This window comes from Sapajus apella, unplaced genomic scaffold (assembly GCF_009761245.1).
Source record: "Sapajus apella isolate SASKATOON/1434 unplaced genomic scaffold, GSC_monkey_1.0 scaffold12, whole genome shotgun sequence".
Taxonomy (NCBI): Eukaryota; Metazoa; Chordata; class Mammalia; order Primates; family Cebidae; genus Sapajus; species Sapajus apella.
Window position 1 is genome coordinate 3,298,415 of NW_022436952.1, and position 62,247 is coordinate 3,360,661.

General features: G+C 39.3%; 4 protein-coding genes across 4 annotated transcripts; all 4 read left to right on the forward strand.

Annotated features, from left to right (window-relative positions):
- The first annotated feature begins 12,876 nt into the window (after positions 1-12,876).
- KRT28 (keratin 28) lies at positions 12,877-21,823 on the forward strand. The gene is made up of 8 exons (XM_032279699.1): positions 12,877-13,399; positions 13,845-13,927; positions 14,478-14,634; positions 16,467-16,628; positions 16,708-16,833; positions 19,680-19,897; positions 20,496-20,551; positions 21,450-21,823. The coding sequence occupies exons 1-8, from the start codon at positions 12,884-12,886 to the stop codon at positions 21,590-21,592; spliced, it is 1,461 nt and encodes a 486-aa protein (XP_032135590.1). The 5' UTR covers positions 12,877-12,883; the 3' UTR covers positions 21,593-21,823.
- A 5,809-nt stretch (positions 21,824-27,632) lies between these two features.
- Positions 27,633-33,441, forward strand: KRT27 (keratin 27). Its single transcript, XM_032279700.1, has 8 exons — positions 27,633-28,125; positions 28,931-29,013; positions 29,417-29,573; positions 30,011-30,172; positions 30,256-30,381; positions 32,516-32,733; positions 32,952-33,001; positions 33,115-33,441. Exons 1-8 carry the CDS (start codon positions 27,682-27,684, stop codon positions 33,249-33,251), a joined length of 1,377 nt encoding a protein of 458 aa, XP_032135591.1. The 5' UTR covers positions 27,633-27,681; the 3' UTR covers positions 33,252-33,441.
- Positions 33,442-38,199: 4,758 nt separating this feature from the next.
- On the forward strand, positions 38,200-44,049 carry KRT26 (keratin 26). The gene is made up of 8 exons (XM_032279733.1): positions 38,200-38,673; positions 39,117-39,199; positions 39,932-40,088; positions 40,219-40,380; positions 40,462-40,587; positions 41,230-41,447; positions 42,640-42,707; positions 43,614-44,049. Exons 1-8 carry the CDS (start codon positions 38,233-38,235, stop codon positions 43,763-43,765), a joined length of 1,407 nt encoding a protein of 468 aa, XP_032135624.1. The 5' UTR covers positions 38,200-38,232; the 3' UTR covers positions 43,766-44,049.
- Positions 44,050-49,728: 5,679 nt separating this feature from the next.
- KRT25 (keratin 25) lies at positions 49,729-57,167 on the forward strand. Its single transcript, XM_032279707.1, has 8 exons — positions 49,729-50,260; positions 50,560-50,642; positions 51,011-51,167; positions 53,295-53,456; positions 53,542-53,667; positions 54,331-54,548; positions 55,597-55,664; positions 56,798-57,167. The coding sequence occupies exons 1-8, from the start codon at positions 49,832-49,834 to the stop codon at positions 56,905-56,907; spliced, it is 1,353 nt and encodes a 450-aa protein (XP_032135598.1). The 5' UTR covers positions 49,729-49,831; the 3' UTR covers positions 56,908-57,167.
- Positions 57,168-62,247: the final 5,080 nt, after the last annotated feature.

Consider the following 62,247-nt stretch of genomic DNA (forward strand, 5'->3'; position numbering starts at 1 on the left):
TGGTATTAGTGTGGAATTGAACATAAAGTCCAGAAATAAATCCATACATTTTCTCAACTGACTTCCAACAAAGGTTCCAAGGCAATTCGATAGAAAAGTGAAGTCTTTTCAATAACTGATGTTGGAATAATTGGACAGTCATATGAATTTTTTAAAAGTTAATGAAACGTAACCCCAACTTCAAATCATATAAAAGGATTAACTAAAAATGGGTTATAGAATTAAGTGTAAGGGCTAAAACTAAAATACTTCTTCAAAATTAAAATGGGAAAAAATGTGAGTGACATCTAATTAGGCAAAAATTTCTAAGATGTCTTAGACAACACACAAAACACACAAACTATACAATTTTAAAACCAATAAACTCCAAAATTTTAAATTTTGCTCTTTGTTTTGGGGTTTTTTAAATAATTTCAACTTTTATTTTGGATTCGGGGGTACATGTGCAGGTTTGTTACATGGGTATATATAGCGTGATGCTGAGATTTGGGGAAAGAATGATCCTGTCACCCAGGTAGTGAGCATAGTACCCAATAGGTCGTTTTCAACCCTTCCCCAACTTTCTGTCCACCCCCTCCCCCAGTGTTCTCCAGTGTTTATTGTTCCCATCCTTATGTCTATGGGTACACAATGTTTACCTCCCACTTATAAGTGATAACGTGCAGTATTTGGTTTTCCGTTCCTGTGTTAATTTACTTTGAATAATGGCCTCCAGCTGCATCCATGTTGCTGCAAAAAACATAATTTTGTTCTTTTTTATGGCTGTGTAGTATTCCATGGTGTATATATACCACATTTTCTTTATCCAGTCAACCACTGATGGGTACCTAGATTGGTTCCATGTCTTTGCTGTTGTGAATAGTGGTACAATAAACATGCATGTGTCTTATTGATAGAACAATTTATTTTCCTTTGGGTATACAACCAGTAAAAGGATTGCTGGGTCTAATGATAGTTTTAAGTTCTCTGGGAAATCTCCAAGCTGATTTCCATGGTGACTGAACTAATTTACATGCCACCAACAGCATAGAAATATTCCCTTTTCTCTGCAGGCTTGCCAGCATCTTTTATTAATAGCCATTTGGTTGGTGTGAGATGGTATCTCATTGTGGTTTTGATTTACATTTCTCTGATTATTAGTGATGTTGAGGATTTTTTTCACGTTTGTTGGCACGTGTGTATCTTCTTTTGAGAAGTGTCCATTCACGCTCTTTGCCTACTTTTTGGTGGAGTTATTTGGTTTTTGCTTGTCGAATTGTTTGCGTTCCTTATAGATTCTGAATATTAGACCTTTATCAGATGTTTAGTTTGCAAATATTTTCTCCCAGTCTGTATGTTGTCTGTTTACTCTATTGATAGTTTATTTTGCTGTGCAGAAGCTCTTTCACTTAATTAGTTCCCACTTGTCAATTTTTGTTTTTGTTGCAATTGCTTTTGAGGACTTAGCCATAAATTCTTTGCCAAGGATGATATCCAGAATTGTATTTCCTAGGTTTTCTTGTAAGATATTTATAGTTTGAGGTTTTACATTTAATTCTTTAATCCATCTTGAGTTAATTTTTGTATATGGTGAAAGGTAGGGGTCCAGTTTGGTTTTTCTTCATATGACTAGCCTGTTATCCCAGTACCACTTATTGAATATGGAGTCCTTTCTCTGTTGCTTATTTTTGTCAACTTTGTTGAAGATCAGATAGCTGTAGGTGTGTGACTTTATTTTGGGTTCTCTATTCTGTTCCACTGGTCTGTGTGTCTGTTTATATACCAGTACTGTGCTGTTTTGGTTACTTTAGCCTTACAGCATAGTTTGAAGTGGAGTAATGTGATACCTCTCACTTTGTTCTTTTTGCTTAGGATTACTTTGGCTATTCACGATTTTTTTTTTTTGGTTCCACATGAATATTGAAATAGTTTCTTCTAATTCTGTGAAAAATTATCTTGGTGGTTTGATAGAAATAGCATTGAACCTGTAGACTGATTTTTTATTTTAACAATATTGACCCAATATCATTATTCACCCAATCAAGGAGCATGGAGTGGTTTCTTTTTCCATTTGTTTGCGTCATCTATTGAAAGTCATCATCAAAATAATTTTAAAAAGCCAAAGACTGGGAGAAAATATTCACAAAACAAATCTTATAAAGGACTAGCATCTAGAATATAAATATAGAAAACTATAACTAAATAACAAGAAAAAAACACAACCCAATTTAAAAAATTGACAAAAGACTTAAACTGACACTTTATCAAAGAAGAGTTACAAATGGCAAAAAAGCACACAAAGAAGATGCTCGACCTCGTTAGTCATTAGGGAAATACAAATTCTAAATATAATGACATACCACTACACAACGATTAGAATGACTCAAAAAAATTTTTTGATGGGCAATAACAAGTGCAAGTAGGGATTCTGAGCAACTGGAGCCCTGATATATTGCTGGTGGGAATGCAAAATTGTAGCTTGGCAGTTTCTCATCATGTTAAACATACACTTAACATACAATCTACCAATCTTACTCATAGACATTTATCCAAGAGAAATAAAAATATCTACATAAAGACCTATGAGGAAAATTTAGAGCAGTTTTATTCATAATCATGAGATCTGAAAATAGCCCAAATACCCATAAACTAGTGAATGGGAAAATATAAATGGTACATCAATATATGAAATACAAAAGAAACAGACTACATTACATTTTGAAATTAAAAAGCATTATGCTAAGTGAAAGGCGCTAGGCTCAGAAGGCTATATACTGTAGCTCATTGATATGACATTCAAGAAAAGGTCAAACTGGAAGGCTAAAAGCAAATCAGAGTTTTCCAGAGAGTAAAGGGAGTGTATTTACCACAGAAAGGCACAAGAGATTTGTTTGGAATGATGGAAGTATTCTCATATTCTCTGTCTTGTTTATAGTGGCCATTGTACTACTGAATTTGTTTGTCAAAGTTAATAGAACTGTACTCTAAAAAATGGTAAATTTTACTTTATGCACATGAAACCTCAATAAACTTGATTTTTTTAAAAAGGAAAATTAAAACCAGAAACTGAACATTTAGCTTTTTATTTTTCTAGTATGGTCAGTTTCTGCTGTATTTTCACCTCCAAAAAAATAAAGCTTGTACTCTGCGGACTAAGGAGCATGAAAATTTTTTTATAGCAAAAAAAAAAAAAAAGCACAGGTAAATAATTTCCTTATAATGGATTTTTTAATGAACATATTTTATGAATCATATTATTAATCTACAGAACTAAGGGATTAATTAAAGCTGAACCATAGCCTGCCTGCAATCACACATGTGTATATTTGTACAGCCTGTTATTAGAAAGAAAAGATGGAGATGTCATAACACACAACCTTTAAAATTCCTCTGATTCTCCTGTAATGGTGTTTTGGTAGTTGGTTTGGGAATGTGAATGAGTAATGTTTGGACAACTGGGTTGCTTATGGTGGGAAGAGATAAAAGGAGTTGGTATGTAATTGCTACTTGATGGCAAGCCAAAATAAATATAGAAACTCACAGCAATGTCTCCCCTCACTTAGGTGTATCCTCACCTTTCTTAGCTCCATGGTGATCTCCCTGTCAAGATTTTTCTCCAATCAAAAGTCCATCCTCCACTTTCTCTTTGGAAAAAGAATGCATAACACTCTTGCTACTGCCCATCACCCATTCCCTTTCACTGACATCTCCCCAAACCCACCTATTTGCCTTTTAAAAATAACTGGAATTGATATAAATCAACCCAATGCCTATTATAGACCTTGGTTCAGAGTATGCACTAAAATACGTATTGGTCAATCATTCATTCAGCTGTGTCAGGCTCTGTGCCAGGCAACAGGGATTAAAAATAGTGGAGGAAACACAATCCCTGCCTTCAAAGAACTCAGAAGTAGAAACAGACATACAACTACACAGACATGGTAGAAAGCACTTCACAGAAGTAAGCCCAGGTTGCTATGGGGGGTTGAAAATGCAGTAGTCCTCCTTGTACAATTAAGATGATCTCCAGCAACCTATGCCTTCCAAAATGCCTACAGGTAATCTACATACACATTCAAATTAAACTTTCTGTTATTTCACTGTTTTCTTGTCTGCCCTGTCAGTAGAGCTGACTACTTTCTGCAACAATGGGGACAAAGACCTAGATATCACATCTTGGCAGGAACACCATGCTTTACAATATTTATTCGTCAAAACTACGTTAAGAGGGGAAAAATGAAATAACCACATTGGAATTTCCACTCTGTGCTAATTATTGTAAAGGCCATTTAAACAATAATAAGACTCTAATGTTCATAAATACCATTTAGAATTATGTATACAATTATCTCCATGTGCAGGATACTATGTTATGTGGTAAGGACATACTAAAGTATGTGGAAGAACACTTTAACATTGTGTGTGTATAGATCTTTGCAATTCTCAATACACTTACATCTATATGTAGAAATCATCTTCAGAACAACCCTGGGACATATGCAGGGTTCAGAAATATGTAATGATTTCCCCAAGGTCTCATGGATAGCAGGTGGCAGAGCTAGGTCTTGTATCTGGGATTTCGGATTTCAAGCCTAGAACTCCTTCCTCTATAGCAGTGATTGCTAGATATTTTTTATTAGAGTAAAAACATTTGTGTATGCACCCCCAAGATGTACATATTTATTTTAAATTATATTAAAATGTATGTTTATGTATATATACGTATATATCATATATGTATGTAGTATATGATACTATATATCTATATATATGATATATATACATATATATCATACATACGTATATACTATATATCATATTTATACGTATATATCATATATATACGGATATATACTATATATCATATATATGTTTATATATATATATGATATATAGTATATACTATGTATCATATATATACATACACAAATATATAAGATAGTGTGTGTATATATATATACACACATATATATATATACACTGTCAGACAGCTTAATGTACAACATGTATTTAGCATAAAGAATGTAGACCCAAATCTTTATTTTAAATTATCTTTTTGAGAGCTCCAAATTTTGTCCGCTGATTTCTTGTGGAATATTTCTTGTGGAATATAATACCACCATTATGATGATGATGATATCATATTTTACCCAGTAATGTGGCTGACAAAGAACTCTTAACAGAAGTGGAAGTATCAGCTCCCTCATTTTTTGTTCTTCAATCACGCTTTCATGATTCTGTTATTTTCCAGTTGCTGTTTCTTTGCACTTGTCTGTTCTGGTGGGGAGGGAGGATTCACTCCACTAAAAGTAACAAATACAATCCTTAAATACAATTGACGTAAACCACAATGTCGCAGTGCATTGGGAGCAAATAAATGAAGATGTCACTATCCACTTCTCTACATTGTGGGATGCCCATTCTTTTCTCAGAATATCTCTTGAATTCACTGAGAAGAGAGATTGACATAAAGTTAAATCAGAATGCCAGTGTCATTCTTATATTAAATATAAAAAATTTAATTCTCACTTTCTAATATAAAAACTTAAATAGAAGTTTTGACATCCTCTTCCTCCCACTTGATGGGTTGCCTGCATCCCCTAAAGGTACTTGGAGACCAGTGCTCTGTAGTGCTCAGCCCTGCTCCTTCCTATATTTGGCCAGTAGTTCTGATTTACATTCTTTTTTTAAAGCAATTATTTTGAGTTCACCTCCTTTACTATTGAGAAATGAAATTCATAGGTAATATACACATGAATTTCAAACACACAATTTATACTAGTATATGGAGAGAAGCAGGGGTGGGCACTATAAATATTATGTATATAAAACATATACTTATCATTTCTGTTTCATATATATATCACATATACAAATGGGCTGGGCTCAGTGGATCACTCCTGTAATCCCAGCACTTTGGAAGCCTGAGGCAGGCAGATCACGAGGTCAGGAGTTCGAGACCAGCCTGGCCAACATGGTGAAACCCCTGTCTCTACTGAAAATACAAAAATTAGCCAGGCATGGTGGCACAGGTCTGTAATCCCAGCAACTCAGAAGGCCGAGGCAGGAGAACTGCTCGAACCTGGGAGGCAGAGGTTGCAGTGAGCCAAGATTACACCATTGCACTCCAGCCTGGGCAACAACAGCAAAACTCTGTCTCAAAAAAAAAAAAAGAAAGAAAGAAAGAAAGAAAAGAAAAGAAAAGAAAAAGAAGCTGTGCATGGGAAGGTTATATTATCTAGTATTATAATCTGTAGTATGAAAGGTTAATGATAGATGTAAAAGAAAAATGGAAAGTTACTTGTAATAAAATTATTTGCATTTCAATATGAAAATGTTCAAGCATGATTGTACCAGAAGATGCAATGAAGTAGTCAAATGATTGCATCTATATGCAAAATCAATGTGAATGCAAAAGGCACAAAAGAAGAGAGACTGAAAAAACATTGCTGACTTAAATACAACAAAAACCAATGTCGTTGGTGATGGGACTTTTTAAACAACTCTCGATCAAATTCTGGGCAAAATAAGGTTAAGTACGATCTTTCTTTGAATTACACAGCAGTTACATTCCTGAAATTTTCAGTTATAAACTTTGCAAAAAAAAATTCTTTGTGTTTTTACATAAATTAGAATTCATTTCCAGACTCGGGTAATTATAAATAGGTTTTTCACTTTCATGAATGTCCCATGGTTCAAAAGTCATGGAATACACAGGACAATTCCTTGATGTGCAGGACTGTATCATGCATTTCAGTATGTCTGGCATCCACTCCCCCACCCCAAATGCCAGCAGCAACCCCTATCATTATGATGACCACACATGCACAGTTTCACATATAGACACACACACAGTCACACATACACACACACTCCTCTCAGCAGCAGTACCCCTTCCGCAGAGACTGAGGACTAGGCTTTCATTCCCAGTGTATCAAGAGTCTCCACAGAGGTTGGGTGCAGTGGCTCACGCTTGTAATCCCAGCACTTTGAAAGGCCAAGGTGGGTGGATCACATGAGGCCAGGAGTTCTAGATCAGCCTGGGCAACATGATGAAACCCCATCTCTACCCAAAAAATACAAAAATTAGCCAGGTGTGGTAGCACGCCCCTGTAATCTCAACTACTCGGGAGGCTTAGGCATGAGAAGTGCTTGAACCCAGGAGGTAGAGGTTGCAGTGAGCTGAGATTGCACCAATGCACTCCAGCCTGGGCGACAGAGCATAGAAATAAACCTTGTCAGCATGTCCCTGGGAACACCCTGGGTAGTCCTTTCATAAACTAGATTTTAATCTCAGTGAGACGAGGTCTGTCTGCCTTACTTATAGCTAGCTGTAAACCCAAACCTAGCACAATTCTCAACACTCAAACAGATGAGGCTCAATAAATATTGGTAAAGCCAGTGACAAAATCAGTGAGTCACCTACAAGTGGTGGACTACAAGATCTCCCAAGGCCAATCCAGGGATGCTGGGATTTAAAAAAATAAAACGGAAAAGATAGTTCATGTCATTCAGGGTCTCCCAAGTGCTAGGAACTTTGCTAGCTCTCCATCTTCACACTTTTTTCATGGTAAATATCCACACTCTGTTAAAGGCTGCCCCCAGTAACAGCAACTTCCCCCACAGCAGGTAATTTAGGGGCTTGAGACACTGAATAATAACCAATGAGAGCACTTCTTTTTTTTTTTTTTCTTTTTTTTTTTTTGAGGCGGAGTTTCGCTCTTGTCACCCAGGCTGGAGTGCAATGGCGCGATCTCGGCTCACTGCAACCTCCGCCTCCTGGGTTCAGGCAATTCTCCTGCCTCAGCCTCCTGAGTAGCTGGGATTACAGGCACGTGCCACCATGCCCAGCTAATGTTTTGTATTTTTAGTAGAGATGGGGTTTCACCATGTTGACCAGGATAGTCTCGATCTCTTGACCTCGTGATCCACCCGCCTCGGCCTCCCAAAGTGCTGGGATTACAGGTTTGAGCCACTGCGCCCGGCTGCTTAAACTTCTTAATGGCTTCCCTTTATGCTTGGGTTCAAATTCAAAATCCCTAGCCTGGGCCAATAAATCTCCTCATGGGCAGCTCTCTGCAGTCCTCTCTCCCTGCATACTCACCACCAGCAATACTGGTTTTCTTCCAGTTCCTTGAAGGCACCACACTCTTCCCTTCTCAAGCTAAAATAAAAAAATTTACTTATATTTTCTTCCTTTCCCAGAATGTCTCTTCACATACCCCCTTGCCTGTCAATCTCTTTCTCTCTTCAGGTATCTGCTTAATGTCATTTCTTCAAAAGTATTGCCATAATCTAAACTAGGTCCTCTCCTAATAGTTCCATGTTGCTTCCTTCCCTAATTGTTATCACAATTTATAATCGTATGCTTATTTGCTTAAGGCCCAACTCCCCGGTAAACAATAAGTTCCACGAGAGTTGAGAAGGCATATATTTTCTTCCCCTTAGTACAACCTGCCACTAATGCAATGCTTGGCACATAATAGGTGTTCACCAGATCAAAATGAAAAAGTATTAGGTACTAGGCTTAGTACCTGGGTGATGAAACAATCTGTACAGCAAACCCCTGTAACCTGAGTCTACCTATATAACAAACCTGCACATGTGCCCCTGAACCTAAAATAAAGTTTTTTAAAAACAGGTGCTCATTAAATATTTCTCGACTGCAAAAATGAATGAATGAATGAAACCTGATAACATGCCTGTAGTCAAAATTTTATTTTGCTATTAACTCAAAAGTCTGCAAAGAATTTGTAAGAGATATGGTTATACTTTTCATAGAGACAGATTTTGCATTGTTTGGTTTTCATTTCTCTACCTGACCTTAAGATAATTATGTACTGAAAGGACCACCGCACTGAGACACAAGCCACATTCTGGGCCTTATCCATCCAGTTTTACACTGTGTATCCTTGAACGGTTCCTGTTTCCTTATCTTTAAAACAGGGAAAGGAAACCTCTCTCTTCCTAATTCCCAGCTTCATTTTAAGATTCAAAAGAGATCATTTACAAGAAATCCCTTCGGAAGCTATAAAGCACCATATCAATGTAAGGCCATCATGTCTTTGCACTCATCACACTATGTAACTGCATAAAGCTAAATGGTGAGGCTGCTTGTTTTCAGAGATTTAATCTTTTCCACCTGAGGACAGCAGGGATCCAGGCTAAAGAAAGAGGAGGTTCCCGCCCCGCTCGCATCTGCGCGGCGAGATCCATTTGAAGACGAGCCCTGCCCCCTGGTGGAAGGAGAGGGCCGAGTGTGGCTGGCAACGTGGGATCGCCAGAGTCCTAATGACAGACGCTGGCTGAAAAGGAGAATCCACTTATTTAAGCAAGTGCTTTTTAAAGAAACAGTTTGTTATTTTTTCTTTTTGCTGTTTTCATTTGTTTTTTACATTAACAAATTAAAATTGTATATACGTTGTACAGCATGATGTTTTAAAATATGTGTACATTTTTAAAGAAACAAAACAATGAAAGAGATTTATTTTGATTAAGAAAAGTTAAAAAGAAAAGGCAAAAAGAAAATACGTGTACATTGTGGCTCAAAGTAATTATCACATGCATTATCCCGTAACTTAATCATTTTTTGTGGTGAGAACACTTAAAATCTACTCTCTTAGCAATTTTCAAGTATGCAATGCATTGCTGTTTCCTTTTTTGTTGTAAAATGGTCTTTTGGAAACATTTTATTTGCCTATAAAGGATGCAGACACGTTATACCAATTACTTGTCTAGTTATTATTTGGAGTTTAGTAATAAGTGAGAAATTTATAATTCCTTATAAATTTTCATATTCTAATTTCTTATATTTAAATCTCAACAATTTCATTAGAATCATTTTACAACTCTTGCATGTTAGGACTATGGATGGTGCATACTAGAAAATTTCAGCTTATCCATTTCCCTATTTGCTACATGCATTTTATTTAACTTTGTTATACTGTGTGTATTGTGTACATACTGGACCAATGAGTCCTAATTTTATAATATCTAGTCTCTAGATATTAAAAAGGTTGTCAATGTTTAAAACAAAAAGACTACAAATGGCAACATATAAAGTATTTGTATAAGCATGCATCACAGCATAATTATTTATGTCTAAATATGCTCACAGTGCCAGAATACCAAAGTCATCTTGAACATATGCCAAGTTTTCACCTGGCCTAACCCTCATGACTCTGAGCAAATTGTTTGACATTTCTGGGTCTCAGTTGCCCTCATCTGCCAAATAAGAGGCTGAATTAGGTGATGTCTAAAGCTCTTTGCAACACTAAGAATATCCTACAACTTTGTCCAGAAAATGCATTTTAGAGGCCATTCACGAGCCGCCCTCAGTGCCAGCTGACCAGGCTCCATCCAGACTGCTGAGCCCAAGGCGGTTCCAGGAGATTGCCCCTGACTATCCTGGTGGCAAAACAACTTCATACTTGTCATCACCCCCCTGAACCCAATCAAGTCCAACCAAGCGGACTTGAAACCAGTCACATACAACCAGGTGCCTCCTGCGTCTTGTCTCTCCTTTTTCCTGCCCTCCCAACTCTTCACCCCCACCCTCCACAGCCATGGCCTCAAGAGAAAGGAGGCTTCTCCTTGCTCACCTCTCCTTCCCTTCCAGCCTGACGTCCCAGCCCTCCACACTCAACACACCCAGTTAGAAACAATTACAACAGTAATAATAATGGCTGCCATTCATTGACAGTTTTCCATTTGCCAGGCACTATGCTAAGCATGATCTCATTTAGCTTCTCACAAGCTTATGAAGTGGAAACTCTTTTTATCCACATTTTGACAACTACATGAAGACCTCTTGTCTGCAGACCTCTCTGCAAGAGTTCAGTTGAAATGATTTTTAATAGCATTAACCACTTTCTGCTGAATTGTCCTAAAGACTTTTTCTAACAGAAACTTTTCCTTCATCCTCGAGCTCCGTTCCCATCTCTCTCCCCTTCCTCTCATTTTCTCCCACATCTTTTCCTCTCACCTCCTCTCCATCCGCCTTCTTCCCCTCTATTTCCCCTTCTTCTCCCACTGCCGCACACCTCACATAAGGACTTCAAGGCAGAATCTGTGTTCTCTAGATCCCCAGTGCCACATCTAGTTTTATGCCACTTAATTCTTATGCTAAGACTCCTCTTTTGAGGCTAATGCCATCCAATGGCCCCTCACTACACACTCCCCTCTCCCTCATTGTCCAAAAACCTTGACACTGGCTCACAGTCCACTTCCTTCCCATCTCCTGCCATCATGAGAAACTTCATGCCTTTCTAGATGGCCCGTTTAACCTCATAGACGGATAGTTCCTGACCTCCTACTCCCTTGCCCTTCAAGTCCAATTCACTTCTGACTTCTTGTTCCAGTGACTGTTGGGTCAAGTCCCATGGCTATTTTCTGGACTTTGGTGACACCTGAACTTAATGCCTACTTTAAAATTCTAAATGCTGGTTTCCACTATCCTACTTTAGCCTGTCATCCTTCACCTTTATCAATCTCCCCCTCACACTCCGCCTGCTTCATGAACTCATAAAGATGCCCAATGGCTCACTCTCTGCCTTTTTCCTCGGTCCATCTGTCCCTCTGGTTTTACTTTCTTCTTCCTATATGATCATATAGTCAATTGCCTCAACCATTTTCTCAAGAACACCAGAAACTTCCCTGTCACTGTTTCCTTCTTCTGGACCTGTCTTCAAATCCCAAAACCCACATCAGTCTGATCATCATCCTTTCTATTCCTGCACCAGGATTACTTCCAAATACTCAGTTGAACAAATGAGAGCTGGACCCTCCAATTTTCCTTTGCTCGTTGCTAGTCAGGAGTTTTTCCCATTCAGTGTACATATTCTAAACAGTCATTCTTTCCATCGGTCATCTTCATCTGGAACATTCTAGCAACCCCTCAAATCCAGTTGGTCCAAAATTAAACTCAGTGTCTTTCTTCTCCTATATTCCCCATCTCAGTGAATATTATGAGTTCCCAGAATCCAAAATTAATTACCTAAGAGTTATCCCCAATTCTCCCTTATTCCTTACTCCACAAACTCATCATATTACCATATGCTCTCAAAACCACAGCATCCCCACTGCCTTCATCCTTCTCACCTGGACCATTGCTCCAACCTTGTAATTGACCACCTTGTTTCATTTCAACCTAATTATGTTGCCCTCTGCTTTTTACTTAGGATTAATTACAAACTCTTTAAATTAGCACAGAAAGCTAATCATAATCCAGCCCCTGTCTGGACCTGACAATAGATTTCTTAAAGACTGTAATCATGCCTTTTTCATTTCTGCATTTAGTAGCACTATGTCTGTCATTTTAGCACTTAGCATAGAGCACCAGACATAATAACCATGCTATTTTAAATAAAATAATGGGTCAATATTTGCGTCATTGTCCAAGATCATAAATAGATGTTACAATCATGGTAAGAACAGAGACATCACTAGCCTATGTTTTCTAAACAACACATTTTTTTTTGTTCTGGTGGGATAAAATATCTGTTTCTGTAGTTAGCAGTACTTTACACCCCTCAGTGGTAATTGAGACCCTACTGTACCTCACAGACCTCTATCATAATCTTACTTAACTTTATAAAAAATTTGATAATGCCTGGCGCCAGATAATGATGGTATATGCCTAGGGTCTAGATGAAAGTAAAGGATTACTCACTCAAAAGTAGAAGTTACATTAGTAAACTTAAAATAGAACAAACCCTATTATGTTTAAGATAACAAATAGCCCAAAGCAATAACTAGGGATGTTAGACATTAATTATTTTTAAAATCACCCAATTACACATAATTTTATGCTAATCTAAATGATGCCATTTTTCTTTTGGCATATATAACTCAAATAAGAATGCCCCAATAATTGTATATAAAAGCCCAAGGAAATCACCAGTACATGATATTCTGTTCCCCTGGGACGTTGCAGTTACACATAGACAAGGTGAACATTTCTCAAAACACCATGTCTCTCCGATTTTCTAATGGATCCCGACATGTTTGCTTAAGGTCTGGAGCCGACTCTGTCAGACCACCCAACGGAGGTGCAGGCTTTGCAGGCAGCAGTGCATGTGGCAGCTCTGTCATTGGAAGTGAATTTTCCTGTGCCTTGGGAGGAGGCTTGGGCAGTGCTCCTGGTGGGAGCCATGCTGGTGGTGCCTTTGGAAATGCTGCTTGTGTTGGCTTTGTTGGAAGTGAAGGGGGACTCCTCTCTGGAAATGAGAAGGTGACCATGCAAAACCTTAATGACCGCCTGGCATCCTACCTGGATAATGTGCGAGCTCTGGAGGAGGCAAATGCTGAATTAGAGAGAAAAATCAAGGGCTGGTACGAAAAATATGGACCTGGATCTTGCCGTGGACTTGATCATGACTATAGCAGATATCACCTTACAATTGAGGATCTTAAGAATAAGGTGAGAAATTATAGATTTGGAACTATTCCAAGTATTTAAAACTGAGAAATACCTAGCAAAAGCCATACAATAAGAAATGCTTCATGACTGTTATCTGTAATTTGTATTTATTTATTTATTTAGAAAAATAATTCTTCCTATTATCCAAAAATAGGCCCTTCATGAATTTTAATGTAGTTAGAGTGTTATTAATTCCATTGTTTATGTTGAAGTACATCCATAGACATATGAATAAAAAAGTATTGTAGTTCTAAAGTCAGGTGAGTGTATGAGAATAAATAAAACCATGATTTAATTTTTAAAAGTTAAATTTTAAACATTTTGATTATCACAAAAGGAAGTGAGATTTTATTCAAAAACCTGAGTAACATTTTTCATTTCCTAAAATAATGACTTACATAAAAGCATACTTACTTGTCGCGTTCTCTGTTTTGGTTTATTCTAGATTATCTCCTCCACTACTGCTAATGCTAATGTCATTCTGCAGATTGATAATGCCAGACTGGCTGCTGATGATTTCAGGCTCAAGTAAGTGGCAAAAATCAATCAGGCTCTAGAAAAAATTTTCTATCTATTTAATTTGTTAAATAAAATTTCAATTTCATCCCAAGTAGAATGAACTATCACCTAAAAGATTAAAGGAAGCAACGAATTTATATTATAACAATCAACCACAACACAGCTGTGTTAAACTCACAACTTTAAGACACTTATTATAACCCCAGGACAAAATATCGAAGTATTTCTCTGCCTGCCTAGGATGCACTGCCTGCCACAAAGCAGATGCTCAGTAAATCATTGGTCAACCAAGGAAAACTATTAACTAAAATAACATTCCAAAATGGTGTATTTTTATTTAATTGGGTCATGTCATTGGAATTTGTGTGATGAAATAACTGCTGATTACCCTGTACAGAATTAGGTGGGGGTAATGGAAGAGGGCTTTCTGTGTATGTTTTTACACTATTTAGAGTGCTAATTCAATTTCTGCTTTTCAGTTTAAATCAATTGGGACTGAATTTTTCTGTTTCTTGAGGTAGTCTTACTGGCACTGAAATTCACTTAAATGCCCCCCAAGGTATGAAAATGAGCTCACACTTCACCAAAATGTAGAGGCCGACATCAACGGATTACGGCGAGTCCTGGATGAGCTGACACTCTGCAAGACGGACCAGGAGCTGCAATATGAGTCCCTGAATGAGGAGATGACGTATCTCAAGAAGAACCATGAAGAGGTAGGAGAGGCTTTGCTTATAGTCCAACCACAATTCTGTAAATACTGGGTGGGGGTCTGCAGTTAAAATTACAGTAGTAGTTCACATTCATTGTAATTTATTTACGCCAAGAGATAGAAAGACAATTTCATTTTTCCCACTCTGCCCTTATGCTCCCAGCCCCCAAGGTAATAAATATTAACCATTTGATCTGCACCCTTCCATTTTTTTAGGCTGATACAATATTCTATCCATTTAAAAAGAATACATTGCTTTTGCATCTATACAACCATCTTACTTTCCACTATATTATTTCTTTAGTTCATAGAGGCATCTCTTGAGGTCAACCTTCTAACAAAAGACCTCTCAAAACAGGAAAAGATATCAGTGTTTTTCTCCATTGAATGAGTCTGAGTTTATCTTAATGTTGAACCCTGTACAATAATAAACTCATTGTTTCACATATAATATCAAGAAGCTTCGATCCACTGAAAATTAATAAATCAATAAAAGATTGTTCCCTAAGTAACTGCAAAAGTCTCCAAAGCAATGGACGACAAATTTTCAGAAAATGGCTACGACAGGAGTGTCCCATTAGTCACTTGAAAAGGCTGAAACACCACCATCTACTTGTTCCAAGTGAGAACATTATGGGAAAGGGAAAGAGAAGGAAAACTAGAAGGGAAAAAAAAAAAAAATGAAAAGGAAACAAGGAGAGGGAAGAGTCCCAGAGCAGAGCACTGGAAGTCGGACCACCAGCAAGTGTCAGCAGGAGAGTGAAAGGTACACCAGGCATTGCAGAGCGTGACAGCAAGAAAAGAAAGTCCCAGGGAAGGAAGAGAAGAAATGGCAGCCACTGCAGCCAAGCCAGCAGAGGGCATTCGGAGTAGGGTAGGGATCACAGCAGGATGCATTGTCCTCTGCAATGACACACCACCTGAAAGAGGGTGCCTTTTGCTTGCACTGAGGGTAGACAGGAAAAGTCCCTCATTACTGGCTAGGAATCAAAAATAAAAAAAAAAAAAACTTTTGTTTTAAAAAGCCAGTCACATCTCAACATCACCTAAGAGAGTACCATATTTACCATATCCTCTGCGACCATGATCCCTTAAGATACCTTCAAGCAATTTTATTTTCAAACTGTTACAGCAACAAGAGGTTTTCTTCACATGGAATCTTATACAAAACCCCAAAATTTCAGGATTTTTTTCACTGTTCCATTCCCATCAATCTGACATTTAATCAATAACTATTGTTGAGTAACTCTCTGGCCTTTAAATCCCTTTCTCATTTTAAAGAATAAATAACTTCTCTTGGAGTGTTGTGACTGTTTTTGGTGGTGGTGGTGATTTTAATCAACTGGTCCCTAATTTTTTTTTTTTTTTTTTTAGACAAGAGGCTTGCTCTGCCTCCCAGGCTGGACTGCAGTGGCCCGATCTCGGCTCACTGCAAATTCCACCTACGGGATTCAAGCAATTCTCCTGCCTCAGCCTCTGGAGTAGCTGGAATTATAGGCATGCACCACCACGCCTGACTAATTTTTGTACTTTTAGTAGAAATAGGTTTTCACCATGTTGGCCAGGCTGGTCTTGAACTCTTGGCCTCACGTGATCCGCCCATCTCAGCCTCCCAAAGTGCTGGGATTACAGGAGTGAGCCACCGCGCCCGGCCAACAGGTCACTAATTAAATAGATGATTGGTATAAATACAGACCGAATATGTCAATTAAAAAACTATGTGCCATAAATTATACACCCAACCACAAACTGAGACACAAAGTAACACCTTTGAAAACTTCTCAGACTCAGTGAGAATGTGCAATGTCTTAAAGCCACCCTGGTGCTTCCCTCCAGGAGATGAAAGCTCTCCAGTGCGCGGCTGGAGGCAACGTGAACGTGGAGATGAACGCGGCCCCCGGGGTGGACCTCACCGTTCTGCTGAATAACATGCGAGCAGAGTACGAGGCCCTCGCAGAGCAGAACCGCAGGGACGCGGAGGCCTGGTTCAACGAGAAGGTGAGGTGAGCCCTGTCCCACTGCCCACGCCTCCGGGGCGGGTGGGGACTCCGAGTGACCCTTTTGCCCGGCCCTGCAGAGCGCCTCCCTGCAGCAGCAGATCACCCACGACGCAGGCGCAGCCACCTCTGCCCAGAGCCAGCTGACCGAGATGAGGCGCACCCTGCAGACCCTGGAGATCCAGCTGCAGTCCCAGCTGGCCACGGTAGGTGACAGCGAAGGTCAGCCTGGATCCTGTGATTCTAGAAAGTCTCCGAGAAGCCCTTCCCCATTTTTCCTACTATACCTTTGCCGGCAAATACTTAGCAGAGAGAGTGGAGGAGAGCAGGAGAAACAGACCCGTAGACACTCAAAAGAGGGTTTTTTCTTCCTCCTTGACATCACTGGGGGCTTCCTTCCTGGCTGCTGCTCAGTGCTCATTTCATAAAAATAGACGTTTCACATAAGTCCTTTCTTAGGGTAATTCAGCTCAGGTCCGCAGAGCAAACAGCAGCAGGAACACTCCACCTGAAAATTAGCCACAGGTCTATGATCAGGGGTGTGGGGCTAGTGTCACACAGGGCGGGGAGCGAGCATCACGCCAGCATCTCCGAATACTGATGAAGACATATTAGAAGTCACATGTGGTTTCACCAGGCAGAGGAAGCGAGGGTACACACCATACCTGAATGCCACATGGGCACTGTCAGGCTCTTCATCGCCAGAGTCCAGGGTGAAGGTCGAGCCCCAGAGGGCACACCTAGGAGCCAGGACTTCAGCCACTTGGGCACATACCACCAGCTCCTGGCTTACTTAAAACGTCAGCATGGAGTCAACCCAGGACTAAAAATGGCTTCCCTTCTAGAGTGTGAGCCGCACTGCCCAAAGGCTTGACTTTGAGAATTACAGCATACATGTGGTCTAAGGACTCCCCTCCACATAAGAGGTTTCGTGCCCCCTGAGGACACCAGGTTGTAACACAAAGAAGAGAGCAGCTATTATCCAAGTGAGTGCAGTGAGCCAAGAAGGAAAAGACATTCAAAGCAATAGGGAGATTCTTTTGATTTTGCTGCCCTCTAAAGGTGTGTGTGCTTTCTCCCTATGTTGGATTTAGATGGAAGACATTTTTACACTGACTGACCCCGACTTAACCAGCATAGCCCTCTTCTCCTCTCCCTCATCATGGCTGCTAGTGGGTACTCGAGACCCCCTCACTCTGCCACTGCGGGCTCCTGGAACCCTCCTCTCTTTCCCACTTCCCTTCTTACCTGAACTAGATCCCCGAGGACTCTCTTCCTGCTGCAGGAGCCATGTGGGTGAATCCTCCATTTCTGAGCTACGTTGGTGGAAATACATTTTCGAGTCCCCAGACCAGTTCTGTGAGCATTTTCACATAGAAACAAGAATGTTATAAAGTAGTTAGAGTCTGTGCAGCCAGTTGCACTATAATTTGGGCTCAGGATAATCCACACACAAGAAAAAAGCCCACTTAACACGGAACATAACTGAATTACAGAATCCTAGGAGCATAGAACCTAACTTACATACCTGAGATCCTGTTGTCTTATAATGAATTCTAAACTCCATCTCTTAGAGTTAGAACACAAGTCATTTGTAAGTTGAGAATTGTCTAAATACATACACATTCACATGTTTGCTTCCTGTGATGTACAAACTTCCAAGTTCATCCTGTTCTCCTCCCTCTTGGACAAGCCAGCCCTCACAATGGAAGGCTGTGAAGCAGAGATGCTGTCCCCTCTGACTTATGAGTGGATTAGCAATCAGAAAAGGGAATACCCTAGGAGGACGCATTACCAGGGAAATTAAAGTTTTGAGCTGCCAAGCACACACCTCGCTGGCGTCTTGCTACCTGTTGCCTTACTCTCCCCATTACCATCTTGATCTCCTTCCACTTAGGTGCTCCTGGAGAGCCCAGCACCCTCCATGTAACACACCTGTTTGCCTAAATCAGTAGCTGTAAGTCAGTCTTAGGTTCTCAGCCCCATTGGACCCAATGGCTGCCTGTTATGACAAACATTGTATAACTCCCTCTTTGCAATGCTAGAATGAAGTTACTAGGTAATATATTTAGAAATATACAAAATTATTTTTTAAAGTATAATGTCATAAATACAATAAAAAGAAGAGTAAGATAAAATGATTTCCTAGGTAAATACTTGGGCCCAACTACCCTAGAAAATGTAATGAAAGAGACAGAGCCTTGCATCTTCTCATAATAAATCTCTCATTTTCAACCATGTAAGAACAGAAGTTCCTCCACATAAGAAAAGGAAAATGAAAGAGTGGAAGTTGGGGTGGACACTTGGATAATAACTAATATCAAAAGAATTAATAATTGCCCAGACATATTTATCTATAATAAGGGAAAGAGGAAAATTACCGTAATTAAAGTAGGGATCAGGTGCCAAGACAAATTACAGACTGTGGAAGTAGAAGAGAGGAAGTATGATACTCATAAGACTAGTGTCGAAATAATGACCTGTATTGTGTTATGAGATATAGCTCTTGTCTTGAAATCCCACATCTGTTAGGGCACTCATTCAATTTCAGGTACCTTAATAAAAGATCTTTGATAGAAGCCAGAAAATCAAGGATGGATTTGAATAATAAAAAAAAAAGCAGTGGCATAAAAGGCCTTGGAACACTGGCGGGGACAGTAGCAGAGCAAGGGTAAAACAACAGGTAACCCAGAAATAAATATGTAATTTCAAAATATAAGTTTTCCCATATCGATTTTTTATTCTGCTACTCTTAAAAGGGTTCTTTAATGTATCATTTGCTTTTAATAGAAATATAACCTAAATATCACCAACGTCCAGTGGATCATCAAAAGTCTTGTGGGAAAAGGGCCATTTATCACGTCAGGATCCTACGTTCATCATGCCTGGCCCTCACTTCATAAATGCCAGCCTCCTGTCTTTCACATTTGATTGCAACAAGCCTCACAAATTTCCACAGTTGCCTAGGGAGCAATACTGCTGGTTACTGAGAAACACTGTTCTACTAGTCCTCAGAGTGTTTTCATCCCTTGCCATGGCTTGATGTCCTCAGAAACAGTCCCTGGAGTGCTCCTTGACAGAGACGGAGAGTAACTACTGTGCGCAGCTGGCGCAGATCCAGGCTCAGATCGGGGCCCTGGAGGAGCAGCTGCACCAGGTCAGAACCGAGACCGAGGGCCAGAAGCTGGAGTATGAGCATCTCCTCGACGTCAAGGTCCACCTGGAAAAAGAAATTGAGACCTACTGCCGCCTGATAGATGGAGATGGAAAGTAAGTAAAACCATTGGCAAAGCTACAAATGTAGGCTTCCCATTAGCCTTCCGTACTTCCAAGCCTTTTCTTTTTCATTCCCACTGCAGAAAAGCATATCCATCTCTTGCGTTTTTTGGAAGACAGTCATCTCTTCCAAATCTGGTACATCACAGTGTTCTCCTCTGCCTTAAATGACTCGAACCGTTCCTGCAGCAGTTCCCATCTGTTATCCATGTTAATCACTGTGGATTTCAAGATTCTCTCCACCTCCCACAAGCAGGCTTTATCCTTCTTTCAGTGCATACCTAATATCACTGCTGCCCTGAAATCAATGTGCTCTGTACAAACTACTGGGATCCATATGTATGTATGCATGTCCTTCGGTTTTAAATTCTTGGGTGTAAAAAAATCAAATGGAAACAAGATTTATGTATATTCTCTCTTTAGATAACATTTAATTACTTCCAGCTCCTGCACATAAAAATCTTAAGAGTTCCCTCTATAGAAAAGTAAGACCAGTTTTTGGCATACAAAGTTCACTTGAGTCCATTGAGTCAATGAATATTTCTTAAATGATAGTAAGCATATAAAAGAATAAACTATATTTCTTTTACAGTTCCTGCTCCAAATCAAAGGGCTTTGGATCAGGAAGCTCTGGGAATTTACCTAAAGGTAGTAAAATCTAGTTCCATTTCTTTTTTCTTTCTTTCTTTCTTTTTTTTTTTTTTTTAAGACAGAGTCTCACTCTGTTGCCCAGGCTGGAGTGCAATGGCGCAATCTCAGCTCACTGCAAACTCTACCTCCTGGGTTCAAGTGATTCTCCTGCTTCAGCCTCCCAAGTAACTGGGATTACAGGCACCCACCACCACACCTGGCTAGTTTTTTTTTTTTTTGAGACGGAGTTTCACTCTTGTTACCCAGGCTGGAGTGCAATGGCGCGATCTCGGCTCACTGCAACCTCCGCCTCCTGGGTTCAGGCAATTCTCCTGCCTCAACCTCCTAAGTAGCTGGGATTACAGGCACGTGCCACCATGCCCAGCTAATGTTTTGTATTTTTAGTAGAGACGGGGTTTCACCATGTTGACCAGGATGGTCTCGATCTCTTGACCTCGTGATCCACCCGCCTCGGCCTCCCAAAGTGCTGGGATTACAGGCTTGAGCCACCGCGCCCGGCTTAGTTTTTGTATTTTTAATAGAGACGGAATTTCACCTTGTTGGCCAAGCTGGTCTCAAACTCCTGACCTCAGGTGATCTGCCCACCTTGGCCTCCCAAAGTGCTGGGATTATGGGTGTGAGCCAGCACTCTGACCTTCTAGTTCTATCGGAGTAATACTTTTACATTAATGGCAGTCATACACTATGACAATAGTTAATATTTAAGTAATTTTAGGTAAAATGTTCTGAAGAGGAAATATTATTTTAAGTGGCTAAAACTGTCCCAAACTATTATTATAAATATATACTTACTCCCTCAACCAAAAATATGCATAATATATTATATTGAGCTAGCAGTGGAATTGTCATGTAACCTTTTTGGTTGAATATATATATTCATATGTTTTGTTTCTAGATTTATCCAAAACCACACTGGTAAAGACAGTGGTTGAAGAGATAGATCAGCGTGGTAAAGTTCTTTCATCAAGGATTCACTCCATTGAAGAAAAGACATCTAAGATTACCAATGGCAAGACAGAAAAAAGGGTTCCTTTCTAGCTGTCGTTTTAGAGAAAAGAATAATTTGGGAAAGGATCTTGTACAATTGCATTATTCTAAATGTCAGGGAGAATATAAACACTTTTGACTTTTAAAGATAAGTTACTTAGCAAAAATATCTGTTTTCTTAGTTTTACAGGATGTTGGGTGTTTGTTTCAAATAAATAAAAAAGCTGATATGCATCCATTTCCATTCAGTGATGACTAATAAATAATTACTTGTGATTTTTTTTCTATGTCTAATTCATAGGGAAACATTTGTGGACTATGTTTTAATTGCCTTTCATTGTTGTTTTAAATAATAGTCAATACCACCACATGGCATTTGAATATTAAACATTCACTAGGCATAATCTTTAAATCACACCATATATACATGGACAAATAATCAAAAAATTCAGAAATTCTCCTGTGACTGAAAAGTTTCACCACTAGATGACGCATTCCTGGTATTTTACCAAGAGCCTCTCTCAAACTCTTCTATCTACATTACCCAGGATACCATTCCTCATCTAAACAGGATAATCTCCGGAAAAATCCGCAGCAATATGGCTTGTGTTAGTAACACTTTTTCTAGAACGAGAGTCAGGAGTTTTTTCTGTGAAAACCCAGATAGTAAATATTTTAGGCATGGCAGGCCGTAAGGTCTCTATTTCAACTACAAACCTCAGCCGTAGACAATAGATGAAAAAGTGAATTTGATTGTGTTCTAATAAAACTTTATTTATGAAGGCTGAAATTTGAATTGTAAATACGTTTACCTGTCATGGAATATTATTCTTCTTTTAACTTTTTTCAACCATTTAAAAATGTAAAACCATTCCTAGCTCACTGTCTGTACAAAAACACACGGCCGGCCAAATTTAACTCACCAACACCTGTTCTTCAACTTGAAACCTCATGAGGTTGAACCTCATGATTCTTGTGATTATGATTATTTCTATCTTTCTGGATCAAAGTGTACAGAGGGATTCCCAACAAATATTAAATTGCCTAAAAGGAAAGCAGCTCCTTTATTTCTCTAATATATGGCCTGACTCCAGGGAAAAGCTCCAGTGAGAGAAGGAATTCTGTCTCACTACCCTCCAGTCACATGGGATTCAAAAAAGTGGTGAAGAGTGGGATATTTACAAAATCTTCAGCCATGAGCCATCAAATGAAGCAAATACTAGAAATTCACAGGGAAATAATTTCCAAATGTACAATATACAGGGCCAGCTCCATAATTTGCAGGACCCAGTGCCAAATGAAAACATGGGGTTCCTTATTCAACAATCAGGAAAAATGTATCAACTAAAGGCACTAAAATATCAAGCTGTTTCCCTGCATCTGCATTTATGCTTTCAACTTATCCTGGATTTTGTTGTTTTGATGTTGGGTTTTCTTTTGGGTTTGGAGTGGTTTTTTTTTTTTTTTTTTAGGCTTGTTGTGTTGTTTTGTTGTTGTTGTTTTCTTTATTTCAAATGATCCTCAAGACCAGCCTGGCCATCATGGTAAAACCCCCTCTCTACTAAAAATACAAAAATAGCTGGGCACAGTGGTACACACCTGTAATCCCAGCTACTCTGGAGGGTGAAGCAGAAGAATCATTTGAGCCTGGGAGGCAGAGGTTGCAGTGAGTCAAGATCTTGCCACTCCACTCTAGCCTGGGCAACAGAGTGAGACTTCATCTCAAAAAATAAAAAAAAAGAATAAAGTATAATTCCAAATAGCTTTACGAACTTCACAGAGTTCCTTTTTCTCTTGTTTTTATCTAGGATTCAGAAATATGTTGGCTTGATTTCTGAAATTTCCCATCTCTTTTTTTCCTCCCCCACTCATATCTAGACCTTTTGTTTCCTTCCTTTCTGTGACCCTCTCCTGACAAGTTTCGATCTTTCCCCCAGCAGTTTCTCCTCGTCGTGGGTTGCTCTCCCAGGAGGGAACCATGGCTGGTCAGTTTTGAGAATTCACAGGATCTAGGCTGTTCCATTCCCTTCCGAATTCATGGAGGACCCTTAGTTTAGAGTTAGTTAAAGTTAGAATGGTTTTCTGACTAGTTTAACCCTGTTTCCTGCATGTCTCCCATGCCTCTTTCTTATGCAATTGAAACTACCAAGCAATCATTTTCATCTATGCCCCTGAAGATCTCACTTTCAGAATCTCCCATCCTCCTATTCAATATTGGCTATCTGTTTTCTGCTTTTTTTTTTTTTGTTTTTCTGAGATGGAATCTCATTCTGTCACCCAGGCTGGAGTGCAGTGGCACAATCTCACCTCACTGCAACCTCCGCCTCCCAAGTTCAAGCAATTCTCCTGCCTCAGCCTCCTGAGTAGCTGGCATTACAGGCAAGTGCCACCAAGCCTATCTGATCTTTGTATTTTTAGTAAAGACGGAATTTCAACCTGTTAGCCAGGGTGGTCTTGATCTCTTGACCTCATGATCCGCCCACCTTGGCCTCCCAAAGTGTTGGGATGACAGACGTCAGCCACCACGCCTGGCCGGCTTCTGTTTTTTAAGCCTGCCACCCAGCTGTCGTGGGAACATTCACTCAGTGCACTCACATTGGAACTCCATTTCCAGGATCCTATGTTTTCTTTTTCATGTTTTTCTCTCTAGTGGCTTCCCAATAAAATGTGCAAAGGAGATAAATGTTTTGATACCTTTCATGTCTGAAAAGATTTCTTTTCCACCCTCACTTGTCGTTGTTAAAGTAGAAAGTTTTGGTTCTCTTTGTAAGTCACAATTAGAAAAAAAAACTTAGAAATGAGGAGATAAACCTTAGGAAACGATTAGAATAAAAGGTTGAATATCATTTGGGGTTCACTTTTTTTTTTTTTTAAGAGACAGAGTTTCACTCTGTCAACCAGGCTGGAGTGCAGTGGTATGATCACAGCTTACTGCAAACTCTGCCTCCTGGGTTCAAGAGATTCTCCTGCCTCAGCCTCCCAAGTACCTGGGATTACAGGCACCACCATGAGGTCAGGCACCTGAGACCAGCCTAGCCAATGTGGTGAAACCTTGTCTCTACTAAAAATAAGAAAATTAGCCAGACGTGGTAGCGCACAGCTATAATCCCAGCTACTTGGGAGGCTGAGACAGGAGAATTGCTTGAACCCAGGAGGCAGAGGTTGCAGTCAGTGAGCTGAGATCGTGCCACTGCACTCCAGCCTGGGTGACAGTGAGACTCGATATCAAAAAAAAAAAAAAAAAAAATGAGAAAGAGAGATTGGCTCTTTTAAGGCTCACATATTTATCTTTTTATCTTTTTGTTCTAACTTTGGGGAGTTTTTTAGAAATTTATTTTCCAACTCATCTATTGAAGTTTTATTTTGGGAGTTTGTTTTTAATTCTAAGAGGCCTTCTATGTGCACCTTGTTCACTTTTAAAGATATTCTATCCATGTTTTAAATATACAGTATTTTTGTTAATTCTGAAAGTAATAATTGTAAGTAGTTTCTTTTTTAAAAGTTTTCCTCAAGGTTCTTTATTACCTCTGTTTCCCCTGAGTATTATTTTTTGTTTGTTTGAGTCTTTGTCTTTCTTGTTTGAGTGTTTCTCAATGTACGGTGATATTTTAAATTAATTTAAAATATCAAAATTAATTTACAATTTAAATTAATTTAAAATATGGTGATATTTTAAATTATGTTCATTTTGAACAAGTAAGACCTTAAACATTTGGAAGCTTTGTGTGTAAGTGTCTGTAATTCCTTCCGGAGTGGTTGTATGGTAAGCTTCCCTTTTGTGGAGAACACTCAAATATTTGTGTCTGGAAGTCTTTTCTCTAAGATTCTTCAGCTTCCTCAGAGAGACCCAACAATCTGGGATGGCTACATAATTTACAAGGCCCAATGCAAACTGAAAATGTGAGATCTCTTGTTGAAAAGTCAGAAAAAAAGTTCAGTTAGAAATAAGTCCAGTGCATCAGCTCACATCCATAATGCCAATACTTTTGGAGACCAAGCTGGGCGGTCTGAGGCCAGGAGTTCGAGACCAGCCTGGCCAACATGGCGAAACCCCATCTCTACTACAAATACAAAAGTTAGCCAGGTGTGATGGCGGCACCTGTAATCCCAACGACTTGGGAGGCTGAGGCAGGAGAATCGTTTGAACCCAGGAGACGGAGGTTGCAGTGAGCAGAGATCACACGACTGCACTCCAGCCTAGGTGACAGAGCAAGACTCTGTCTCAAAAAATAAATAAATACTAAAATATAGATCTTTTTCTTTTAAAAATGTCTTATTATTTATAACATGTAATTGAGGTAATAGGACACATATATAACAACATAAACTATAAATGGCAAATAAATAATGTTTTGGTATCCTAATTTTATGTAATACAAAAAACCATAATACTTTAATAATATATTCAATTGATTGACAAGTCTTTCTGGCTTTTCTTTCTGCAAACTCATTTGTTAAGTCATAACAATTTACATTTTTTCCAACTTCATTTTCAATCTAGGTACTTGAAAGTGATGGCAATTATTCTTGGCAAATACAAGATCTCAAATGATTTGTTATAATTTTTAGTCTGAAAAAGAAAACCAGGTGGAAAGAACAACATGAACAAAGGCAAAGAGATGGGAAAGAGAAAAGTAGTAAAAAAGAATGGGCAAGGCAGTGAGGGAAAACCTACATTAAGAAGGTGAGGTGGCTTACGCCTGGAATCTCCGCATTTTGGGAGGCCAAGGTGGGAGGATCTCTAGAACCCAGGCATTCAAGACCAGCCTGGACAACATGGCAAAGCCCATCTCTACAAACACACACACACACACACACACACACACACACACACACACACAAATTAGCAGGGCATGGTGGCGTGTGCCTGTATTACCAGATATCTGGTAGGCTGAAGTGGGAAGATCACTTAAGCCTGGGAGGTTGAGACTGAAGCGAGCCATGATCACACCACTGCATTCCAGCCTGGGTGACAAAGAGAGACCCCGTCTCAAAAAAAAAAAAAAAAAAAAGAATCGTGAATAACAAGGACAAAACTGTAAGAAATGACAAATGTAGGGCACAGAAGCTATAAGCAGAAGGGAAAAGGGGAGCAACACGGGATGTAGAGAAATTCTCACAAAGCAACTGTCGGAAACTCAATCAGACTGATCAGACTGAGGTAGTCAGTACTGAACGTAACCAAGAGGGTATAGGAGAATAAATACAAGAAATGATGATTAGAGATGTGCAGTGATGTCTGAGAGGTTACTTTCAATAAAATGGTGGGACTGCAATTCAGAAATAAGTAGGAGGTGAAAAGCAGAGGAAGTAATGCTCTGCTTTACTCATGAAAAACCGTGGCATGAGAAAAGTGCTATGGAAATGGACAGCGAACAGGAGTACAGAAATATGAGCAATCTAGAGATAGAAAGGGAATAGAGAGGCCACAGTCTAGACCCTTCACTTTATAGATGTGGAAACTGAGGCCCAAGGAGGTAACCAATTCCTTTATTTAACCTGGTTAGCAACCGAATTTAGATGGAAAACCAGTACAGATGAAATGGAAATTCAGGAAGGATATGGATCAAAGGAACACTTTCCGTCTCCAAAGAAGATTCCTTTTAATGCCTCAGTTCTCCTTTAGGACCTCCCCTTCTTCTTCTGGTACCATGGACACAGAGTCCTGAAATTATTTTCAACACATCTGATAGAAAATTATGACTGTGATACTTCATTGCCAAAGAAAATGCAATGCTGATTTGGGCAAGGGAAAGAGAAATCTGTCTATCATACTTTTTTATTCTTATAGGTACTATACATTCCTGAGGTCTGGAAGACAGGAAGGGTTACTCATACTAAATTTGAAATGCAACACTATAATAATTCTGATAATACTCCACCCTGTCCAACTCCAGAGATAACAACCTCATGATAACTATCCACCTACAGAAATGGACACAATATGGTAAAGCCATTCATTAAAAAAACAACACCCCATTATGGATAATTCACAATGAGCTGGCAAACACCGTTTTCCTATGAGCAGAGCTCATCAGGAACACCCTAATAATGTGTATATAAAGGCAAACCAACATGCTTGAGTAGGAGGTTCACCATCAGAGCATCACCGCAGAAACAAACGCTCCAGCCTGGACACCATGTCTGTGCGCTTTTCTTCCACATCCAGAAGGCTTGGCTCTTGTGGGGGCACTGGCTCTGTGAGGCTCTCTAGTGGGGGAGCAGGCTTTGGGGTCGGAAACACTTGCGGTATGCCAGCCATTGGAAGTGGCTTCTCTTGTGCTTTTGGGGGCAGCTCATCTGCAGGAGGCTATGGTGGAGGTCTGGGCGGGGGAAGTGTTTCCTGTGCTGCCTTCACAGGGAATGAGCATGGCCTCCTCTCTGGCAATGAGAAGGTGACCATGCAGAACCTCAATGACCGCTTGGCCTCCTACCTGGAGAATGTTCGAGCCCTAGAGGAGGCCAACGCCGACTTGGAGCAGAAGATCAAGGGGTGGTATGAGAAATTTGGACCTGGTTCTTGCCGCGGCCTTGATCATGATTACAGCAGATACTTTCCAATTATTGATGACCTTAAGAACCAGGTAAGAAACACCGTGGTATGAGTCTTAGCACTCCTGGGGGTACTTAGCCACTCACAGATGAACAAATGTATAAGTTGTCACAGTAACAGGGCTTTGCCCTCAGCTTCTAGATTTTAGGGGTTCATTTTCAATATTAAAAATAATTTCTAATAAATTCTAATATTTTAACATGCCATGCCCATCATGTGGTTTTGGGTATGTGTGTGTGATTTTGGTAATATTAAAATAACAAAAACTGCCCAATATCTCTAGCTATATATTTATAGGCTTTCTCATAGAAAGAGCTTTTTTTATGATTGGGGTGGGGAATAAAAGAGACCATACTTGGCTGGGCACAGTGGCTCATGCCTGTAATCCCAGCACTTTGGGAGGCCAAGGCCGGCAGATCACTTAAAGTTAAGAGTTCAAGACCAGCCTGGCCAACGTAGTAAAACACCATCTCTACTAAAACTACAAAAATTAGCCGGGTGTGGTGGCATGTACTTATAATCCCAGCTACTTGGGAGGCTGAGGCAGGAGAATCACTCGAACCCGGGAGGCAGAGGTTGCAGTGGCCAAGATTGTGCCATGCACTACAGCCTGTGCAACAGAGCAAGATTCCGTTTCAGAGAGAGAGAGAGAGAGAGAGAGAGAGAGAGAGAGAGAGACTATACTTAAATTTCCCATCTTCAAAAGACTCATCTGATTATGAGAAACAGATGCCAGAAATATTACTATAATTTCATATGTAATTTTATTTCAAGGAACTTTGAAATGTGTCTTAAATATTTATTTCCTCAATCTTAACTAACTCTCTATTTGTCAGATAATTTCTGCAACTGCAAGTAATGCCCATGTTGTCCTGCAAAATGATAATGCAAGACTCACAGCTGATGACTTCAGACTCAAGTAAGTAGAGCTGAAGATGAACAGAAAAAAACAGTTGTCTAAGCATTTTTTCTCCTTTCTTCTTCTGAGTTATTTGAGGTTGGCTCATTCTTTGTTCTTGTTTATTCATGTATTTGTTTTAAACAAAATGCATATTAGGAGTCACTAGCTGAGCAACCTATTTTACTTGGGAAATTTGTGGGCTAACACGAATGAATGTCAAAGTCATATGAGAGAGAATTTTGGCTATTCCCATTCTCTTGCTTCAAATAAACGTAGTTATTGCATGACGAGTGACCTGACTGACGTTTTAAGTATTATTTTAGTAGTTTTACCTCAAAGCTTAGTCTGATTGTATGATGATCCAAAAAGTGATGTGCTGTGCCTAATGACTAGTGATGAAACTTTCAAATACTTTTCTAAGGTTTGAAAATGAGCTGGCACTTCATCAGAGCGTTGAGGCGGATATCAACGGTTTGCGCAGAGTCCTGGATGAGCTGACCTTGTGCAGAACGGACCTGGAGATCCAGCTGGAAACTCTCAGTGAGGAGCTCGCTTACCTCAAGAAGAATCATGCCGAGGTAGAGGCTCTACCCGGCTGGCTCTCACAGTCGCCTCTCTCCCAAATTTTAAAATTAATTTCAGATGATAAATATAATATCTAATTAACATTCAAGAAGGAACCTGTCATTTTCTCCATATGGCTTAAATTGTTTGAGGTGCTTCTATTCATCCTGCTCAAAAGAAACAAACCTCCGAAAAAGTTTCTAATCCTATAGATCTTGTCCACCTGGCTCCTTTAAAAATATTCAGGCCAGACGCGGTGGCTCACGCCTATAATCCCAACGCTGTGGGAGACGCAGACTGGAGAATCGCTTGAGGCCAGGAGTTCGAAGCTGCAGTGAGCCGTAATCGCACCACTGCATTCCATACTAGGCATCGGAGAGAGACCCTAACTCAAAAAAATGAAACAAATAAAATATTCAGATCCTAATTCCACTAAACAAATATCTTTCAGGAAATGAAAGCTCTGCAGTGCGCGGCTGGAGGCAACGTGAACGTAGAGATGAACGCGGCCCCCGGGGTGGACCTCACGGTTCTGCTGAACAACATGCGAGCCGAGTACGAGGCCCTTGCAGAGCAGAACCGCAGGGACGCGGAGGCCTGGTTCAACGAGAAGGTAAAACCACACTTAGGTGCGCTCCGGGGGCGCCGCGCACGGACTCAGCCAGCAGCGCCCTAACGCGGCCCCTACTGTTCCAGAGCGCCTCGCTGCAGCAGCAGATCTCTGACGACGCTGGCGCCACCACCTCAGCCCGGAATGAGCTTACCGAGATGAAACGCACTCTTCAAACCCTGGAGATTGAACTTCAGTCCCTCTTAGCAACGGTAAGTGATGAGTTTGGGTCCTTTGTAGGGACATGGATGAACCTGGAAACCATCATTCTCAGCAAACTGACAGAAGCGCAGAAGATCAAACACCGCATGTTCTCACTCATAGGCGGGTGTTGAACAATGAGAACACATGGACACAGGGAGGGAAGCACTACACACTGGGGTCAGTTGGGGGGAAATAGGGGAGGGACGGTGGGGGATGGGAAGCTGGGGAGAGATAGCAAGGGGAGAAATGCCAGATGTAGGTGATGGGGAGGAAGGCAGCAAATCACACTGCCACGTGTGTTCCTATGCAACAATTTTGCGTGTTCTTCACATGTACCCCAAAACCTAAAATGCAATAAAATAAATAAATGGGGAAAAAAAAGAAAAGAAAAGCTATGCAACAGATTTGCTTAGAACTTGAGGGAAAAAATCGAAGAGAATTTTCTTCCCACATAGTATTACATATTTTACTTTTTAGCCATTAATTATAGTGCTTGACCTAAGACATATTTGCATTTCGCACATGACAATCCTCTTTGCCTACAAAGTCTACCTAGATGCTAATAATGATGAAACATTAGAAATTAGCAAATACAATAGAGATATTGGAAAAAGAAAGTAGCTTTGACTTTGAATCTTCTATCCTAAGTCAAAATATCTAAAACCGCTCATATGTGGAAACTTAAAAAGTTGATCTCATGGAAGGGTAGAGTGGGATAGTGGTTACTGGAGACTGGGAAGGGGATGGGGAATCGGAAGAGGTTGGTTAAAGGATACAAAATTACAGCAGAATAGGAAGAATCCGTTCAAGTGTTCTATAGCACTGTAGAATGACTACGGTTAAGAATAATTTATTCTATATTTTCAAATAGTTCAAAAAGAGGGTTTTGAATGTTCCCAACACAAGGAAAAAAGGTAAGTGTTTGGGGCCACGGATATGCTAATTGACCTGATTCTATCACCACACATTGCGTGTTTTGAAATAGAATTATGAACCCCATAAATATGTACAATTCTTATGTGTCCATTTTTCGAAAAAGAAAAAAATCCTACTGCTTAAAGAGAGCAAAAATACATTTGCACCACTCCTAGCTTCATCTAGCATTCTCTTTGGCCACTTAATTAAGAGCACTTCCAAATTCCTTTGTAAATAGCATAAACAAGAGGCAAGGTAGAGGCATGAAGGCTGACTCTAAAGCTAAACGTGTAATGATAATCATAACTGCTTTCATTAAGGGTTTGCCCAGCACTTCCGCCCACACGTGAGTCTACAACAACCCCAGGGCACAGGCAGGCAGACATTATAACTCATGTCATTATTTCCAAAAGAGGAATCTGAGATTCGAAGAAGTTAAGCAATTCCCACAGTCCCACAGTTGGATAGGAAGGAACCAGAAGTTCTCTCCAAATTTTCTAACTCCCAGATCTATACTTTTCCCTCTACGGCTAGTAAACCACCAGAGTTTATCCACAGATGAGGCTATGAACGTGTATAAAATCAAGGCTTTATATAAAAAATACTTGCTGATGAAAGGATAAGACACTCTCATCTTCATTCCATGTAAAATTGCGGTGGGAGTTCCCTCTGTGTAGCTCTATGATCCCATTCAGATTCACAAGCCAATGAATTGAGCTACCGTATTTAAAGCCTACGAAGGTAATTCTTTTCTGCGGTTTATTCTACTCATGGAAAGTTTATGCAGTTCACTGCAGGATGACTTTTTAATAGGAGAGCTGCAGTCCTCATATGACAAGACTGTCACACGAATAGAAATGGGTAGCAAAATGTAGGCGGACTTCTAGTTGTGGAGAAAGTGGTAAATTGTGCCAAACTCTACAAGCACAGGCTATATTGGTGCAGGGGAGGGATCTTTTAGCCTGTGCCCTGTAAAGAGACAATTGCATCTTTTTAGCACACCTGGGCATCTGAGGGACATTCAGCACCAGCTGTGTCATTCTCAAATACAAAAGCAGGATGACATTTAGTAAAGGCAATGATTAATATTGAATAAATGGACTCTTTGGGGTAAATATAATTATTTGCATGATGTAAGGATAATTGTCTTAAATATCTCTTAAATGCTTTGGCTTATTCTAAAATACTGTGACCTTTTCTATTAAACCATGTCTTACCAAACTACAGAAACAGTCCCTGGAGTGCTCCTTGACAGAGACAGAGAGCAACTACTGTGCGCAGCTGGCGCAGATCCAGGCTCAGATTGGGGCCCTGGAGGAGCAGCTGCACCAGGTCAGAACCGAGACCGAGGGCCAGAAGCTGGAGTATGAGCAGCTCCTCGACGTCAAGGTCCACCTGGAAAAAGAAATTGAGACCTACTGCCGCCTGATAGATGGAGAAGATGGGTCAGTATTGCTGCCGTTGAGAAAACAATTTATTTTTAAGGTTACTAAAGATTATTTGAAATCAAGTACAAAATATCTATGATCTAGACCACGTGTAGATAAAAACTCTTTTAGTGTTATTTCAGAGTTCAGTGAATTCCCACCTTAAATCATTGTTTTTCAGTTTCCTCAGTAAAACAGAATGAAATAATTAATATAAGCGCTGTATACTTTTACAGTTCCTGTTCTAAATCAAAAGGCTACAGAGGCTCAGGAAATCAGACAAAAGGTAAGCAAAAGCTGTGTTAGGCATTCAGCGTGTATTTGCACATGTTTCAAACGATGAGTTATTTCCTATTTATGAATTTGATAAATTCTAACAGTTTATATGTGGCATTTTAGATTCATCTAAAACCACCATTGTCAAAACAGTTGTGGAAGAAATAGATCCTCGTGGCAAAGTTCTCTCATCCAGAATTCACACCGTGGAAGAGAAATCCACCAAAGTCAACAAGAATGAACAGAGGGTGCCTTCCTGAACTACAGCCTCTGAGAAAGAATGCCCCCAAATTAAAATACCAAAATGAAACTAGTTTCCTAAAGAAGATCCTCCTTATTTCTCTGCTTTTCTTCCAATGAATTAGGACAAGTTATTTTTAGAATAGTACCATTTCTTGGGCGTTTTCTCTACGGTGGTGTTTCAATAAAGGTTCTTCCTGTTGCAAGTCATCTTCCCTGGTCCTGGTCAATCCGTGCATTTTAAATATACTCTCCAATGGGAGCTGAATTTTGTCTTTAATTTCTTCTGTTTAATTCAGTGGTCTTCACAAGTTGGGAGTAAGTTTAACGTGTAAACCAGTTGGAGTCTTTTTCACATCTCTGTAAAATTTTGTCTCCCTTGTCTCAGTACAAAAAGCACTTACTGAGCACACGCTGTGTGCCAGATAATGAGGATAAAACAGTTAATAAGATCCAGTCCCTAAGGTCAGCATGCTCATAGAAGTAGAAATAAGAAACTGAAGAATCAGAAACATCCTTAAAAATAAAGGAAAGGTTATAAATGGTGATATTTGAAGGTAGAAAGGGGAAAAGAGAGCTGTGAGGACAAGGCTAAGTGGAGAATTCCAGTGGATGTCTAATTCATAATCTTGAGCACTCCATCATAAGGGGAGGGATTCACAAGTTCTCTATGTCGTTTTTGCCATCCAAGACTGCAGAGCCATGTGGCTCCTAAGTCCAACGTAACTTTTAGTGCACTGATTTCAGCACTTACCATTAGTGAATCGATTTCAAGCCTGGGAGTGGGATGAGGTTAAACTCAGCAGAAAACCCTCCAGAGGTTTATTTGTGGGTGAGAGACTAGACTCCGCTACACCAATCCCATAACAGAAACAGCCTGTTTTTCTCTGGAACCAGTACCCTATTACTGAACTCTGCAGAACTGGTTCAATAGAGTTGAAGCACAATCACTTTCAAACTGTCTTTCCCCATCTCTTTCCCACATGCATGCAATAATACCTTGGTGAATGTAAGGCAGATACCCTCTCACCTAACTTTTTAATTAACTGGTCCTCTCATCATATATCCTTATATCAAAATTAGGAGAAGGAAACATCCTCCCACATAAGAGTTGAAAACTTACATTTACTCAAAAACCTGTGCACAGAGGTTTTTTTGCACAGATTTATTCATAATTGCCAAAACTTGGAAGCAACCCAGATGTCCTTGAGTAGGTGAATGGATAAATAAAGTGTGGTACATCCAGACAATAGTATATTATTTAGTGCTAAAAAGCTATGACCTATTAGGACATGAAAAGACACAGCAGAACCTTAAATGTATATTACTAAGTGAAAGAAGACAATCTGAAAAGGCTGCATACTGTATGACTCCAACTCTAGGGCATTTTGTACAAGGCAAAACTATGGAGATAGTAAAAAGGTCAGTGGCTGCCAGGAATTAGAGGGGAGGGATGCATATGGAGAATGCTGAGGATTTTTAAGGCTGTGAAAATACCCTGGGTAATACCATAAGAATGGATACGTGTCCTTATACATTTTCCAAATCCATAGAATGTACACCACTAGGAGTAGATGCTAATATTAAAAGGTCTTTAAAGTTTGTCTTTATAAATTTTTGAACACTTAGCTCAGATTTCATAGTACAGTATTTGAGATGTCTGACCACCAACTCACCATAACTCAGGGAATAAATTATTTCTGCTAAAACCAGGCCAATATGCAATACCTTTAAACATGACTGCCATGAGAGTCAATCATTGATAACCAGCACTTACTAGGTGCTAGACTCTGTTCTAAGCATGATTTAAGCCTCACAACAACCATATGAGATAGGTACTGTTATCATCCTCGTTTTACAGATAAGGAAACTGAGGCAGAGACTGGTTGAGTAATTTGCCCAAGATCACACAGCTAATAACTGAAAGTGCTGAAATGTGTAACCCACACAGAATGGCTCAGAGTCTGTGTGCTTCGCCATGAAGTAATACCATGCTAGTGAGAACCTTATGACTCCACCTTCCTTCTAACAACAGAAAGGATAAAGAAACTACATGCAAGGTCACTCCAATCGACCTAAGATTACCAGAGACATCAGCACCTCCTTCTTCCCAAACCAAACCAGGGAAGCCATTTTGTGGAAGGACTTAGTATACCAGAATCTGATTCTCAGAAAAAAAACAAAACAAACCTCATTCAAGTTCAAGAAAAAATGGTTATCTAACAGAAATATAGAATGTGAATTTTAAACAACAGCATACTTGAAACTGAACAATACATGTATGGGGGAAATTAGCATACAATCATTAGAATAAGATAATGTAACGAAAAACTTTATCCTGAAATGAGACAGCAACACTCCATGAAGCTCAATTCATTTTGAATGCCTAAAATATGTATACACATCAAGTAATGTTCTACGACCTAGTAGATTACCAAGAAATGACCAATGATATACATCCAAATACCAGTTTCTTGCCATGAATAAAATAATCTCAGGGAAGAAATGTATAGACTGAAGTGGCCCAGAGAATTTGTGAAATCTATCATCCATTTCGGGCCGGGCGTGGTGGCTCACGCCTGTAATCCTAACACTTTGGGAGCCCGAGGCAGGCAGATCACGAGGTCAGGAGTTCGAGACCAGCCTGGCCAATATGGTGAAACCCTGTCTCTACTGAAAATACAAAAAAAAAAAAAAAAAAAATTAGCCGGGCGTGGTGGCCGGCGCCTGCAATCCCAGCTACTCCAGAAGGCTAAGGCAGGAGAATCGCTTGAAACCAGAATTCGGAGGTTGCAGTGAGCCGAGATTGTACCACTGCACTCTAGTCTGAGCAACAAGAGCAAAATTCTGCCTAAAAAAAAAAAAAAAAAAAAAAAAAACTATCCTCCACTTCCAGAAAGAGAAAGAACTAGAGCATACCTAAATTTTTTTTTAAAAGTATTAGAGAAAATCTATGATTTAAAAAATTCAAGAGACCTGCCCACATGAGTAAATAGGCGACAACGTTTCAAGGAGTTAAGCATCATACATTCCAGTCCTGCTTTGATATAGAAATGCTTTGTGACCTCTATGGCCACTTAGCTTCAGAAACGACTCATCTCCAAATGGTCCTAATAATATGTGCTTAACTTACTTCACAAAAGATAATTTGTATTTGTAAAGTCTCTAGAGATAAATAGATTATGTTAATAATACTTTGAAATCTCATAATAACTCACCGAAGGAACTCAAGCTTTAAAAACTATTAAACTGACAATATTCTCTGTTTTTCTTCTTTTATTCCTGGGGGAAAAAATGAGCAAAAGATTAAAAATTTGACCAGGTCACAACAAAATCAGTAAAAAGTCTCTAAATAGGAATTGTATCTACGTTATCATGCACTGTTCTAAACATAAACTGATGGTCCCATTATAGTTTTGCATTTATTCTTTAAAATAATTTTGATTTGAAAAATCCACACAATCCACTAAATATTCCATCCAAAAAAAAAATTACTGTTTCAAAACTAAACCCATAATTAGTTAACCAATCAATTTGTACCATTGTAAGTGATAGAGACCTGACCTTGTCTGACATGTCCACTTTATTATAATAATTTAAATAATTAGCATTTTAAAATGTTTGTGCCTTTCAGACTGTCTTATAAGTCATCCATGATTGGAACTGCTCAACATTCATAGGAGACTGTTTGATGCTACTATTTTCATTTGCCCAGTAGGGAAATGATCCAAGCCTGGATAACTTCCCAAGGGCATCAAGGCAAGAGAATAGTCAACTTCTTTGTGACAACTTGTCTTCTAACTAGGGTACTGCAAGTACTGGTTTTCTAGGTAATGCTGAAAACATCTCCCTCCTTTATATATTTTACTCCCTGCTAATCAATATAATGCTTTCTTCTCAAAGTAATTCTTAATGTCTTAAATATATAAATTTAAACTAAAAGGCAGTAAACACTATTTGGGGATAGGGAAGTGAACAATTTGGAGACTGTCAGTTGAACGGATGTTCTGCTCCTGGACCAAACCAAGAAATGTCAATCAAAGCAGTTCTCCATCACCATCGAATATGCATGAATTATAGTGAAATTAATAATATGCAGGACTGCAGGATTTCTATTATTTCACTTTTCAATTAAAGAAATGATAGATTTCTTTTTAAAATCTCCCACTACCAAAAGATCAATAGATGCTGAGATTCTCTGGTTTCAATAAGAGGGAAAACACAAACCCAGTGCAGTGGCTTACACCTGTAATGTGGCTACAGGAGGCTGAGCTGGGTGAGGAGGCTGAAGATCACTGGAGGCCAAGAGTTCGAGACCAGCCTGGGAAACATACTGAGACCACATCTCTTAAAAAAAGGAAAAAGGATAAACAAAAGAAACAAAGAAAGGAAGAAAGGAAGCACTTAATGAAGTGGAAGTATTAGAAATACTCTATGAGCATTAACAGGATGAAAGTGGGAGACATTTTCTCATTGGAATTTTTTTTTTTTTTAAAGATAGGGTTTCACCATGATGGCCAGGCTGGTCTTGAACTCCTGACCTCAGGTGATCCACCCACCTCGGCCTTCCAAAGTGCTAGGATTACAGGCATGAGCCACTGCACCCGGCTTCTCATTGGAATTATTAATTCTTTGTTATATGCAGTAGGGGCAGAATCTAGATTCTATTAATATTCCAGTGGCCAAAAAGATGCACCTTTACTCATATTTAATTTTGGCTTTCGAGGCTGTGATTTAGTTTTACTTCTGCTGGCACCATTTTTATATGTAAAAAAATATCCTTGGGGCACCTTTCCACCTACTGATTGGACACTGTTAAAAGTCACCCAATTGTGAAAAACAACAATTACGATGCAGGCAACTTTTATTATAAACTGACATAGTCAAGACCGAAATGACCCAGTGAATCCTATAAAAGGCCAAGGCAGCTAACGAGTGTGGAAGGTGGACTCTGGCTTTGCTCCTCTCTCCGGGAAGGGGTTGCTCGGCTGTGCTGTCGCCATGTCTTTTCGACTTTCTAGTGGATCCAGGCGGATCTGCTCACGAACTGGGTCTGCTAGGCTGTCCGGTGGAGGCACCGGCTTTGTGGCTGGGAATGTGTGTGTTGGGTCGGGAGCAGGGAGCAGCTTTTCTTGTACTCTTGGGGGCATTTCTTCTGCAGGAAGCTTCTGCAATAGTGGTGGAGGGTTAGGAAGTGGTGCCTGTGCTGGTTTTCTTGGCAATGAGCACAGCCTCCTCTCTGGGAATGAAAAAGTGACCATGCAGAATCTCAACGACCGCCTTGCATCCTACCTGGACCACGTGCGTGCCCTGGAGGAGGCCAACGCAGACCTGGAGCAGAAGATCAACGACTGGTACCAGAAATGTGAGCCTGGCTCTTCCCGGAGACATGATCACGACCATAGCAGATACTTCTCAGTCATCAAAGATCTTAAAAGGCAGGTAAGAAATAAGGATTTGCATGCTTTTGCTACAGACTTTGGGTGTGTATGATTTAAAGAAGAGAAAATATAAAATGTGCTTAACAAATTTTTATGTGTTGTAGGATTTGTTCACTCTGTATTTCCAGTGCTCAGGGCAGTGCCTGGCAATAAAAACTTGTAGAATTAAAGAATGAAAAAGAAATCATTTCAAAATAGATATATTCACTTCATTTTCCATACATTTAGCTCACACCATTTGATCAAAAGTAATAAAAGTATCCATGTGGCCCTTAAGCTGTGAATGTTTATTATCTGAAAAAAAAAAATCCAGATTTCTTTAACATAGAAGAAAAGATTCTAAAGCAGATGTTTGACAGGTTAAGAAGATATAAAATCACACTGAAGCCTGGGGTCTCCGTTGAATTTTGGTACTTAATATTTTGCACAATCTTTCCTATTTAGATTATTTCTGCGACCACCTGTAACACCAACATTGTTCTACAAAATGACAATGCCAGACTTACCGCTGATGACTTCAGGCTGAAGTAGGTGAAAACAAATTGATTAATTATATTAATAAAAGTTAAAATATCACAACTGGATTAAAGAACATATCTTTTGCTTTGAAAACCAAAATGTTTTTTTTAAAGTTAGACTAGATCAATGAAGAAATTGAATTAAATCTGCCCCTATAAAAAGAGCTATCATGGTTGGACGCAGTAGCTCACGCCTGTAATCCTAGCACCTTGGGAGGCCGAGGCAAGCAGATCACTTGAGGTCAGGATTTTGAGACCAGCCTGGCCAACATGGCAAAACCCCATCTCTACTACAAATACACACACAAAAAAGTAGTCAGGCATGGTGGCGCACTCCTATGATCCCAGCTACCCTGGAGGGTGAGACACCAGAATCACTTGAACCTAGGAGGCTGAGGTTGCAGTGAGCTGAGATGGGGCCACAGCACTTTAGCCTGAGTGACAGAGTGAGACTGTTTAAAAAAAAAAGCTATTACACATTTTTTAAAATCTAAAATCTAGCAATATCTTATTTAATTGCTAAGTCCATTGGATGACAAAAATCAACTCTGAAGAAATAACATTTCCAAAATATAATTCATGAATTGTTAGGTATCTCAAACCATTTTAGAAGTTTACCATTGCAAGAAGCTTCAGAAGTATGTACACAACATCATATCTTTCAGCATACCAAATGTCTTTAAAAGTTGTGCTTTGCACCTGCCTACGATTACAACTCTCAGGTGCCTTACTATCTTTCAGGTATGAAAATGAGCTGGCTCTGCACCACAGCGTTGAAGCCGACACCAATGGTCTTCGCAGAGTGTTGGATGAGCTAACCCTTTGTACAACCGACCTGGAGATACAGTGTGAGACCCTCAGTGAGGAACTGACCTACCTCAAAAAAAATCATGAGGAGGTAAGGAAGCCTGCAGAGTGGCCTCATACAGCGTCTGATTTCCTTCTTCAAGTCCACTGTTCGTTTCATAGCAGGGCATGAATATCAGTCAAAATCCTCCACTGAGGATTAATACCGATCTCTTTTCTAGGAAATGACAGTCCTGCAATGTACAGCTGGGGGAAATGTGAATGTGGAGATGAATGCAGCCCCGGGAGTGGACCTTACTGTCCTGTTGAACAACATGAGGGCTGAGTATGAGGACTTGGCTGAGCAGAACCGCAAAGACGCTGAAGCCTGGTTCAACGAGAGGGTAGGTCTATGCCAAATTACGAGGGGTTTGCTCAGTAGACCATCACGCTGGTCACTAATCCTTTCGACAATTACACTTCAGAGTGCAACGCTGCAGCAACAGATTTCTGATGATGAGGGAGCAGCCACAGCAGCCAGAAATGAGCTGACCGAATTGAAACGCAATCTGCAAACCCTGGAAATAGAACTTCAGTCCCTCATGGCTGTGGTACGTAGGAATTGCCATTGAATTGAATATGTGTGTGAATATGTATAAGTCAATACAGTTAGAAAAATATTTATAACACCAAGTACATATAACTATTTACATATGACTAAAAGTATAAAATATGTTAAATATCAAGAATTCTGTCCCTAAACTCACTGCCTTTTTGCAATATAAGAATTTTTTTAATCTTGCAAATGTTGATTCTCAATTGAAAATATTCAGACCTTATATGAATATTTCTTTCTACCTTGAGAATTTTTAAAATATGACCATGCCAGCCAAGCATGGTGGCTCACACCTGTAATCCCAGCACTTTGGGAGGCCGAGGCAGGTGGATCACTTGAGGTCAGGAGTTCAAGACCAGCCTGGCCAACATGGTGAAACCCCATCTCTACTAAAAATATAAAAGTTAGCTGGGTATGGTGGCATGCACCTGTAATCCCACCTATTCAGGAGGCTGAGGCAGGAGAATCACTTGAACCTAGGACAGGAGGTTGCAGTAAGCTGAGATTGTACCACTGCACCCCAGCCTGGGTGACAGAGCAAGACACTATCTCAAAAAAATAATCAATAAAATGATATAAATTATGACCATGCCATTTCTCTTTTACACGTTCAAGTCTTACTTTGTTTTTCTTTCAGAAATATTCCTATGAATGCTCCTTGGCTGAGACTGAAGGAAATTACTGCAATCAGCTTCAGCAAATTCAGGATCAGATCGGGGCAATGGAGGAACAGCTGCAACAGATTCGAATGGAAACAGAGGGCCAGAAGCTGGAGTATGAACAGCTTCTTGATGTAAAAATATTTTTAGAAAAAGAAATTGAAATTTATTGCAACTTACTAGATGGAGAAGAAAGGTAAATATTTAACCTGTGGAAAAAAAAAAAAAAACCTCACATCAACTAGGTTTTCTTATGGTATAGGTAAACGAATATTGCATCCTAGAATTTCCTACTTTAGAGATCATACGTATTTATCATCAGGAATGTATATTATTGCAGCCAAGTGAAGTTAAAACATGTATGTAAAATATTTGTATGTATAATATAAAGGATATTTAAATATAGAATATTTAACAATTCCAGTACTCCAATTCAAAAGGAAAATTATTTTCTGTGATTTAGTGTGTACGCACATTTCTTATAAATAACTCACTCTCTTTCATTATCACATCGCTAGTTACCCCACATGTACCTCATATTAAAGATAAGCAATGAAGATACAGGAAGAATTAACTGGAGAGGGTCCATAGTTTCCTAGTCAATAAAAACAGCGCTGGAATTACAGCCTTGGATGTGAATCAAATACTGGGTGAATTATGAACACATTGTTCAGCCTTTTCAAATGCAGTTTCCCCACTGCTGAAATCGTGATAACACCAAAACCATACTTGTAACCACTCTTAACTATAACGTCTCACTATATAGGTAAAGAGCTCGTGACAGTGGCATACATAGAAAAGATATTTGGTATTCACTGCCTGTCACTAAATGCTTGCCCATGGCCGCATAGTGAAGAGGCAACATCTTGCACACTCCAAGGCCCATCAGCCTTCTGCAGCCTGTTCTCACAGGAACCCAACAGTGATTGCTCCCTCTTCAGAACAAAGCACTCATTACACCGTTCATTTTTCACTAATTTATAGCACTTTTCATTTTATGGGTAACTTTTTGCATGTGTATACTTTATTTCCAACAGTAAAAACTGTGTCTTGGTTCTATATTTCCTGCAGCACCCAGCCCAGTACCTTCTTCATGGTAGGCACTCCAAACATATTCACTGGCCAGTTGATTGAAAAGTTAGTGAGAAATATTGCTAGATGAAAGACGTAATATCTGGTCATGAGAAAATGTCTACCCATAAACATCCATCTAATCTCTTCTTTCACTATGTTGAAATCATGAAAAGCTTACTAGTGTCCCTTAAATATATGAGGAATTTGAATCTTATTGAAAATAGAACTCCAAAGCTCTTCTTCCCAATTTAGAGGTATTTATAAGCTCACTAAGGAAAGAAAACAAATGCAATAATTTACTCTTCTCTTCACAGAAAAGGCAAATCCACGTGTTACAAATCGAAAGGATATAAGCCTGTGAATTCTGGAAATCAAGCCAAAGGTAGAGACGGTTTTCCTACTTGGTATAACTCCTCAAACTCCATCAATTGTGTTAACTAAGTTACTTATTTGTTAACTATATAAAATTTGTTTTTAAGTTTACTTCTGATGAATGAAGGGATGAGGGGTCATTATGATATTTCTTAATACTTATATTTTATATTCCTGTGAAACAACAGATGTGGTCAAATTGCAAAATTACTGAAATGAATTAATCCCACAACATATTTCTAAGCTGGAATGTATTATTTTTCACAGTTTCAATACTTTGATAAAAGAGCTACTTTATCTTAAGCCATGAAAATAGGGCAAGTTGGTATTTAAAAGAAGACATTATTTGCAGCCGGCCTCTACTGCCTGATACTTAGATCGTTCTAATCCATGTTTCATTTATGTTTTCAAACACCCACTGCTCTAAAACAGTGGCAAATATAAGAGAGATAGTCCAGGCTCTTGTTAAACACAGACTTCAAACAAGTATTATATCTCAATTTACTGCAAACTTGCAAAAAAATTTTAAGAAGACATTTTTTTAAAAGGTGCGATGGCTCATGCCTGTAATCTCAGCACTTTCGGAGGCCAAGGCAGATGGATCACTTAAGGTCAGGTGTTTGAGACCAGCCTGGCCAACATGGTGAAACCCCATCTCTACTAATAATACAAAAATTAGCTGGGCATGGTGGCAGGTGCCTGTAATCCCAGCTACTCGGGAGGCTGAGGCAGAAGAATAGCTTGAATCTGGGAGGCAGAGGCTGCAGTGAGCCGAGGTAACCCTAATGCACTCCAGCCTGGGCGACAGAGCGAGACTACTTCTCAAAACAAACAAACAAACAGTATACCTGTAATGGCCAAATACTTTTCAACCTGTTAAAAAATGACCACAAATGTTTTATTTATTTTATTTTAGACTCAACAGAAGAAACCGTTGTCAAAACACTGGTTGAGGAACTGAATCAAATTGGCAATGTCCTTTCACTGAGAGTCCACTCAGTTGAAGAAAAGTCCTCTAAAATAAGCAACATTACAATGGAACAACGAGTACCTTCTAAAGTACCATAATGAGGAAAAAGTTATAAAAACAGAAGAAAAGGAAAGAAAGAAAGAAAGAGAGAGAGAGAGGAAAGAAAGAAAGAAAAAGAGAGAGAGAAAGAAAGAAAGAGAAAGACTGCCTTTGCAAAAATCCTACTGGTCAAATAACCTAAGGAAATTATTCATTTCTGTTCTTCAGAATAAAAGGGCTAGAATTTGTTCTCTTTCTCTTCCTTTTCTCATGTTCTATACATGCAATCCTTTTCCAGAGAAGAAAAATCCTGCTCTGTCCCTAATTTTTGTTTTTATTTTGGAGACCTTTTCTGACATTTCATTAAAACTTCTTCTGTTGCAAGTTATTTTTATAATATCTGGTTCTCTTTCATTTCTCAAGTTGATTCCAATGTGACAATACTAAGGACCTGCCAATAAAATAATGTGCTTCATTTCATAGTCACACTTACCTCGATTAATAACAGGACGAGTTGGAAAGAGTACTAGCCCTAATGTCTGCTCCCAAATCTGTCCCTGATTAACTATGTAAATGATGTGATCTTTTTGGGTTTCAGCTTCTATGAACATAAAAGAAGAAGACAATACCCAACCCACTGATGAGTAGGATTTGTTTACCCTTGCAATGCCTAGCCTGGATGATCGCAAAGGTTTGTTGTAAAATCTGAACCTGGAGAGCTATTTTTCCATTTTCCAGCACAGGCATCTCTCTGCCCCTACCATGGTGATGGTTAAGCAAATTTAGAACTCAAGCCTAGGGGTGGTTCTAAATCTTGCTCATATCCTCCTGCCACAAAATTCTGCCTGACATCCTTACTAAATTATTTTGGAAAGTGCAGCTGGGATTGGAAGCAGCAAAATTCTGGGCTAAAGAGATTTTTTTCATTTGGGGTGGAATGAGGCAGTGAGCTCTACAACCACTTGGATTTCCAACTTGCATGGCAGGGCATCATTGAAAGGTTTTAATCAACTGGCATATAGACAATGTGGAATTCAAAACAGCTCATGAAGACTGAACTGCCCCATTTCAGGGTGCTAAACCCTCTGAGGTTGCATCTACAAGTCTCAAATATAGGCTTGGTCACCATTATTTCCTGCTTCCACATGAGATAGTTGACCTTAGCCTGACGACACTCTCTTGAGATGTAGATACAACTGAAAGTTACTTTTGTCAGGGTCTTCTTATGATCGATGGTCCCAACCATGATGACAAAGGCCATATTTCAATGGTATGGAGTTAGATTAAGTCTGGTTAGAAGTGCTTTCAACTGTGGAACTATAGTGATATCTTACATTTACTGAGTGTACTTTAACTCACTTTATATGCATTAACCAATTTAATTTTCATAAATGCTTATGAGATAGGTGTTTTATTATCTTTATTTTATATATGAGGAAAACAGGTACTCAAAGAGATCAAGGAATTTCTCCAGGGCTACACAATTGACGTGTAGCAGGGCTTAGATTCAAATCCAGATCTCTTCTTTGCCATGGTGATTCAAGTTCCACTTGAACGGAAAAAAAATAAGCATAGGCATTCACTGTTTTCACACTAAGATTCCATTGCCACCCAAAAAGTATCACAATCAGGCAAACTTTTATGCCCATGACTATCAGTGATACAATGAAAGCAAGGAGTATGGTTTTCAGTGCAGTGGGCCTGCTTACAGATGCCTACAAGTATGTATGAAGTCATATCCTCATGAAGAGGATATGACAATTGTAAATACATATGCACCCAACATCAGAGCACTTAAATATATAAAGCAAATATTAATAGAAATGAAGGGAGCAATCAACAACAATACAATAATTAGTAGGGGACTCCAGTACCACAGTTTCAACAATGGATTGATCATCCAGACAGAAAATTAATAAGGAAACATTAGACTTAAACTACACTTTAGACCAAGTGGACATAACAGATAGAATATATAGAACATCATATCCAACAAGAGCAGAATACGCATTCTTCTCAAGCACACACAGAACATTCTTCAGAATGTTGTTATGTGTAAGTCTTAGTTAATGTTGTTCAGTAAGTCTTAACAAACTTAAGATTAAACTATATCACAAATGTTATCTCCACAATAGTATGAAATTAGAAATCAACAACAGGAGGTAATTTGGAAAGTTCACAAATATGTGAAAATTAAACAATATGTTCCTGAACAACCAATGGGGCAGAGAAAAAATCAAAAGGGAAATAAAAAAATATCTAGAGAAAAATGAAGATGGTAACGTGATGAAATTTATGGGATGTAGCAGAAGCCGTTTTAAGAGGAAAATTTATAACAATAAATGCCTACATTAAAAAAAAAAAAGAGAGAAAGATCTCAAATAAACAACCTACCGGTATATATGAAGAAACTAGAAAGAACAAGAACTGAAGCCCAAAGTGGGTAGAAAGAGACAATACCAAATATCAGAAGAGAAATAAGTGAAACTATAAAATGTTGATTAAATAAATTGATGAAGATAAAAATAAATAGAAAGATATTCCATGTTCATAGATTGGAAGAATTAATATTGATATTGTTAAAATGTTTATATTACCCAAAGTGATCTACAGAGCCAATGCAATTCCTATCAAAATTCCAACGACATTTTTCACAAAAAGAGAAAAAAAAATTATAAAATTAATATAGAACCACAAAAGATCCTGAATAGCCAAAGCAATCTCGAGCAAAAAGAACAGCTGGAAGCATCACACTATCTGATCTCAAAATTTACCACAAATCTATAGTAATCAAAACACCACAATACTGGCACAAAAAATGACGTACAGATCAATTGAACAGAATAAAGGGCCCAGAAATAAATCTATGCATTTTACAAATGATTTTCAAACAAACATGCCAAGAACACACAATGGGGAAAGAATAGTCTTTTTAGTAAATGGTGTTAGGGAAACTTCATCTCAGAAAAATGAAATTGGACCTTTATCTCACCCTATATGCAAAAATCCATTCAAAATGTATTAAACACTTAAGCACAATACATGAAACTGTAAAACTCCTAGAAGAGAACATTGGGGGAAAACTTCTTGCCATTAGTCTGGGCAAAGATTCTTTTGTACAACCCCAAAAACACAGGCAACAAAAGAAAAAATACATAAATGGAATTACATTAAACTAAAAAGCTTCTACATAGCAAAGGGAATAGTTAACAGAATAAAGAAATAACTCACAGATTGGGAGAAAATATTGTGACACAGACATCTGATACAGGACTAACGTCCAAAATATATAAGAAACTCAAGCAACTCAACAACGATAACAAAAAACAAATAATCCAATTTAAAAAATATTTCTTAAAAGAAAACATACAAATGGCCAATGGATATATGGAAAGAATGTTCAACACTAATAATCATGAATGAAATGCAAATGAAAAACGCAATGAGATATCACCTCACACCTGCTAGAATGGCTATTACAAAAATGACAAGAAATAACAAGTGTTAATGAGAAGGTAGAGAAAGAAATTCCTTGTATGCTGTTAGTGGAAATGTAAATTAATACAGTCATTATGGAAAGCAGTATGGCAATTCCTCAAAATATTAGAAGTAAAACTACCATGTGGCCCAGCAATCCCACTACTGAGTATCTAAAGGAAATGAAATCAGTATGTCAAGGAGATATCTGCATTCCATGCTCATTGTAGCATGATTCACAACAGCCAATACAGGGATTCAACCTAAGCATCCAACAACAAATGAAATAATAAAGAAAACTATAGGGAACCAGCCCCAACATCACCCGTGGGTACTCCGAGTTTGGTGGCTACAAAGGATTGAGAAAAAGACAGATTAAGAGTGAAAGTGGGACCAGGGAGCCATCACTTATTACTGGAGGCAGTGAAGGCCCTGAGTTTAGGTTTACCACAGTATTTATTGGTTACAATCACTTTGATCTATAGGGTAGTGGTGGAGTTAATGATGAGGTGAGGGTGACGTGATGGTGGGATGAATCAGTGAGCTGGAACTGAATCAGTGAGCCAGAACTGGTATGTCATTCTAAACATTGATAACAGTGACAGTTTGGGAGTTTCACAAAACAAGAACATGTGGTTATCTTTAGCCTATTATCTATGTGCAGCTGGTGGAACACGGAGCCTACAAGGAGCCTACAAGTCTGGCTACATTATGGTGCTACGAAAGGGTTTTACATCCTTGGGTACAATGTTTATGGTAATAGGTCCTAGGTCACCCTGCACCAGAACATGAGGCATGGAGAGGCCTTCCTCTTCAGAGGCCTCCCACAGTTTGCTACGGTTTGATGTTCCCAGTTTATATGTTACTCATAACCAATTTATGTAGTCACTCTGTAAGTCCTTTCTCCTTTGCTGCTTCCCTCAACAGAAAGCATAGTATATATACCCAACAGAATATTATCCAGCCTTTAAAAAAGAAATTCTGTCATTTGTGACAACATGGATGAACCTGTTGGATGAAATGCTGTGAACCATACATCTGATCAAGGCTTAAGAGCCAACTATATAAGTAATTCACACAACTCAGTAACAAGAAAAGAAGGTGATTAAAAAGACATTTCTCAAAAGACATACAAATGGACAATAGCTATATGAAAAGGTGCTCAACATCACTAATCATCAGGGAAAGGCACTAGGGAAATTTTGGTCAAAGAATATAAAACTTCATTTAGGTGGGAGGAAGAAGTTCAGGATAACTGTTGCACAATATGGTGACTATAGTTAATAAGAAAGTAGATTTTAAAATGTACTTACCACAAATAGGTTGTGTGAGGTTATAGATATGTAAATTAGCTTGATTTGGTCATTATACAATGTATTCATATATCAAAACATCATGTTGTACACCATAAATATATACAATTTTTATTTGTCAATTGTTTCTTTTTTTTTCTTTTTTTTTTTTTTTTTTTGAGACAGAATCTCATTCTGTCGCCCCGGCTGGAGTGCAGTGACACGATCTCAGCTCACTGCAACCTTCGCCTCCTGGGTTCAAGAGATTCTCTTGCCTCAGCCTCCCAAGTAGCTGGGATTACAGGCACCCTGCCATGATGCCTGGCTAATTTTTATATTTTTAGTAGAGACAAGGTTTCACCATGGATGCGAGCTAGGTCTCAAACTCCTGAGCTCAAGTGATCTGTCTGCCTCAGCCTCCCAAAAGTGCTAGGATTACAAGTCTGAGCCAACACGCAGGGCCTTATTTGTCAGTTGTTTATATTTCCATAATAGGTAGAGTTTTCAGTAAATATATGTGAATTTCCACCCACTAAATACCTTACTGATGACTTTTACCTGAGCTAAACCACAATAAATTAAGACAGAAATAGTTCCTTCCAGATCTGCTTCAGATTTTGCAGAGTCAGGAAATAAGTTAATGTCTTTCCAAACTCCCACAAAACATAACACCAATTAGGGGTGTGCTCCTAATTATCAAAATGGAGAAGAGAAGACAACTCTTCCCAGTCGTAAGTGTCAACAAAATATGATGCTCATGTCAGCCAGAATGGAAATTACCTTCCCATGGGAAACAGCGGCAATATGAATTTTAAAACAAAGACAAAAACCAATTGGTTGAAGAACCAGGTTGGGAAAATAATGATTACAGTTCTATTCTCTACGTATGTGGAAAAACTTGTGAAAATAAAAGCCGAAAAAGTCTCAGAAACATCATAACTTGCCTTGGCATAATAGCCCAAAACCATGATACCAAATTCCTATTCTTTAATGAGCTGATGAGGTTTATTATCTTCTAAGGATGGAAGTGAAGAATGACTCATTCATCATTTAAAAAGGTAATAATGAACCTGACATTGCTCCACCCAGACCCATTTCTCAGATAACCACCAACCTGAGGGCAACTGCCCTCCTACAGGAATGAGCCTAGCAAAGTGAGTTACTAATTAGAAAAAATCACCCAATTATGGCAACTTGCTGACACTGGCAAGCCAAGTTTTACTTTATGTAGGCAGAATTTCATTCAGAACACACTTGGGACTTGTCTATAAAAAGGCAGACAAAACCATTTAGGCAAGAAGGCACTCCATTTTGGCTTTCACAAATACAGCTCTGCAACGCATTTGCCCTGATAACATGTCTCTTCGACTTTCCAGTGGATCCAGGAGGTCCTGTTCTCGTCCCACCACAGGATCACTCAGGCTCTCTGGTGGTGGAACCAGCTTTGGGGCTGGAAATGCTTGTGGCATTTCAGGGATTGGAAGTGGCTTCTCTTGTGCCTTCGGAGGCAGCTCATCAGGAGGAAACGCAGCGGGAGGCAATCCCTGTGCCGGCTTCACTGTGAATGAGGGGGGGCTCCTTTCTGGCAATGAGAAGGTGACCATGCAGAACCTTAATGACCGCCTGGCGTCCTACCTGGACAACGTGCGTGCTCTGGAAGAGGCCAACGCTGACCTGGAGCAGAAGATCAAGGGCTGGTACGAGAAATTTGGGCCTGGCTCTTGCCGTGGTCTTGATCATGACTACAGCAGATATTTCCCAATAATTGATGATCTTAAAAATCAGGTAAGAAATCATACTTCCCAATCATTTTCACGTACCTTTATTTTTAAATTTTCCTTTCTTCATTAAATTCTAAAAAACATTTATTATTCCTACTTGTGATTTCTTAGAGAATTCCAATTTAGCATTGGAAATAAGCATTAAGTAGATTCAATTGGTTTACCTCATGATAAAAATGTCTATTTCATATCTATTATTAACTTTGATTTTTTTCCATTTCCTGCTCTTTAAAATAAAAAATACTTTTTGTTCTTTACCGATTGTGATCAATTGCCTTTAAAAAGTCAAATTCCCATTTCTAGATCGTCGCTTCCACCACCAGCAACGCTAATGCTGTTCTGCAGATTGATAATGCCAGGCTTACAGCCGATGACTTCAGACTCAAGTAAGTAGACTGCCCGAGTGAAATGAATTCATGGCAATTCATGCAAAGCATTAGATCAAATTTACCAACTCTTATTCCAAAACTATAAAACACTTGAATTTCACATAAACAGGATGTTATTACTTTTTTATGCTTTGACTATTAAATACAAAGCGTGAACTATTAAAACCAGCGCCCAATATCGTAGTTCTTTTTCTGTCAAATACCTCAAAGTGGAAACAATAATTATTATAATTATTATTGTACAACAAACTTTGAAAATGTCTATTATGGCCAAATCTTCAAAATTCCAAAATCCTAGCATTTGTAGATCAGCCACTATGTCTCCAACCACGTGACAAATTAGGAAATCATTAACACTCTTTAAGGTATGAAAATGAGCTGGCCCTTCACCAGAGCGTAGAGGCTGATGTCAATGGGTTACGAAGAGTTTTGGATGAAATAACCCTGTGCAGAACTGATCTGGAGATTCAGTACGAGACCCTGAGTGAGGAGATGACTTACCTCAAAAAGAACCATAAAGAGGTAAGAGCTAGTCATCTACGTTTTGCTAGATCATATACTTAACCTCTCCTATAAAAGTTGGTGCTCAAGACACATTGTCAAACAGACATGAGGGCTGACCTGTCTTTTTAAGTGTCAAATTCTTTGTACAGATTCACCCTTGCTCTCTCATCAAGTTTCCTATGGGAAAAAAAAAAGGAATCGTGTTTTCCAGTCCAATCAGGGTTGTAAGAGCAGTGCTTGGCTATGTAATTATAGGTAAATTAAAATGATCCACTTAGGAGATTACATCGAATTAGATAAAATAAATATACTTTAAGGATATCCTAAGAAAACTAGATCTAAATTTCTATGTGACTGTGGCAGATTTAAGACACTAAAACATTTACTTCATGCACACATTAAGTATACATACGTGACACTCGTACATATTCTTAATAGGTACGGCTATAAAAATAATGAGACTGAGATTAAACTATTATATCAGAAGTTATGCTTAATCATAAACTTCCAGAGTGGTCATTGTTGGAGGCTAAGTTCCAAATTTTATATTGCAGCAATTACATCTTTAGGATTGCTTTCAGAGGCACTGTTTTCCAAAAGGGAAAAATCTTTATCCTTTGAAACTAAATTTGACATTTTAAAATAGCCAAAAATGTCCATGGTCAAGCCAAATGCTTAAAACAGAAGCTCAAGCTAAGAATCCTACTTGATTATGAGCCTGTCTTATAACTACTTGAATCACATTGATTTGACTACATGGATTCAAATATGGTTACAGCTCATGGTGTATAATAAATTTTTGACGAATTAAAAGCAATTCATCAAAAATTTATTATACATATGGGGTTGCCTGTAAGTGAGGCAATACAAAAATCAAAGATATATGTATCTTTTTTTATCTTTTTCTTTTTATGCTTAAACCAGGAGTTTTTACTAAATCCTCAGATGTAAAAGCCACATCTGTAGATAGAGAAGACGCAGGGTCAACCAGAAGGAAAGAAGGCTGGAATAGCTGAGGGACTCGCTGCAGGGAGGAATGAAAACCTTAGTTACCATCGTTAAGACCAATTCATGAATGGGGAGGAGAGTTTTGGCAGCAGACATAAGCTGATGAGTGGTATTCCAATTTACAAAGTCTTCGCAGTGATGCCTGCCATTCACAATCTTAGAACTGACTCACACATTCTAATAGTACGCAGTTCAGACAGGATAACGTGTAGACTTTGACTGCAACATAAATTCCAGCTTCCATGATGATAATAATCGTAATAACCAGTATTCAACTAGCATTTACGTGCAAAGCAGTATCATCGAGTCTTGTTATTATTTGTTCTTTGACTTCTTTTAACAACTCAGAAAAAGATCTTTAATTATTCTCAATTTTCGAATAAGTAAATAGAAATTTAAAGAGATTAAGACACTTTCCCAAACTCACCAGCCACTACAGGGCAGAACCAAAATTCACACAGAGATTTGTGTGACTCTAAAGTCCAACATGATACTTAGTGTAATGTTCCTGAATAGACTTAATAGACAGCTGGGATTCTTTAGAGGGTGATGTTCTTCCCTGCGGGGTACACACACACACACACACACACACACACACACACCACTTATTTATTTATTTATTTATCTGTAATCGTTTCAATTGTTCAGAATTATTCAAACTCGGCCCTTCAACCATGTTCATGGCTGTGTTGAGGCTGTAGCTGAACTGAGACTGTATCAAAGCCCCTAGTGGAATGAAGACCAGTCCACAAAGGTGGAGAATAGAATAAGTGATGGAGGATCATTCATTTTAAATGTTTAGAACTTTCATTTGGATAAGGAATTAAGACTCATTCTGAGTAGTAGAACTAAAACTGATGAGTTTAAGTCATAAGAGCCGGAGTTTGGCTCACTCTAATGTGGAACTCTGGAACAATTAAAACTCTTCCAGCATGAAACAGGCAACTTCATAAGGTTGAAATCACCGTCTTTGAGAATTAGGTCAGCGGTACAGGAAGTATCCCATGTGGTGGGAGGGGGCAATGCACAGCCTGGGAAAGGAAAACCAGAGGAACTCTAAGTGCCCTTCCAAAGCTAAGCTTCTAGACTTTCCATGAGATCCCTGCACAGCTGAGCTGAACACTTTTCTGCCTCTAGGAAATGCAAGTTTTGCAGTGCGCAGCTGGAGGCAACGTGAACGTGGAGATGAACGCGGCCCCCGGGGTGGACCTCACGATTCTGCTGAACAACATGCGAGCCGAGTACGAAGCCCTTGCAGAGCAGAATCGCAGGGACGCGGAGGCCTGGTTCAACGAGAAGGTGACTCTCGTCCAGAGAACAACCCCTTTGCGTGTTACTGATATTCACGAAAGTAAGATTTGCTCCTTCTCTTACGTCGTTTCAGAGCGCTTCGCTGCAGCAGCAGATCTCCGAGGATGTCGGAGCCACAACCTCAGCCCGGAACGAGCTGACTGAAATGAAGCGCACTCTTCAAACCCTGGAAATTGAACTTCAGTCTCTCTTAGCCACCGTAAGAAAAGGACAACTTTATTTATCTATTTATTTTTGTTTTTGAGATGGAGTGTCACTCTGTCACCCAGGCTGCAGTGCAGTGGCGTGATCTCGGCTCACTGCAACCTCAGCCTCCCGGGTTCAAGCGATTCTCCTGCCTCAGCCTCCGAAGTGGCTGAGATTACAGGGGCACACCACCACAGCCGGCTAAGTTTTGTATTTTTAGTATAATCGGGATTTCACCATATTGATCGGGCTGGTCTTGGACTCCTGCCCTCGTGATTCACCTGCCTCAGCCTAGGTGCTAGGATTACAGGCATCCACCGTGCCTGGTGAAAAGAACAATTTTTTACCATCTCCTAGGTCATCAAGGTAGATCCTTGCCAGCTGGTTTTAAAAACCTTAACAATGTTCAAAATATATCCATATATATTTTTATAATTGTCTTAAAACATAAGGAAAGAATAGGATTGTATAGCTGACAGCTAAAACAACACGAATGCCTTTAGGTCTATTCTACCAAAAGGAAGGATTTGCTCATCTTTGAGCAATATCAGAGTCTTAACTATGTGTCCATGTGAAATCGAAAACGTAAAGTTAACGGCAGGAAAAAATCATATTTCAAAGAAATTTTTGCTTATCTGCATCTCCATCTCAGGTTCTCTTTATTGCTTCCTGACAGAAACACTCCCTGGAGTGCTCCTTGACAGAGACGGAGAGTAACTACTGCGCGCAGCTGGCGCAGATCCAGGCTCAGATCGGGGCCCTGGAGGAGCAGCTGCACCAGGTCAGAACCGAGACCGAGGGCCAGAAGCTGGAGTATGAGCAGCTCCTGGACATCAAGCTCCACCTGGAAAAAGAAATTGAGACCTACTGCCTCCTTATAGGAGGAGATGATGGGTAGGTAAAATAATTTACATGGATGATGTAATATACTGAAATCTGCTTGCAAGTTAGATCCCACTTTCCACTGGAAAGTGGACATACTACGACTGCATGCATTTATTATCATGAATGCTAAATATTGAATATAATACACACTCAACTGCCAAAATACAAATTAACATCTTCACAGACCAGTATGCAGCAGGCACTGAGTTTCGGGTATGAAAATTTAAAGTATCACTTCTAGAGTGAAAAGAACAAAAGGGAAGCTAAATGAAGCTTCAATGTGTGGACCAGGATTCTGACTCTGGAAATGGCTTCTGGAGCTCAGCACTCACAGAATCATGTCTTCATAGCACTGATAAAGTCTCAAGGGCACAGGTCTGGGAGCCTAGAGCTCAGGGTTGTCAGGAGCAGGAAGCTTCCTGAATTCACAATGAAGAGCATTTTCATGACCCCAGAAAGTTCTTCTATGCCCCACCTCCCTTGGCAGTTACTGTTTTATCCATTCTTGATGTTAATGTAAAAGGAATCATACAAAAAAATGTATATCACTTCTTAATGCTGAAGCAGAACGAAAACATTACAATCTCAGAGAAAACTCCACTTGGAAAAAATATCTTGTAATTGTCTAACTGCCGAAGGGATCTACACCACTCTTCCCCATCTATCATCAAATCCTCCCTCATTGACTAGAGTGATGCTTCCAAATATAAGTCCCTACACGGCTATATACACTTGCCACAATTCATAAACCTGCACAACTTAAAAGGGTGAATTTTAACATAAGTTGTATAAATACACCCGGTGGCATGTTAGAACTGCTGTTACCATCTCATGACAGCCTTTTCTGCAATTTCTTCCTAACTCCTCACTTAGTCACTTGGTAACTTAAGATCAGCAATGGAGAGGGTATTCATACCTCTACAAAAATCGGCAGACGCTACAAATCAAATACTGGGTTACACAGTTGAAACTACCAAAGAGCTAAAGAAAACCATATGGTGAATCTACAATTGATGGGATTCTCTCTAAATCACCCTCTTTTGTAATGTTTTCACAGAGCCTGTAAGTCTGGAGGTTACAAATCTAAAGATTATGGATCTGGAAATGTGGGAAGTCAAGTCAAAGGTAATTGAAATGAAATGTTGTTATGTTATGCTACTTTTTTAAATTTTTTAACTTTTATTTTAGGTTTGGGGGTACATTGGAAGGTTTGTTACATAGGTAAACACATGTCATGGAGGTTTGTTGTACATATTATTTCATCATCCAGGAATTAACCCCAGTACCCAATAGCTATCTTCTCTGCTCTTCTTCCTCTTTCCACCCTTTCTCCTCAAGTAGAACCCAGTGTCTGTTGTTTCCTTCTTTGTATTCATAAGTTCTCATTATTTAGCTTCCATTTATAAGTGAGAACATGTGGTGCTTGGTTTTCTGATTCTGCATCAGTTTACTAAGCATGATAGCTTCCAGCTCCATCCACGTTCCTGCAAAAGACATGATCTCATTGTTTTTCATGGCTGCAGAATATTCCATGGTGTTTAGGGCTTTATCCAGTCTGTCACTGATGGGTGTTTAGGTTGATTCCTTGTTCTTGCTATTGTGAATAGTGCTGCAATGAACATTCACATGCATGTGTCTTTATGGTAGAACGCTTTATATTCCTCTGGGTATGTATACACAACTACTTCATTTTTTAAATGAAAAGCTTGATTGTTCTTGTATTACCATGGCTTGGTAAGAATGGATACAATAAAGATTTGTAGTAGATATTCATGTGTGCTAGATGTCTAATGTTAGTGATATGTGCTAGATCACGAGGCCAGGAGTTTAAGACCAGCCTGACCAACATAGTGAAATCCCATCTCTACTAAAAATACAAAAATTAGCAGGGTGTGGTGGTGGGCACCTGTAGTCCCAGCAACTCAGGAGGCTGAGGCAGGAGACTCATTTGAACCTGGGAGGCAGAGGTTGGGGTGAGCTGAAATCGCGCCTCTGCACTCCAGTCTGGGCAACAGAGCAAGACTCTATCTCAAAAAAATTAACTAACTGATTAATTAATTGATTATTTCAAAAGTAACATGTCACCATGTTTTTTCCTAACCGAGTAATCAAAATTATTTACCAAAAATGAGTCTAAGTATTTGTGCTTACTGCATGGTTCACTTTATATGCAAATCCTGTTATTCCTTTAAATGATATAATTTCTTATTCATCTTTTTTTAACTATATAAAATCTCCTTTTAAATTTTAATTTTCAGACTCAGCCAAAGCCATAGTGGTTAAGAAAGTTCTTGAGGAGGTAGATCAACGCAGCAAAATACTTACCACCAGGCTCCACTCATTGGAAGAGAAATCTCAAAGCAATTAATTTGATATGCAACAGAGAACATACGCCACATACCCCCTGAGAAGAAAAGACATTATGTACCTGTCCAGAAAAATGAGCATCTCTAAGAAAAATGTCTGTCCTGTTGTCTTTCTGCTACTTTCTCTTCCTGGGCAATCAATAACAGTGTCTCCCCATTCATTTGGAAGAATGTCTCACACAAATATGATGACTCATTTGATTACCCTTCAGATATCTGTTGTCAACTCTTTGTATTCAATAAAACTCTTCTTTAGCAGGTTGTCACTGGTGATGTTGTCTTTTCTTTAGAATGTTTATGTGTGCAATATAAATATATGAACACCTAACAGCTTTTATTTTTATAAAAACTCTTTTAAAATAATAGATTTCCTCATAGGTTTTCATAGGGATTACCCAAAATTCAAACTGAGACAAATTCAGAAAAATAGAAATACTTTTATTTAAATCCCCAATCTGCCACACTTTGACATACTAAGAAGCCTATTACCTTTAATAATAACTAAAATGTATACATTTCAGGTTCTTCGTCCGTAAATGGGGATTATAAAAGTCGTTCTTTCAAATGGTTATTGTAGATTAAACAAATAAGTTGTTGCAAAGTGCACTTATGGGGTAAGCATTCAATAAATGCTAATACTTATTTTTAATACCCAATATTTATAATGATTAATTCTCAATCTCATCTTTCTCTTAGATATATATCTTAAATAATATTCCAAATGTAATAGAAGTTATAGCAAAAATTCTAGTTTAGAATCCAAGTTATAGGAATAGAGCTATCCATTTCTATTACAAATTTGTAGCTGGTATTTACAACTCTGTTGACCAAGAAAGATTTATCTCCACTAAAGGGAAATAAATTAGAGTAACTAAAAACATAATTTCCTCAGATCAGATATTACCTCTAGATACTTAGTTGACCCTCTATCCTGTATGGATGGATTATCCATATTATAATTTATTCAAAAAAATTGGTTTCAGGCTCCACTTGAAAATAAGGATATTGTAATTATCCCCGAATTGTTTTTGTTACCTTCTTCTGATACAATCTTAGCACAGGCCACTAGAGCCAAAATGCCTAATTATGTCCTTTATTACATTATGTGAAATAAAAATATTACAATCTCAGAGAAAATTCCACTTAGAAAAATAATCCTATAATTGCCTAAGTGCTGAAACGATTTGTAACAGTCTTCCCCACCTATCATCAAATCCTCCCTCATTGGTACGGTTTGGCTCTGTGTCACCACCCAAATCTCATTTTGAATTGTACTCCCATAATTCCCACATGTTGTGGGAGAGACCCGGTGGGAGATAATTTGAATCATGGGGGCGGTTTCCCCCATCCTGTTCTCATGGTAGCGAATAAAGATCTGATGGTTTCATCAGGGGTTTTCACTTTTGCGTCTTCCTCATATTTTCATGCCGCAGCCATGTAAGAAATGCCTTTCACCTCCTGCCGTGATTCCGAGGCCTCCTAGTTATGTGGAACTGTAAGTCCAGTTAAATCTCTCTCTTTTTCTTCCCAGTCTTCACCAGCAGCATGAAAATGGACTAGTGCACTCATTGACTAGAGTGATGATGAAATCCTTACACAGCTATACATGTCACAATTCATAGACCTGCACAACTTACAAAGGTGAATTTTAATATAAGTTGTGTAATGCACCCAGTCATGTGCTAGAACTGTTACTATCTCATGACAACCTCTTCTGCACATCTCTTCCTAAGCCCTCACTTAGTGGTATCACTTGTAGCTTGATGTCAGCAATGGAGAAGGTATTTACACTTTTGCAGAAATTGGCAAACACTACAAATCAGAAATTCTTCCTCCTCTGAAAGCTGGTTATGACACATTTACCAGCACATCGCTGATTGTACTCCAATAAAGATGACTTTAAAAGATGACTTTAAACATACACACACACAATGGTTAATCTCTTTATATATATATTTATATACAGAGAGAAAGAAAGATGAATACACCACTACCTTTCTTAAAATCTTCCAGTGGGATTGCTTGAGCCCAGGAGGTTGAGGCTGCAGTAAGCAGTGATTGTACCTTAGCCTGGGTGAAAGAGTGAGACCCTGTTTCAAAAAAAAAAAAAATTCCTCCAGTGGATTCCTGATGTGCCTAGCACTAAATTTAAATATTTTCCTATGGCCTGCAGAGGCCTATGTGACCTGGTTCTGCTTATCTCTCTTTTCATATCTTGTACCCTCACATTCCCCCTCAGCCCTAACAATATTGCCCTCCTCTCATTCCTCGGATACAGCAGCTTATTCCTGCCTCAGAGCCTCTGTATTAGCTGTGCCCCCTCCCTGAAATGCTCTTCCCCAGATCTTTCCGTGGCTAATTCCTTTTGACTGTTCTCCTAAGAAGGGCTGTCCCTGACCACTCTAGTAGAAGTCACTAATACACTACACTGCCTTACTTCCTTCTAAACCCTCATCAGCACCTGAAATTATCTTGTTTATTGATTTCATTTCTTATTTGTTGTTCCTTCCCCTGCACCAGAATGTAAGCTTTCTAAGGCAGGCATATGGCCCATTTTCTTCAGCATGGTATCTCCAGCAACCAGACAGTGTCTGGCGTATGGTAGGTACTCATTAAATACTCGTTCAGTGAACGAATAAATATACACATCTAAAGCCAGAAGAAGTATTTTATATTGGAAACATGTAAGACTGAAGTTGGTAATTAAAACTATAAAAGGTCACGGCTACAATGAGTCAGGTGTCTCCCTCTCCCTAACTAGTCTGTAAGCTTTTAAAAGGACAGCTATGCTACACATCCCTGACTAGCTTCTCATTAAACAGCAAAGCCTGTGCCTTGCACCAACTTGGTCCCCAGTAATTATTCCAGTGATGAGTTTTTGAAGAGTGAAAGTCTTGGCCTGAACGAGGAGACTCTAGGCCCCCTGAGTGACCTTTCGTATTTCTCCGATGGCAAAGGAAAAAAGTAGAGAGGCCCGGACGGGTCCCTGAGGAGAGAAAGGAACATGATAGGATCACTGGGAAGACTAAGGCCCTGTGTCCTTGTGTCCTCCAAGGTGAGGGGCCTGGGATTCTCACCAGAAGCCAGTCTTCATCTGGAATGAAGTATCAGTTATCTCCATTAGAGAGTAGAGAGTTGGTAAGCTTTGGTGAAGGAAAAAAATACACTGAAGAGAACGGATGTGATAAGGATGTACATATGTGAAATAAAAAAGAAGTGGAGTCATGTTCTAAAATGGAAATATCAACATTTAAGCAGTAGGTAGAGGAATGAAAATCTATGAAGAACAATCAATAGGAACAGTCACAGGGGCAAAAAAGAGAATCAAGAGACTTGGTTTCAACTGGTTCTCCTACTGGAAGCAACTAAAAATTCTGGATAAAATTCTTTTAAAATATTTTTTAAAGCATTAATTGGCCAGGCACAGTGGCTCACGCCTGTAATCCCAGCACTTTGGGGGGCTAAGGCGAGTGGATTACCTGAGGTCAGGAGTTCAAGACCAGCCTTGCCAACATGATGAAACCCCTTCTGTACTAAAAATACAAAAATCAGCTGGGCGTGGTGGTGCATGCCTGTAACCCCAGCTACTCAGGAGGCTGAGGCAGGAGAATTGCTTGAACCCAGGAGACTCTGTCTCAAAAAATTTTTTTAAAGCATTAATTGTTACAAGGGAGCAACAATTGGGTTGGTGACACGTGAGTAAAAGAATTTACCAAGACAGTAGTAGATTTTATAAGGCAGACTTGGCTGGGCACGGTGACTCACGCCTTTAATCCCTCCCTTGGAAGGCTGAGGCAAGTGGATCACTTGAGTTCAGGAGTTCGAGACCATCCTGGCCTACATGGCAAAACCCCATCTCTACTAAAAGTACAAAAATTAGCCGGGTTTGGTGGCATGCACCTGTAGTCCCAGCTACTCAGGAGGCTGAGTCAGGAGAATCACTTGAATCCGGAGGTGGAGGTTGCAGTGAGCTGAGATCACACCACTGCACTCCAGCATGGACTACAGAGCAAGACTTTGTCTCAAAAAAAAGCCAAATTTATTAGAGAAAGTAGGAAAATACATTGCGAGGAGGCAACAAGCAGGATCAGCAGAAGCAAAGCTGACTGCAAAGAAAGAAAGGCTTGCTGGAGATTTTGTAGAATGGTGTTTATGCTGTCTGTTGAAGATGGCTTTGTGTAGTATTGATAATGCAAAGCTTGTGGTGACCTAACTTGCAGGTGTCTAGTGATAGTTGGGTGCAGAAAGATTGTGAGTTATTTGTGCAGGAGGGCTATGAGTCCTGGACCATGAAGAAAGGCAGACTTGTAGCCTATCTGCTTTGTCTTTTTGTTTTTTTCCTGACCCCTCCAGCCTGACTCCCTTTCCCTAATTAGGACCCCACATTAATGAGCTGTAATAACAAGCAAAACCCTGACCAAACACTACGTGAATTAGGGAACCCAGAGAGAAAAGGAGAGATCTGAAGATGGCTTGCACTTTGAGCATTTGCTGAACCTCTGAACTTGGACGTCAGTGTTTATGACCCCACAGAGTATGAAAGACAGGAGATAAAACATAGCACCTGCCTAAGATCGGGAGTATAAACAGAGACCCTTCCTTATAGGTGTTAGCCCCAAAAAGCCATACATGCAGTATAAGCATGACCTAGAAATAAACTCACCCCCCTTCCAGAGAACTGCAAAGAACGTTTCCTGTCCCAGCCACTGGCATAAAAAGAAGAGGGAAAACTAACTCTGACAATATATGGTTATAAGCCAAACTTTGGATAGGGTTTTAGCCAAAATCCACAATATCTGGCTGCATGAAAATAACTTTAAGCTGGGAATTTACTTTAAGAGGGTTCCTAACCACTGGTACGTCCCTGGGGGCCTAACAGAAGCAAATGCAAATTCTCTTTTGATAAATCCACTATCATTCCAGGTCTCAAATGATTCTCATAAATAAAATTCTAAGGAAAATTAGCTGTTGATAATCAGAAATTGCTAAACACAGGTAATAAGGTACCATGAGCCAGAACCAATAGAAACAATTTTAAAATATAGAGCATAAAAATGATCAACATTCTTTTAAAAATAAAAGAAAACCTTGAAAACATGAGCTGAATCTAAAACACTACAAAGAATAAGCCGGGCGCGGTGGCTCAAGCCTGTAATCCCAGCACTTTGGGAGGCCGAGGCGGGTGGATCACGAGGTCAAGAGATCGAGACCATCCTGGTCAACATGGTGAAACCCCGTCTCTACTAAACATACAAAAATTAGCTGGGCATGGTGGTGTGTGCCTGTAATCCCAGCTACTCAGGAGGCTGGGTTCAGGCAATTCTCCTGCCTCAGCCTCCTGA

Excerpts from the sequence above, each read along its gene's own strand:
- KRT26 (XM_032279733.1), top strand. The coding sequence starts at position 38,233 with ATGTCTTTTCGACTTTCTAGTGGATCCAGGCGGATCTGCTCACGAACT. Across the intron at positions 40,588-41,229 it reads TTCAGTCCCTCATGGCTGTG|AAATATTCCTATGAATGCTC; the intron begins GTACGTAGGAAT and ends TTTTTCTTTCAG. Across the intron at positions 42,708-43,613 it reads TTCTGGAAATCAAGCCAAAG|ACTCAACAGAAGAAACCGTT; the intron begins GTAGAGACGGTT and ends ATTTTATTTTAG.
- KRT25 (XM_032279707.1), top strand. The coding sequence starts at position 49,832 with ATGTCTCTTCGACTTTCCAGTGGATCCAGGAGGTCCTGTTCTCGTCCC. Across the intron at positions 53,668-54,330 it reads TTCAGTCTCTCTTAGCCACC|AAACACTCCCTGGAGTGCTC; the intron begins GTAAGAAAAGGA and ends GCTTCCTGACAG. Across the intron at positions 54,549-55,596 it reads CTTATAGGAGGAGATGATGG|AGCCTGTAAGTCTGGAGGTT; the intron begins GTAGGTAAAATA and ends ATGTTTTCACAG.
- KRT28 (XM_032279699.1), top strand. The coding sequence starts at position 12,884 with ATGATATTCTGTTCCCCTGGGACGTTGCAGTTACACATAGACAAGGTG. Across the intron at positions 13,400-13,844 it reads TTGAGGATCTTAAGAATAAG|ATTATCTCCTCCACTACTGC; the intron begins GTGAGAAATTAT and ends GGTTTATTCTAG. Across the intron at positions 19,898-20,495 it reads CTGATAGATGGAGATGGAAA|TTCCTGCTCCAAATCAAAGG; the intron begins GTAAGTAAAACC and ends TTTCTTTTACAG.
- KRT27 (XM_032279700.1), top strand. The coding sequence starts at position 27,682 with ATGTCTGTGCGCTTTTCTTCCACATCCAGAAGGCTTGGCTCTTGTGGG. Across the intron at positions 29,014-29,416 it reads GCTGATGACTTCAGACTCAA|GTTTGAAAATGAGCTGGCAC; the intron begins GTAAGTAGAGCT and ends TACTTTTCTAAG. Across the intron at positions 33,002-33,114 it reads CTCAGGAAATCAGACAAAAG|ATTCATCTAAAACCACCATT; the intron begins GTAAGCAAAAGC and ends GTGGCATTTTAG.